Source organism: Lissotriton vulgaris, chromosome 6 (genome assembly GCF_964263255.1).
Source record: "Lissotriton vulgaris chromosome 6, aLisVul1.2, whole genome shotgun sequence".
NCBI lineage: Eukaryota > Metazoa > Chordata > Amphibia > Caudata > Salamandridae > Lissotriton > Lissotriton vulgaris.
The window spans coordinates 1,888,287,834-1,888,359,922 of NC_141694.1; the positions used below are offsets into that span (position 1 = coordinate 1,888,287,834).

Sequence of the window (72,089 nt, forward strand, 5' to 3'; positions counted from 1 at the left end):
GCGCAGCCATCCTGTGAGCCTCTGCTGGAATGTCGATTGCTTGTCTGGGTTTTGGACGACAGCTGGCTAGGAGGCAAGGGTGGCTCCTGATAGTCTAGGTAGGTCAGGAAAGGGCTGAATAGACCTGGTCTGCGATGGGGGAAAAGGGAGATTTTCTTTCACCTCAAAGGGCCTTGTCTGCCTCTGACAATGCCGTCTCCACTCCCTGCCAAGAAATCACACCAGAGAAGGCAGAACTGGTTCTGGCTGGGCACAGACACCCTCTGCTGAGAGGATCAAAGGATTTTTGGATACAAATACTGGGGCCCAGACCCATGAACTTTAGAACTCTTTTGGATCAAGAAGGCTGACAAGAAGAAGAATCTCTGAGGAGTAACTACCACTTTGCTGTGTGCTTTGCTGTGTTGTCCTGCAGTCGCTGCTTCTGTCTTGGGCAGTGAAAGGACAGGACTGAACTTTCTGCAATCTGCTTTGTGAGTTTCTCCAAGGGCTTGAGGTAGAGCTTACCCCCTGTTTTAAGAAGTCTCAGGAACAACAAAGACTTCAAGCTCTTCTGCCCGCAGCACTGGGGACTGTCTGTTTTGTGCTGTAACAGAAGAAAAGCAACTCAACGCTGTCTACGATGCCGCTGCTGACTCCATGTTCTGATGGCATCACAGAGGGCACCACCGCAATGCTGCACCGCAACCCTGGTCTCACTGCCGAAGCCTGCTGAGGCCGCCAATGAGCTGCTGCTCGCACCATGACCTGTGGGCACCGCACTCCACACCGCCTCGCTTCACGACGACACCTTGATAATGCAGAGGGCACCACCGCAACGCCGGACTGCGACCCTGGTCTCACCGACGATGCCATCTGATGCCGCCACCGAGCCATTACTCGCAACGCGACCTGTGGGCAATGCACTCCCCATCGCCTCGCTTCACAACGATGCCTTGGTATCCTCGGCGACAACGCTCCACGCCGGAATCAACGCCGCTGCTTGCACCATGGTTCGAGGGCACCACTTGTAAAGTTACACGACACACCACCCTCATCCCACACCGCAAGCGTTGGCCTACCGACACCGGTGTAATCGAATCCAGTTCGTCAGCCAATGACAGCGCTTCAGCAACGACGACACCGCTGCTTGCACCGTGACCTGCTAGCACCATGACAAGCACAGCCTTAATCTCGCACTGCGACCCTGGTCTCACCGATTATGCCATCTGATGCCGCTACTGAGCACCGCACACCATACCGCTGCACTTCGCACAGCAGCACCCGACAGCGGCCAATGCCAGCACTCCTGACTCCAATAGAGAGGAGTTCGACCTGCAACAACTGTGACTTCGAGGACACCGACGACTCCTTCACCACCCTCTGGAACCGACGCATGTGGACGTCGTGTTTTCGGTAGCTCAATGAGAGGTCGCCGACGCTCTACATTTCTAAAAGGTACTGTTTGTGGTTCTTCCCGACACTGTAGCTGGCCCGCGACGCCGCGTCAGCCACAACTGTTTGGATTTGTTTACTCATGATGCTTTAATAGCCCCTGATGGAGCTATCGACATCAAGGAACTGTTTTTAAAGCGTATTTTGATAACCGTGGCTTTTTAAGTACTGTATTGTGGATTTTTATCATTTTTGGTCTTGTCTTAAATATATAAAAATATTGGATATTTTTCTAAACTGGTGTGGTGTGTCCTTCCGTAGTACTTACGCTGTATTATTGTTGGTTATGTGCAAATGCTTTACTGCCTCTAAGATAAGCCTGACTGTTCGTGCCAAGCTACCAAGGGGGTGATCAGGGATTATATTAGGAGTGTAACTCCCTTATCCTGACTAGAGTGGTGGTTTCTGCCTGGCTTTGATACATGCCCTAGCCTGCCAAAAATCCAATTTGTAACATTATCGATGTTGAAGCAAAGGAAGAAATGAAAGAAATCACAATGGACTAAATATGTTTTGTTTGGTGCACCTCATTATGTTCAATTTGCTCTATAAATCTGTAACCAGTGGCACCAAAGGGTTGACAGGTGCTGGAGTACTGTGCACAACCATTTTAAATACGGTAGCAGTGATACAGCGAGGTGCTATCTAATAGGTCGGTCACCTTGCATCGTCTTTGCTTTATGTGTTTAGGTGTATAGCCAAGAATCCCCTTAGGATAGAGACAACCCCATTGCCTGATGTGGGGGAGCAAAAGACCCCATCTTGGTCTCGAGATGGAAACCTATCGAGGGATGTCAGACCACTGCATGCTGGAGTGTCTGCTTGCAGAAACGTCAGCATCTTGTGTCAGCATGGAAGTCTTTCTCCTCTGCCTGTCCCAGCAAAGATATGGTGCTTTTATTCCCTAAAAAAGGTACCCGCAGGGGTTCTACCTTTATGTGTCATGTCGGCCGAGGATGACGATGGTGATAAACCTTATACACATTTATTATGCGGAAGATGGTAATCTTGTTGTGATTCTGAGAATCCTCATGCATAATAAATTAGTCCAATTTTTAGGGGAAATACCCCACAACATTTATGCAGCACATAACTAGGTAAAAGGTCAATACCAAAACCTGTTAAGCAGTGCAATGGCAGGGAAAATGTAGGTAAAAGGTTAGGAGACCACCCAAGCCTATAATGGGGTACATTGTGATTCATAACAGTGGCTGCCCATTCAAGATACTGGTTTGAGCCTGGTTTGAGTCAGATTGTCCTGAGGGGCCATAAAGCAAAGTTTTTGAAGAGAAGAGTGATAAAATATTCCTACAAGTTTCTTAGATTTCCGGGGTTTGTTCATTACAACTTCACTGTTTACTTTAGTGTGATTTATAATATTAAAAACTCTATCTCCATCCCTCACTACTCCTTGCCCTTCGGCCTCATTGAAGACTTGGCCTAATCTTGTACCTGCTACCCTCCTGGAAATCTTAAGCAACATAAAGTCTGGCTCACCGATGGATCCCTTACCCATTTCGGTTTTACGTCAACTTGAGCCTTCTCAACTAGATGTAATTTGTACCTTGTTAAATGCTTCTCTTGATTTAGCCACGGTCCCTCAGAGCTGGAAGCATGCAATGGTAACCCCACTTCTTAAGAAACCCCCAATGCGGACCCAAATGTTGCTGCCAACTTCCGTCCAATCTCGTTGCTGCCGGCTTTTTCGAAAATTTTGGAACGGCATATTCATCTACATCTGTCTCGCTTTGTTGTCACTAATAATCTCCTTCATCCCTCCCAGTCAGGCTTTCATCAAGACTTCTCCACTGAATCCACTCTATTAGGAGTAACTGAGAATATTCGCCAACTACTCGATCGAGGTGAAACGGCTGCACTGATATTGCTCGATCTCAGTGCAGCCTTCGATACTGTCTCGCACAGTATCCTTCTCAGTAGCCTTGCCTCCTTTGGTATATGTGACAAAGCCCTGCATTGGCTTTCGTCCTTTCTTACTGACCGGACTTTCCAAATTTTCTCCAACACCTCCACTTCCAACACTTATCTTTCTCCTCATGGTGTTCCCCAGGGTTCTATCCTAAGTCCCCTTCTTTTCAATCTTTATGTTGTCCCTTTAGCACATGTTGCTTATCACTTGGGCTTAATCTTTTTACTTACGCTGATGATTCACAGATTGTGTTCTCCCTATCCCAAGTTGACCCTTCATCACCTTCTTCTCTACAATCTGGTCTTAGGGACATCTCCCGCTGGATGAGCTGTAATTTTCTTAAGCTCAACAGCGATAAGACGGAGGTGCTTGTCTTCGGTAACAAGCCTGACCTATGGAGTTCAAGACATTGGCCATCAACCATGGGAGACTTACCCATTCCATCGGAACGAGCGAGAAATCTCGGGGTCATTATCGATAGGGAGCTATCGATGAAGGATCAGGCTAACAAGGTTGCAGCCACCTGCTTTACTATTCTTAGGTGGCTGCGTAAAATCTTTTGGATCCTGCCTTCTGACACCCAGAGATCTGTTGTGACGGCGCTGGTGACCTCCAGATTGGACTACAGTAATGTGCTCTATCTGGGGGCAACCAGGGCGGTCATGCGCCGTCTCCAACTAGTCCAGAATGTCGCTGCTCGGCTTCTGTGTGGATGTCGGAAATATGATCCAATTTCCGAACGCATCAAACAACTCCATTAGCTCAACCTTGATAAACGAGTTAAATTTAAAACACTATGCTTTATGCATAAGATAAAGATTGAAGCTGCCCCCACCTATCTCCAATCTCTCGTTAAACCCTATGTTCCCACACGCTCCCTCCGTTCTTCCTCCCAACATTTTTTCTGTGTGCCTAAGTTTAGGCTCACCAGAGTGGGCGGTCGTTCCTTTTCTGTACTGGGACCCAGACTTTGGAATTCTCTTCCTTTAGACCTACGAGTGGAGCACTGCCATCTTCGCTTCCGCAAGGCCGTTAAGACCTGGCTTTTTGCTCAATAATTTCCCTTCGGAAAGCTGCAAAGCCTTTAAGTCCTGGCTTTTGCGCTTTAACTCCCTCTGGACTACTATGCTAAAATGTCAATCAGCGCCGGGAAACCCGCACGGGTAGCTGTTCGCGCTCTACAAGTCTAATAATAAATAAATAAATAATAAATAAATAAAATATGTAGTGCAAATAAGAACAACAATCTACTAACCTGGGGCATTCATATTTTAATGCTTATTTAAAGTTCCAACATATGTTTAATCAATTACATAACGACAAGCAAGGTGTTTTCTATTTCCTCTGAAACAGTAACACGGTGTACAAGACAAGGATACAGATGGAAGACAGACAGGTGGATCAGCTGGTATTTTCAAAAGTAAAACAGTCCTTGTGTCTGGCTCATCAAATACTCTTATCAGACACTAATGATGTGCTTCGGTCTCTGTATGATCCCTAAAGAGTGCCCCACCGCTAAGCAAGCTAGAAGGTATTGTCAGAGATGGGCTATGCAAATCTATCTTCAGAAGACCAAGGGTAGATCTTATCCAGGCACAGGTGTCTGTCTGCCACACGTGACCTGAAATGTACAGGGGGTTACCCAATAATGTGTGCTCACTCAAGGCTGTCTAATGTTCTGTGTCAAGGGGGTTTGATCAGCAAGATGCAGAGGAGTCAGCGAAGCACATCCTTCCCTCATCCGAAGAGTCCTTCTTGTAGTGGACTCTGGAAAAGCTTCTTGATGCGAGATCTGTCCGGTGCCTCCAGTGACAAGCACGAACGGAGCATGAGCTAGTCATGGATAAAGGGTGGTGCACGAGTGGATTCACCTAAGGAGCAAATGAAGAATAAAATCAATACAATTATGAATCTGTAAAGATATAAACAATCAAGCTAACCACCCTCCATTGTAACAACTATCCTCATCTACTTTCTACTTACTGTTCGCTCCTACAATGTATATGCACTGGAGTTTATAAAAAATATTTATTTGTATTTATTATTATTTTAAATAATTTAATTTAACATTATTTCCTATGGGGTTTTATTTTGAGTTCCTACTTGCATTGGTTTCTGTGAGGAGGAGGATGCAGTACCTGCAGTAGGCCATATCTGGTGTTTGACTTGTTACAGTTTCTTTTTGCAGTGGTATCATACACCCATATATTTGGCTCCACTTCCTCTTTCAGGAGGTTGAAATGTGTAAGTCTCAAAATCACTCATGTGTGCAAGGTTAACCTTGTGAATAGTGCCCATTGCGAGGTCATAAGCTTTGCATTTTGTGTATGGATTGTGTTCGGGCACAGCGGGGGTTTGTCGGCCTGCGCCCCACCACTGCGGGCTGCACCGCTCACTGAACACAGCGTTTGGCTACAGAGCTCGGCTCTGGCCAAGCCATTTTAGGTTTGTTTTTATTAGGGTTTGTGAATCTCAGTGTTGGGTTTGCAAACCCATGGCCAGCTTCAGAGCCAGGAACCGTGACTCCAGGGCAAGTTTCAGGAGCCTACGCTGAACCCTCCATTGTGGTCTTGGACATGATTCCGGGTCCACAAATCCTGCAAAGATGCTCTTTAGATGTTCTTGCTGCTGCCTGTTAATGTATTTATATTCATGAAAAAACACACAGTTAAAGGAAAAAGCCCCAAATGTGCCAGTTATTGTTTGCAACACACTATCCATGCCAAAATTCATTTAAAAACAATTTTTATTAGGTTGATAACACAAAAAGACATTGCATTAGTAAGTGACATATCAGTCATAATCGTCTGCATTCCACAAGGTAGGCACTAGTTAAGCCAAATTTCCATAGGAAAGACCATTGTCTCATTTGTATATAGTTCTTTGCAGCAGTGTCATTGTAATCCATGCTTGGATGCTGAAGAAAAGTCCCTCAACAACTACCCCCTCCCTAGCCCCAACCAGCCTCAGTCCCCCCAACCATTCCCCCCTCTCCTCCCTCCCGCAACTCACCCCACCCTCCCCCCCAGGCGTGTTGTAGTGTCTTCACCGGAATGTAAATTTGCCTATAACCCTGAGTGTGCCTAGCAATGGGACCAATGGATACAATGTGGTATTAAGCATCTCACTTACGGGAAGGGGTAGCAGTTTGCCATCCGGTCAAGATGAGGCTCCAGTAAGCACTTAGATATACTATAGTGGGCGCACCTTGAGTCTATTTGCTGGGGCCTCACCATCCCCATCCTCAGAGGGCGTAAGTTCCATGAACAGTCTTCCCCAGGCTCTCGCCCTCTCTAACGCCTGTTCACTACCCGTTCTGTGTGCAATTTGTAGCCGGACAGCACCCTTGCAGTCTGCCCACTTACGAAATTCAACTCTCCATTTATCTAAACTGGGGCCCTTTTTTGCTTTCCACTGGGAGGTTATGGTTCTCTTGGCTAGTAGGAAACCCAGTGTAGCCAGGAGACCCCGCTCATGGAAAGAAAAGCTCCTTCAACAGAATGGTGAGTCGCAGACACGTCAACTCCCCCCTCTTTCCAACCAACCCAGAATGACTGGAACTCAGACACAGAGCCGCGAGGTGGACGCCAAAGAGAAGACGACGAGGACGGCTCCTTTAAGTCGGAGTGGTCCGAGCCGGGAGCCTCGCCCTGGGATGACGTTGCGACCTGCCGGTTGGAGAAAAAGAAGGAAGCCCAAGACTTGGCGTGTGACGACACCGAGGAGGAAGTTCGTGAGTGCCGAGACCGTGAACCAAGAGAAGGAGGACGCGAAGCCGAGTGGAGAAGCAGAGAAGCCGAAGAAGAGGATACGCCTGGAGGCCAAGGTTTCCACGAGTCGCCCAGCCACACTCACGGAGGAGTGCGGCTCTCCCAGGTACAACAGAGGTTGTCGAGCTGGGTCGGGAGGCGGGGCGGGTCCGCGAAGAGTTAGTGCCGGTATTCTTTTCTTCCGAAGCACTCTCCCTGTGACTCCCAGCATCTTCTGTTTCCCCTCCTCCCTTCTTATTGCACCTCCCTCACGTTAGTGCACTCGAGATCAGTCGATTCGTAAATACCTTCACGAGAGCACCGGTGACTCCCTCACCCCCTGGGTTCCCTGGCAATCTAGTATACAGACGGCTACCTGATTGTACCCCTCTGTCTTTTGTCTCTCCCGCATATATTCTGGAGGGAAAATCCTGCCCATCAAGACCTGAAGCTCCAGCCATCCTACATTGGTCGAGTAGCCCACCAGGAGTTGCCCTCAGAAGCGGGTCCCGAACATCGAGGCCACAACGGATCCCACTGCTCATACTCGGGAAAGGCTATCTAAGAAAAAGAAGTCCTTTGTAAAAATAGAACCTTACCTACCTAGATCCAGTCTCAGGTCCCTTTCTCCGACCCCGCCACAACTGGTGTCAGAAGTGGGATCTCCCCCTTCCAGCTAATTCAACAACTTATCAAGGGACAGGAAAAGCTGGAGTGGGCCATCGAGGGCCAAATTACTTCGGCGCAGGCGGACCGAGAAGTGTTTAAAAGGGCTATGACTGTTCAGCTAGAAGGCCTACAGAAAGCAATTAAAGAACCAGGAGCCACTGGGGTTACAGAGAGACGACCCCCTATGCCTCACCCGTCTGGTGTAGCGCTACAAAAATACATAACGGGAGAAGACCCCGGTGATTTTCTTACCAACTTTGAAAGTCCTACAAGAGCGTGCGGGTGGCCCGAAGAGAAGTGGCTCTTTTTTTAGAACCCTTATTGACAGGGCCTGCCCAGGAGGCCTACCAAGTAGCTAACCCGACCGGGGACACTCCTTACAAGGATATCAAAATCCTGATCCTAGACCACCTTGGGCTAGATGAAGAAGCCTACAGGATGAGATTCCGGCGAGAAAAGGGAGTCCACGGTGAAAACCCCAAAGACATTGTTCTTTAGACTAAAAGCAGCTGCAGACAAATGGCTGCGTCCAGAAAGCCGAAGTAAGGAAGAAATAATGGACAGTATTTACCTCGAACAGTTTATGGAAGCCCTGCATTACGGTACGCAAAGATGGTTACGACAGCACTTAGGGCTCACCCCCGCCCAAGCTATAGAGATGGCTGTGAACTACTCAAGGGCTCAACCCCGAGCTTTGCCATGGGAGGTGGAAAAAACCAATCCTACACAAAAAACTGAAAAGATACCTAAACCGGAGTTGGAAGCAGCAAGACAACGTCCTTTCAAAATAGATGTCCCTCCTCTGAAAGTGCCCCAATGCTATGAGTGCGGTGAATGGGGCCATACCGCTCGCCTCTGCCCCAGAAGAAAACTCCCAGAGGAACCTATGGAGGTCGGTTACGTTCCTCGAGCCGTGATGTACACCATCGAGATGGGGACTTCCTTTTACGTATGTGTCACAGTGAATGAAAAAACCATAAAGGCCTTGCTAGATTCAGGTTGCAGGCAATCAGTTATACAGAATTCACTAGTCCTTTCAGGTCAGATCCTTCCCGGGCAAGTAGTGCATATAAGATGCGTCCATGGGGATGTAGAACCCTACCCAGTAGCGCTCGTAACTCTGTATCCCATGGGTAGGCCCCCCCTGCCAAGTAAAGGTAGGAGTTATCGAGTCACTCCCAGAAGACCTGATTATCGGGGTAGATAATCCCAACTTTATGACCATGTTTAAAAAAGAAATGAGGGAAGCCCCAAAAGGAAAGGAAAGCCTAGCCCCAGCCCTGCTGGCGTCTGAATCATGGGTTTTGGATAGAAACTTCAAATTTGCCCAAGCCAATGATGCATCCCTGTTTAATGCCTGGGAAATGGTTCATGTTGGTCAGTCCAGTCCTACTGTATCCTTCCCAAGATTCATCATCGAAAATGAGTTACTATATAGGGAGAGCAAAGCCCACGAACCAAAGCAGTTGTTGGTACCCAAACAGTTTAGAGAACAAGTTCTCTATTACGCCCACACGCATATAACGGTCGGACATTCAGGCTCAGAAAATACCCTACAGAACATTCTGAAAAATTTCTACTGGCCTGGTATTTATAAAGAGGCCTCTGAGTTTTGTAAAACATGTGAGGTGTGTCAAAAACAAAACTTAAGCAAACCCCAGCAGTACCCCTACAGCCCCTTCCTATCATAGGGACTCCGTTTGAAAGGGTGGGAATGGACCTGATTGGGCCACTTCCTAGAACAGCTAAAGGGAACATATATGCACTGGTGATAGTTGACTATACCACGCGGTTTCCTGAAGCTTTCGCCACCAAGAACATAGCGTAAAAATTCATAGAGTTGTTTTTCCGGGTGGGGTTCCCGAAAGAAATACTAACAGACCAGGGAACCCCATTTGTTTCTCGTCTCATGCAAGAAGTATGTAAAATCCTAAACATCCAACAAATTAGGACCTCGGCCTACCATCCCCAGACAGATGGTCTGGTCGAAAGTTATAACCACTCCTTAAAAACCACCCTGCACAAGATGCTGACTTTAGAAAATAAGGAATGGGATTTTCTATTGCCTTTGGCCTTGTATATACTCAGAGCGCAAACCCAAAGCAGTACGGGGTATTCTACTTTCGAGCTTTTATACGGGAGACAGCCAAGAACCTTGTTAGAGATAACAAGGGAGGCCTGTGAAAGTGAGGATAGTGCGGAACAGAGGTCAATACTGGAATACACACAAATGTTAAGAAGCAAGTTGGGAAAGTTGAGAGACTTGGCGTACTCCAACTTAGAGAAAAGTCAACAAAAACAAGCCGAATATTACAACAGTGGAAAGAAGTGGAGACGTATGAAAAAGGGAGACTGGGCATTGGTTCTGTTGCTCTCCTCTGGTAAGAAGTTTCACAAAGAGTGGATGGGACCCTAGCAGGTCATAGAAACCTTGGGCAACACCACCTATAGAATAAAAATATTGCCATCAAGAACCCAATGTTTTCACATCAACCTTCTTAAAAAGTGGTTGGGTTCCCTCCCAAAACCAGCCCAGTTTGGTTTGCCAATGACGGGAGTAACCTCTACCCTAAATCAATTACCCGTGAACTTGAGTTAACACCTGAAATGAAAGGAGAACTCCAGACGGCCCTTCAAGCTTTCGCCCCTATGTTCTCAGACCAACCAGGCCGTACCAACCTCATAGAGCATCGGATTGAAACAAAGGAAGGCGCACAAGTCAAATTAGGACCCTACCGAATACACGCGGCCAGGAGACAAGACGTTAGATAAGAGGTACAGGATTTGTTAAAATTGGGAGTGATACGCCCATCCCGAAGTAGTTGGTCATCCCCTATTGTCATGATTCCAAAGCCCAATGGTTATTCCAGGTTCTGCATGGACTTCCGGGCCTTGAATGCCATATCCTCCTGTGATGCATACCCTATACCCCGGGTGGATGAATTGATCGAGAAAATCGGAGAGGCCAGATATATAACAGCGCTAGACCTAACAAAAGGATACTGGCAGGTGCCTCGCCGTGAAGAAGACAAGTGTAAAAAAGCCTTTCCCACTGATGATGGACTCTATGAGTTTAATGTACTGCCGTTTGGGTTCCATGGAGCCCCAGCAACCTTCCAGAGGTTGATGAATGAGATCCTACGTCCGTATGCGAAGTATTGTTCCGTATACCTAGACGACATTATGATTTTCAGTGCCTCCTGGCCCGAACATATTGAACACCTCCAAAACATTCTGACAGCTCTGAAAACAGCAGGTCTGCATGTCAATGCAAAGAAATCAAGGGCCGCGTTCTCTAGAGTGAAATACCTCGGATACATGCTAGGGGACTGAGTCATTGCGCCTCAAGAAGAGAAGGTTAAGACAATAGTAAACACCCCTTTTCCCTCCTCAAAAAGGAGTTAAGAGCTTTTTTAGGGATGATCGGATATTACAGAAGGTTTTTACCTAACTTTGCAGAGACAGCTTACCCCTTAACTGATCTCCTTTAAAAAACCACCAGTAAGGCACAGAGACAACACCTCTCGGAGTCCAACAGACGGGCATTCACCCAACTAAAAAAGGCCATTACTACAAGTGCAGTACTGATATCCCCGAATTTTGATGAACCCTTTTTCTTAGCCACAGATGCCTCAGATACCGGCTTGGGAGCTGTGCTTTCTCAGATAGGTACATACAGATTAGAACACCCAATACTCTATATAAGTCGAAAGCTGCACCCTCGCGAAACCAAATACCCAACCATAGAAAGGGAATGTCTAGCGATACGTTGGGCTGTGGACACGTTAAAGTATTATTTGGAAAGGAAACCTTTTGTCCTGTATACAGATCATGCTCCACTACAGTGGATGTACAGGAACAAATCCCGGAACCCTAGAATTCTTAGGTGGTTTTTATTCTTACAACCCAATTCCCTGATCATTAAGCATAAGAAAGGAAAAGAAAATGGTAACGCAGACTTTCTGTCCCGCTCTTCTTTTCTCTTCGATCAGGAGAAACCAGGGGGGGAGGTATGTAGCTGGGAGACCCCGCTCATGGAAAGAAAAGCTCCTTCAACGGGATGGTGGGTCGCTGACACGTCAACTCTCCCCTCTTTCCAACTAACCCAGAATGACTGGAACTCAGACACGGAGCCGCGAGGTGGACGCCAAAGAGAAGATTACGAGGACGTCTCTTTTAAGTGGGAGTGGTCTGAGCTGGGAGCCTTGCCCTGGGATGACGTTGCGACCTGCCGGTTGGAGAAAAAGGAGGAAACCCAAGACTCGGAGTGTGACGACACCGAGGAGGAAGTTTGTGAGTGCCAAGACCGTGAACCAAGAGAAGGAGGACGTGAAGCCGAGCGGTAAAGCAGAGAAGCCGAAGAAGAGGATACGCCTGGAGGCCAAGGTTTCCACGAGTCGCCCAGCCACACTCACGGAGGAGTGCGGCTCTCCCAGGTACAACAGAGGTTGTCGAGCTGGGTCGGGAGGCGGGGCGGGTCCGCGAAGAGTTAGTGCCGGTATTCTTTTCTTCCGAAGCACTCTCCCTGTGACTCCCAGCATCTTCTGTTTCCCCTCCTCCCTTCTTATTGCACCTCCCTCACGTTAGTGCACTCGAGATCAGTCGATTCGTAAATACCTTCACGAGAGCACCGGTGACTCCCTCACCCCCTGGGTTCCCTGGCAATCTAGTATACAGACGGCTACCTGATTGTACCCCTCTGTCTTTTGTCTCTCCCGCATATATTCTGGAGGGAAAATCCTGCCCATCAAGACCTGAAGCTCCAGCCATCCTACATTGGTCGAGTAGCCCACCAGGAGTTGCCCTCAGAAGCGGGTCCCGAACATCGAGGCCACAACGGATCCCACTGCTCATACTCGGGAAAGGCTATCTAAGAAAAAGAAGTCCTTTGTAAAAATAGAACCTTACCTACCTAGATCCAGTCTCAGGTCCCTTTCTCCGACCCCGCCACAACTGGTGTCAGAAGTGGGATCTCCCCCTTCCAGCTAATTCAACAACTTATCAAGGGACAGGAAAAGCTGGAGTGGGCCATCGAGTGCCAAATTACTTCGGCGCAGGCGGACCGAGAAGTGTTTAAAAGGGCTATGACTGTTCAGCTAGAAGGCCTACAGAAAGCAATTAAAGAACCAGGAGCCACTGGGGTTACAGAGAGACGACCCCCTATGCCTCACCCGTCTGGTGTAGCGCTACAAAAATACATAACGGGAGAAGACCCCGGTGATTTTCTTACCAACTTTGAAAGGGCTGCAAGAGCGTGCGGGTGGCCCGAAGAGAAGTGGCTCTTTTTTTAGAACCCTTATTGACAGGGCCTGCCCAGGAGGCCTACCAAGTAGCTAACCCGACCGGGGACACTCCTTACAAGGATATCAAAATCCTGATCCTAGACCACCTTGGGCTAGATGAAGAAGCCTACAGGATGAGATTCCGGCGAGAAAAGGGAGTCCACGGTGAAAACCCCAAAGACATTGTTCTTTAGACTAAAAGCAGCTGCAGACAAATGGCTGCGTCCAGAAAGCCGAAGTAAGGAAGAAATAATGGACAGTATTTACCTCGAACAGTTTATGGAAGCCCTGCATTACGGTACGCAAAGATGGTTACGACAGCACTTAGGGCTCACCCCCGCCCAAGCTATAGAGATGGCTGTGAACTACTCAAGGGCTCAACCCCGAGCTTTGCCATGGGAGGTGGAAAAAACCAATCCTACACAAAAAACTGAAAAGATACCTAAACCGGAGTTGGAAGCAGCAAGACAACGTCCTTTCAAAATAGATGTCCCTCCTCTGAAAGTGCCCCAATGCTATGAGTGCGGTGAATGGGGCCATACCGCTCGCCTCTGCCCCAGAAGAAAACTCCCAGAGGAACCTATGGAGGTCGGTTACGTTCCTCGAGCCGTGATGTACACCATCGAGATGGGGACTTCCTTTTACGTATGTGTCACAGTGAATGAAAAAACCATAAAGGCCTTGCTAGATTCAGGTTGCAGGCAATCAGTTATACAGAATTCACTAGTCCTTTCAGGTCAGATCCTTCCCGGGCAAGTAGTACATATAAGATGCGTCCATGGGGATGTAGAACCCTACCCAGTAGCGCTCGTAACTCTGTATCCCATGGGTAGGCCCCCCCTGCCAAGTAAAGGTAGGAGTTATCGAGTCACTCCCAGAAGACCTGATTATCGGGGTAGATAATCCCAACTTTATGACCATGTTTAAAAAAGAAATGAGGGAAGCCCCAAAAGGAAAGGAAAGCCTAGCCCCAGCCCTGCTGGCGTCTGAATCATGGGTTTTGGATAGAAACTTCAAATTTGCCCAAGCCAATGATGCATCCCTGTTTAATGCCTGGGAAATGGTTCATGTTGGTCAGTCCAGTCCTACTGTATCCTTCCCAAGATTCATCATCGAAAATGAGTTACTATATAGGGAGAGCAAAGCCCACGAACCAAAGCAGTTGTTGGTACCCAAACAGTTTAGAGAACAAGTTCTCTATTACGCCCACACGCATATAACGGTCGGACATTCAGGCTCAGAAAATACCCTACAGAACATTCTGAAAAATTTCTACTGGCCTGGTATTTATAAAGAGGCCTCTGAGTTTTGTAAAACATGTGAGGTGTGTCAAAAACAAAACTTAAGCAAACCCCAGCAGTACCCCTACAGCCCCTTCCTATCATAGGGACTCCGTTTGAAAGGGTGGGAATGGACCTGATTGGGCCACTTCCTAGAACAGCTAAAGGGAACATATATGCACTGGTGATAGTTGACTATACCACACGGTTTCCTGAAGCTTTCGCCCCCAAGAACATAGCGTAAAAATTCATAGAGTTGTTTTTCCGGGTGGGGTTCCCGAAAGAAATACTAACAGACCAGGGAACCCCATTTGTTTCTCGTCTCATGCAAGAAGTATGTAAAATCCTAAACATCCAACAAATTAGGACCTCGGCCTACCATCCCCAGACAGATGGTCTGGTCGAAAGTTATAACCACTCCTTAAAAACCACCCTGCACAAGATGCTGACTTTAGAAAATAAGGAATGGGATTTTCTATTGCCTTTGGCCTTGTATATACTCAGAGCGCAAACCCAAAGCAGTACGGGGTATTCTACTTTCGAGCTTTTATACGGGAGACAGCCAAGAACCTTGTTAGAGATAACAAGGGAGGCCTGTGAAAGTGAGGATAGTGCGGAACAGAGGTCAATACTGGAATACACACAAATGTTAAGAAGCAAGTTGGGAAAGTTGAGAGACTTGGCGTACTCCAACTTAGAGAAAAGTCAACAAAAACAAGCCGAATATTACACCAGTGGAAAGAAGTGGAGACGTATGAAAAAGGGAGACTGGGCATTGGTTCTGTTGCTCTCCTCTGGTAAGAAGTTTCACAAAGAGTGGATGGGACCCTAGCAGGTCATAGAAACCTTGGGCAACACCACCTATAGAATAAAAATATTGCCATCAAGAACCCAATGTTTTCACATCAACCTTCTTAAAAAGTGGTTGGGTCCCCTCCCAAAACCAGCCCAGTTTGGTTTGCCAATGACGGGAGTAACCTCTACCCTAAATCAATTACCCGTGAACTTGAGTTAACACCTGAAATGAAAGGAGAACTCCAGACGGCCCTTCAAGCTTTCGCCCCTATGTTCTCAGACCAACCAGGCCGTACCAACCTCATAGAGCATCGGATTGAAACAAAGGAAGGCGCACAAGTCAAATTAGGACCCTACCGAATACACGCGGCCAGGAGACAAGACGTTAGATAAGAGGTACAGGATTTGTTAAAATTGGGAGTGATACGCCCATCCCGAAGTAGTTGGTCATCCCCTATTGTCATGATTCCAAAGCCCAATGGTTATTCCAGGTTCTGCATGGACTTCCGGGCCTTGAATGCCATATCCTCCTGTGATGCATACCCTATACCCCGGGTGGATGAATTGATCGAGAAAATCGGAGAGGCCAGATATATAACAGCGCTAGACCTAACAAAAGGATACTGGCAGGTGCCTCGCCGTGAAGAAGACAAGTGTAAAAAAGCCTTTCCCACTGATGATGGACTCTATGAGTTTAATGTACTGCCGTTTGGGTTCCATGGAGCCCCAGCAACCTTCCAGAGGTTGATGAATGAGATCCTACGTCCGTATGCGAAGTATTGTTCCGTATACCTAGACGACATTATGATTTTCAGTGCCTCCTGGCCCGAACATATTGAACACCTCCAAAACATTCTGACAGCTCTGAAAACAGCAGGTCTGCATGTCAATGCAAAAAAATCAAGGGCCGCGTTCTCTAGAGTGAAATACCTCGGATACATGCTAGGGGACTGAGTCATTGCGCCTCAAGAAGAGAAGGTTAAGACAATAGTAAACACCCCTTTTCCCTCCTCAAAAAGGAGTTAAGAGCTTTTTTAGGGATGATCGGATATTACAGAAGGTTTTTACCTAACTTTGCAGAGACAGCTTACCCCTTAACTGATCTCCTTTAAAAAACCACCAGTAAGGCACAGATACAACACCTCTCGGAGTCCAACAGACGGGCTTCACCCAACTAAAAAAGGCCATTACTACAAGTGCAGTACTGATATCCCCGAATTTTGATGAACCCTTTTTCTTAGCCACAGATGCCTCAGATACCGGCTTGGGAGCTGTGCTTTCTCAGATAGGTACATACAGATTAGAACACCCAATACTCTATATAAGTCGAAAGCTGCACCCTCGCGAAACCAAATACCCAACCATAGAAAGGGAATGTCTAGCGATACGTTGGGCTGTGGACACGTTAAAGTATTATTTGGAAAGGAAACCTTTTGTCCTGTATACAGATCATGCTCCACTACAGTGGATGTACAGGAACGAATCCCGGAACCCTAGAATTCTTAGGTGGTTTTTATTCTTACAACCCAATTCCCTGATCATTAAGCATAAGAAAGGAAAAGAAAATGGTAACGCAGACTTTCTGTCCCGCTCTTCTTTTCTCTTCGATCGGGAGAAACCAGGGGGGGAGGTATGTAGCTGGGAGACCCCGCTCATGGAAAGAAAAGCTCCTTCAACGGGATGGTGGGTCGCTGACACGTCAACTCTCCCCTCTTTCCAACTAACCCAGAATGACTGGAACTCAGACACGGAGCCGCGAGGTGGACGCCAAAGAGAAGATTACGAGGACGTCTCTTTTAAGTGGGAGTGGTCTGAGCTGGGAGCCTTGCCCTGGGATGACGTTGCGACCTGCCGGTTGGAGAAAAAGGAGGAAACCCAAGACTCGGAGTGTGACGACACCGAGGAGGAAGTTTGTGAGTGCCAAGACCGTGAACCAAGAGAAGGAGGACGTGAAGCCGAGCGGTAAAGCAGAGAAGCTGAAGAAGAGGATACGCCTGGAGGCAAACGTTTCCATGAGTTGCCCAGCCACACTCACAGAGGAGTGTGGCTCTCCCAGGTAAGATGCATGTTGTCGAGCTGGGTAGGGAGGCAGGGCGGGTCCACGAAGAGTTAGTGCCGGTATTTTTTTCTTCCGAAGCACTCTCCCCGTGACTCCCCGCATCTTTTGTTCCCCAATCCCTTCCTATTGCACCTCCATCACGTTAGTGCACTCGAGATCAGTCGATTTGTAAATACCTTCACGAGAGCACCGGTGACTCCCTCACCCCCTGCGTTTCCTGGCAATCTAGTATACAGACGGCTACCTGATTGTACCCCTCTGTGTTTTGTCTCTCCCGCATATATTCCGGAGGGAAAATCCTGCCCATCAAGACCTGAAGCTCCTGCCATCGTACATTGGTCGAGTAGCCCACCAGGAGTTGCCCTCAGAAGCAGGTATCAGTGTGGACATGTGAGGAAGCAGCCGAGTTGCCAGTATCTTCTCAGGATTTCATAATCCAAGTTGAGCATGGATAGCGGGTGGTAAGCCATTCTATCCCAAGGTTGTTTGCCCAGCTTTAATAAAGGAATAATGATCGCCTCCCTGGTGGAGTCAGGCAACCTACCTAACTTCTTGGCTTCATTATATAGGCACGCCAGGCGAGGGGCAAGGAGGTCGATGTAAGTGAGATAGAATTCTACTGGGAAGCCATTCGAACCTGGAGTTTTATTACGGGCCATACTTTTGATGGCTACCCGCACTTCTCGCACCTCAATGTTCCGCCCCAACAGTTTTGCATCTTCGTCCCCCAGTTGTGGCAAGTTCAGTCCCCCCGTAAAGCTCTGCAAATCTTCCTCAGACGGGAGCACACGGCTAAGATATAGCTCTGTGTAGTAGTCAAAAAACAGCTCATTTATCCCTTGTTGATCAAAACGGGCCACTCCCATCTGGTCCCTCAACTCCAGTATGACTAAGCCGTGACGAGCCGGATTAGCCAACCAGGCCAAAAGGGCCCCTGATTCATCTCGCTCTGAGTGCGCCCGTGTGATATAGGCTTTATAATCAAAACACCGCAGACGTTCTACATTCGCTGCCACTGCTTCTTTTGCTTCTAATAATTCATCCTGCTTAACCGTATTTTCAGGGCACTCCTTCTCAAGGGTGCGCAAGCTGTCATCATCCCTTTGAATGTCTTGTAGGAGGCCATTCCGAGTCCCAGCCACCGCCGAAATACATCTCCCACGCAGGACCGTTTTATAGGCGTCCCATTCAACAGTCACATCCCCCTCATTAAACTGAAAATATTCTTCAATGGCCGTGGCTATAGTGGTACGGAAGACTTGATCTTCAAGCGCGTCCGGAAGCAATCTCCAAGCAGGGATTCTGGGGCACAGCTGCGACCATGCCAACGGATGTATGTCGTTACAACGCATACTTTTACAACGCATACCTTTACAACGCATGTTTTACACAGCAACATCCATTACAACGCATTCCATTACAACGCATGCCATTGCAACAAATTCTTTGAAACTACCTTTATAACGCATTCCACTACAACGGATACTACATTTACAACGCATACCATTACAACGCATACCATTACATTGCATGTATGGTAAGTATTGGATAGTGTAGGGGTAAAAATTACTATTCTAACTCCAGGGGGTGCAACAGTAGGGTAAGTGTTGGATAGTGTAGGGGTAAAATGTACTATTCTAACTCCAGGGGGTGCAACAGTAGGGTAAGTATTGGATAGTGTAGGGGTAAAAATTACTAATCTAACTCCAGGGGGTGCAACAGTAGGGTAAGTGTTGGATAGTATAGGTATGCGTTGTAATGGTGTGCGTTGTAATGACTGTGTTGTAATGACATGTGTTGTAGTGGTATGCGTTGTAGTGACATGCGTTGTAATGGTTGCGTTGTAATGGCATGCGTTGTAATGGATTTTGCGTTGTAAAAGTTTCTTTGTAAAGGTAGTGCGTTGTAAAAGTTGTGTTGTAAGTGTTGTTTCCCCATCTCAACTGGGCTAGCAACGGATTGTGGTCAGAGATAGTTCTAGTGAGATACTCGCTACTGCAAATACCTCCGTGCACATCTGGGGAGCAAAGGAATGCGTCTAGATGGACGTGTAATTCGTGCAGGGCAGAAAAAAGGAGTAATCCTTAACCAATGGATCTTGGGCCCGCCAAGTGTTCACTAAACCCCAAGTCTGCTGCCAGGTAGAACGCGCCATAGCGAGTTTATGTGCGGGTGCATTCGGGAGGGGGGGTGTGAGCGATCTAGGTCAATATCTGTGATACAATTAAAATCGCCCCCAAGTAACAGCGACCCTGCAAGGACTGTCACTAGCTTGTGTGATAGAAGAGAGAAAAAGGTGGGTTGGTCCACATTAGGTGCATACAGACATCCCAGTGTTAAGTCTCTACCATCTAGTTAACCCTGGATCACCACATATCTGCCCTCTGGGTCAATCAATTGTGTTGTGCATTGGAAGGGAACCCCAGCTCTAACCCAAATTAATACCCCCCTCGCCTACGAATTAGGAATGAGTGTATCTTGTGTCACCGATTCATAGCATGCATACCCCGTACGTTCCATGTGAGACATGTGTAGCCTAATGCGGGTCCCATTGCTGACAAAGACATAGACAATGTTCCATTACTTCCACCTCCATGACATGCCCGGGTCCCCGAACCAAACCCCATAATCAAAACATTCCCAACTCCCTCTCCCCAGGACAGGCCCCCAACGAGGCAACCCCATACAAACAAAGAAAATGCGCTTACAAAATCTACACAGTTAAGGCTGCTTGGAACGTCAACCCAATGATTCCAGATATCCTCTCAACCCCCTCCAACCTCCCATAGTTCAATATCTCTATCCAGGCCCCCCCATGGCGTGCTCAGGCAGTCCGCCCCCATACAGGTAAAAGGTCCGAAGGCCCAGTAAGCAGCGCAGATACATCGTGAATTCAGTCACATTGTTAATGCTGCTCTTTCAGCCAAATACCCCATCCTCTGTTTACGGGGTAACCTCTGGCAGATCGGCTTCCGAGAGTCCATGGCCACTGCTTGAACTGGGGCTTTCTTCTCCACTCTTCGTGCGTTCCGAATTGTTACTGGCTGGACTAAGATCTCCGTGGCTGATGGCCGCCACCGCCAATACTGCCTTGTCCCGCTCCTGGTGCCAGTTCATGGGAGAGACTTGCCGTTGCGTCGGTAGTGTAGCAGGGGAGCGATTGCGAGGCAAGGCCGCAGGTGGTGAACGCGCGCCACGCTCCCCCGGGTTTCCAGCCAGTCCCAGGCGGCCGGCGGTGTGAGGAAAAAGTGCATACCTCTGTCAGCAGACACTCGTATCCGGGCCGGGAACAGCATTGCGTAAGGTAGATTTAGTTGTCGCAATTTCCGCTTCACTGTTAAGAAAGAGGCTCTTGGGCCCTGCACTTCTCTGCTGTAGTCCGGGAAGATCATTACTTTGCTGTTCCCAATTCGCAAATTCTGTAGTTCCCTGGCCCTCTGCAGAACATAGTCCCAGTCACGGTAATGTAGAAGTCTCACCACCATCGGGCGCGGTGGGGCCCCAGGCTTTGGTGGGCGAGCCGGAACTCTGTGCGCGCGCTCCAGCACGTAAAATGGAGAGAGGCCCTCCCACGCCACCTACGCTTTTATCCATGTCTCCAAAAATTGAACAGCATCGGATCCCTCCTCACGCTCCGGGTCTCCCATTATGCGGAGATTATTGCATCTGGAGCGCCCTTCGCTGTCTTCCGCTCTCACCTCCAATACGTGGACCTTCTGCACCACCTTGTTCAGCATCTACCGTAAGGCAGCGACCGTGTCCGGAATGTCCTTCATGGTTGTCTCGTTAGACGCCACTCGCTCCTTGAGTTTCCGGTGGTCATCCTTTAGCAGGGAAAGGACCGAGCCGATGGAATCCATTCTCTTCTCCAGAGCCTCCCTCGAGGCCATGATGGCCTGCATGATGTCACCCAAGGAGGGGTCCCGCGGCTGTGTGGATACCCTACCTCAAGATGCAGATTCCCTGTCTTCCATGTTGTGACCCGGGTCCTCGAACTGCAGTACCTCAAAACCCTTCTTCCTGGACACTCTTCCCATTCTTAGGATCACCAGCAGTAGTAGTTGCCCAGTCCCACAGAGTCTATGCACTCACTTCTCCTGAGGTGGTCCATGCCAAAATTCATATTAGTGAATGAAGCCTTTATTGCCCACCCATGTATCTTTACGTCTCTTTGACAGATCTGCTCAGAATTTGATTTAACAGGAAGCTCAACATTTTGTGTGAATTCCTCAAACTCTGACAAATGTATACTTTTAATACTTTTCAGATCCCTTAAACATGGTAAGTCGTTGCCACAGTTTGTGTCAATCTAAGAAGTAGTGCAAACATGATTAGTAAATATAAACATATTTAACCCTCCCCCCACCCTTCCTTTCACTCTCCATCCATTGGATATGCACATAGCTTGAGATAACCTGAACTACTGGCCCTGGTGCACCTTGCTAACTGCTTAATACTTATAATGCAGATTCATCAAACAGAACCAAAGTTATAAGCAAATCCGAATTCTATTGACGTCCTCTTTAACTCCGCCCCTGTCTTTGAGGAGGTGACTCAGTACATGATATACCGATAGAACCCACAGCCCTCCAAGCCTTTGCCAAGTGTTGTCAAGAGTTGTCACACAGCACTGGTTTAATTAGCACTTTTGTGCCCCCTTTTTACCTGCTCACAGTGAAGTTGCACAAAGTTGAATATACAGGGTACTCTCCACATACCATGTGTCTGTCAGATTTTATGCATCAACAAAAAAACCAAGAGGAGGACAGACAACTGCCCCCGCCTCCCCAGCTGGATCGACACACAACCTGAGATTCCTGCAGCTGCAAGGAAATGTAAGCTGTCTCCCTTCCCTCCAGCCTCCCCTCCCCTCTCCTGGATGGATTGACACAAAACCTGACAAAGCAGCAGAACACCGACTCCCTCGAGCATCTGCACACATCTGTGCTCCCATGTCACACAGGGTCAGTGTTATTATAACATCAGCACTTGCCTCTCCCCTTTTCTACCAGCCTTTCCCCTCTGGTGGATGTGCCTGAAGTTGAAAATACAAAGAGGGCTCTCCAAGGATGAAGTGTCTGCCATATGTTGTCGCAGGGTTTCCGTTCTCTCACAGAACTGTGCACAGAGATCTAGAACCTGGGTGAGTTAGGGTGACCCACAACTCACCTTTGTTTCAGAAATCCCCTTACCAAGCTAGCTACAGTGTCTCATCGGTAGTAATAACTTACCAATGACTTAGACAATCCAGAACATGAACTTAGAATACCTCAGGTATCGTGGAACACATGAACACTCTTTCGTTATATTATCATTCCAAACCGAAACTGGGAGGCAAAGAATACACATGCAAGTTTGAAATGTTTATTTTTCAATGCAGCATTCTCAAACGCAGTATCTTGTATAATATCAATATACATATTATAAAAATCAGAGTCAGCAGCATAGTCACTAATCCATAGTAAGCAAAAGGTGATAGCATTTTATGATGCAAAAATCTATAGAATTCTGTATCATCTATATTTTGCGCACCCTAATTAGCATATTATATTATATCTAAGAAGGTCTCATCTGGGTTCTTAGCAGGGCGGACCCATACCTCTAATTCTCAGTAGGAGGAGATCACATCAACAGCTACCAGCTCTCAGCATGCTCAGCATCAAGTGTGTTGATTCATTCCCTGTAACTGTATCTTAAACCCACGTAGAGCCAAATGTTGGCACAAACATTATTTGTGTTATGACTAACGTGGTGCGAGGATCAGGCCTGCAGCAACCTTGTGTTAGGTTATTCTGAGAGTGTGCAGTTCTCAGTGTGCAGACAGTTGTACCAAGTGTACCAAGCACGACTGATACCAGTGCAATAACATATTATTCTCAAATAAATCACATCTTTCGTCTAGGTTAAAAGCTACAATAACAATTAGGTGTCGTGTGCAAACTGAAGCAGAAAGAAAATATGGCGTTTAAACATTTAATAAGCACATGCTAACTTAACACAATATATAGAAACGTAGTAACCATATGACACCCCCCCAATGATCCGAGGACTGTTAAAAGAGAAAAATATAAGCCAATACTCTATGAGAGGCTAGACATGAAAGCAGAGTTCAATGATATTGAGCCAAGCTAAATGTATGTAAATGTATGTAAAACTTAAAAACACAAAAATGTATGTATGAATGCCTATAGTGGCCACACAAAATATAAAAAGTCGAACTTGAGGCCTACTTTCAATTAATAGGCCTAGAACATATGAAAAAATCGAATGTTCGTATTGAAAAAGGCACCATTCAGAATTACTAAAAAGTCACGTGCCATAATGATGGAAGTGTTCAGAGTCACTCATCGTTGAATGAATATGCAAAATAGGTAGCTACAGCTTCCAACATGAAATCACTGCCATCATCCGAAAACAGTTCAGCCATCCAATTAAGCAATGGGAAAGAACATACGTGCTCCTCCAACACCGATTCCTCTAGCAACATCAGAGGACAACTCAGTGGGTTCTCGAGAACGCTCGGTGCCAGAAAGTCATGCGCCGCTGCGAATATGTCCCACTGACCCATTAGTCCATGCATCGCTGCCACAGCCATAACCCTTTCGCCAGAACAGACCAACTCGTGAGCCACTACGGGGTACATCAGCTGATCAAAGTTGACGTCAGGAGAAGTCGGTAAACAGAGACACAAATCAATGGCCCAGTCGAAATCACAGCTCAGGCAATGAAACACAGGCTGGACACAGGTGAAATAGGAAAATCTGAAGGATAATCCAAAAGCTGTGCTTAATGTCGCAAGCGGCAAGGATCCATAATAATCAAGCATCCGGTTGCGAAACTGCATCAGTAGGGGCTGAGCGTTTCCTTGCGCAGGATGGGCATCCATGTTTTATAAAATAAAATATCACCAGAACGCCTGCAGCCAAAGCCAGCAAAACAGGAAATCCGCCAAACAGGCTAGCGAATATAGAATGAAAGAACGCAGGGATAATACCAAATACTTTTTCAAATGTAGTCACGAGACCACTGCTAACCATTTTAAAAAAATGAGCCAGGCTCATTGTGGAGGAGGCATTGAAGATTTGATGAACCAGCTCGCAGAAATGAAACGGCAAATCAGTACTTAAAAGTGCTTGTACTTCTGTGCGTGTGTTTGCTATGTGAAGGACATAGGTTTTGCGGGCAGAGCTCAGGGCCACCTGCTTTTGAGACAATAGGGCTCTTATACGGCCTAAACCATTGAACTCAGCTCTCAAGGTTGGTATTCTTGGCCAAATTAAAACTTCTGAATTCCCATGCGTGGGTGGGTACAACACATTCTTGCAGCAAACCACCCTTTCTGACACGGTAACCACATAAGCGATACCAGCCTCTAACCCACAACAAAACTCGTTATTCAAAAGTAAATATCTTCCGTTGGACAACAAAGTGAACGTGGGAACTATCGCAGGAACTGGTGTCCCTTTCAAAACACAGGCCAAATTAGGTTTGTCCTGATTACAAGAACCATGCAACTGGATGTGTCTGCATATTAGTGAGCGGTCAGGCGACTGTGTACATTCTTCACCATTCAGATTCACTTCATTTCCCTCCTTAAGGCATCTGTAAGTGTATGGTAAAGACCATGTCTCATGGAGGAAAGCGCTGCCTAATGGTTCATATCGCCCAATGGCTATATATTTCATACAATTTGTAAATTTATACAAAGCAAAAGGTAATGTTATAACACCATGGATAAGCCATGTCGCAGCAGTCACCTCAGCCACAGAAAATGGTAGGGATTCTAATCTTTCAATATGTAACATAGAAAACATTGCATCTCTCATTGATAGCATGCGCTGTTTTTCAGTCAGATTAAATGGGGCAAATAATGATGAGACGTTCATAAAATTCCATGGCACTCGACCAGACTTAAGAGTCTGTAGTGTCCACGCAAACTGCATCACAGAACGCAATTGATTTTGACCATGATATAACACGGACACTTCATCATGTACAATGTCAACAACAGAAGACACAATATTGTTTAACGTGTAAATTCGGGAAGAAAGCGTGTTAATGCTGTTATCAACAACTGCAAGCACCTTCTCTAAATTTGCTTGATCAATAGCTCTCAGGCGTTTAGCAGCCTCAACCTGGGTAACTTTCCAAATTTCATTGTAAATCGCATATAGCCATCGTTTAGATCTACCTTTAGCTGGGCCTTTTATAAAATCGTTCAAATCCACATTATCATTTAACAGAGATAGATGTAGTTTAACTGCAGCTAATGTGGAATGTTGTAACCAATTCTGACACAGCTTCCCCACAGAATAAGTCGTGACAGTATAGTCTTCTTCAAAACGGGGATCGAGTCTGACTTTTGTGAACCCTTTAGCCAAACCCAGAAAACGGCGTTGGCAAGAATCAGCACTCCTATGCCACACCAGCCAACCCTTGGAATCCAAACTGGAAATGTTAAAGGATGAATTGTGTAAAAGAGTTTGCAACTCATGAATGGACAAATCAGTAGAATTACCCCAACCTATATATTCCTCTAAATCTGGGATGGTCGGTGTATTTAATTTTTTAGAAGTAGCCAATCCAAAGCATGTTGTTTGGAAAATGGATGAATTTAAAAACAACATGTGATTCGGGATGAGACATGGACGGTGCAAAGCCTCAGTGCCTTGTACCTGCCAATCTTTGGTACCCCAAACCGATTTAAGGTCAATTGTTCCTTTCCAAAACTCGTAGCCATCTACAGCCAACCTGTCTAGAAAGGACTTCGAATACAGCAATTTTGTATCGGTAAGTCTAACTTTGGACATGGACTTTTGTGTCATTTTAAAATAAAATGACTCGGGATTAGATTGATTAAAGTCTGTAAAATAGGTGTATTTTTTCAGAAACGTATTGGAACTGCCCCCAAATGGAGTAGGGCAATGTTCCCATTGTGTATAATTTACAGCAACCCTCCTGGAATTTGTTTTATGTAAAAAATGATTACCATAGTGTTGAAAACAAAACAAATCACCATAATTAATAGAATCTGTGTACAGATCCTCAGCATCGAAGGCAGCATAATACTTTAAATCAGAGAATAATGCTTCTACGGCCTGAATATCCCAATCATCAGAACGTATATTTTGTTTAATTACATCTCCCATGTTTACTCTAAGCACATTTGGAACATTAATTACTTCAGTGGGCCCATGTATCTGAAACCTAACCGCATCCCACACAATCCCATCAAGGACAGGCCAAGCAGTAATGTTAACTGTATTTAAGTTTCGTTTCAGTCTGTGCGCAGAATGTGAAGAGGAAAGAGGGGCCAATGTTCCATTAAGGTACCGAATTCCTGTTCTTTCTTTAATGTAGTGACCATCAATCAGGCGGAAAAAATAAAACACAAAACAAATTGACATAAAAAGATAGAATGAAAAAAGGATCAACCAAATGTATGTCCAAGGCGGAATTAAAAAATGTTTTTTAAACAACGTGGCATATCTTGCAATGTTTGTGGGTTTCTTTGAAGGTTCCGAAACAGAGTCAAAAGAGAATCTGGACTGGCCTGCCAAACGGGTCTGTAAATCAGGCATCGATAAATCAGCAGGATAAGTGTAGTTTAGCTCATCAATGTTAGTATCAGGAATAGTATTTAATAAAGGACTGGATATGGCAGGCATCTCGAAGGACACCTCCTGTTCTGCACCAGATGTAATAGCCAGCACAGAGTGCCTCACCATGGAAGGACAGGATACAGCCGGTGTCATGCTATGAAGAATCGGCCACCCTGTGTGTCTTGACATTGTCAATAGAAATAAATCTGTTTTCCTTACGACCTGGAAGTGGTGGTAAAATGACTGTTCTTGTGCCCTTCACTCCAAGAACTCGAAACGGTGCTCGATATGAGGGACCAAACTCTTTCTTGTTATCGATCTTCTCTCGAACCAGTTCTCCAACTTGGGGTAGCCTGCCAACTACCGGGATCTGCAGCGCATCATCCGATGTGGAGGGCAAATGTTCCTTTGCAAGACTGTCTCTGGTCTTTTGTAGATTCTGTAAAACATTGCAATGTTCATCTACGTCAAAGGACGTGGCCTGGGCCTTGCTGTCTAGCCCATCGAGGTCAGGTACATACATCTTGATACCAAAGAGCATTTCGTATGGGGTCCGCCCACCCAGAGACCTTCTAGGGAGATTATTAAGCGCACGTTGCACGCCTATGAGGTGGGCTAACCAGTTTCTGCCAGTGCCTATAACTCGAGCTGTCAAAGATTGCTTTAAGTCGCGGTTCATTCGTTCAACTACCCTATTACCCTCAGGTCTGTAGGGACTCGAAAATTTGACTTGGACCCCCATCGAAACCATAGCATCCTTGTACACCTTAGAGGCAAAAGCCGGACCCTGATCCGAATGGAAGGTACCACAGGCAAAAATTCCCACAAAGACTCGCAAATCCTTAATGACAGTACGTGAATCAGCACTCCGATGTGGCCATACCCACACAAAGCGTGTGCATGAATCTACTGCTACTAAGATGTACTTGTATGCAGTATCAGAAGAAAATGGACCGCAGTGATCCAAATAAACGCATCCAAGCGGTTTATTCGAGATGTACAACTGCGTCTGAGGCGGACGCGCAGCAGTTGAAGGTTTAATCTGCTGGCAAATGTCACATTTAAGAACATAATCGCGCGTCTGTTTGTACAGTCCCCGCCACCAGAATCTTTGTTGTAGCTGAGTTACAGTGGCTGAGACGCCCGCATGCGCAGACGCCACACCTTCATGCGCCGCTGTAATCAAAGCAGCTCTGCGATCCGAGTTGGGAACTAGACGTTCGCCAACTTCAGGGATTTTCACATAAGGAACCTTATCGGGACTTAAGTGGTATGTGTATTTAGAAGGGAACCCCGCAGGATATTTATTTCCCGTCTCCGTAGCAGCAACTGCTGCCAAAATGTCATCATCTATTTTGCTTTTGGACCTCGTGACCGCTGCAACTAAGTATTTTGATACCGCTGACTTCGCTGCTTCATCAGCAAGCGAATTGCCAACAGCGTGGACCCCCACGCGCTGATGACCGAGAGTATGAATCACAAACACGAGTGGCAGCTTCTCTTTCAGTTCCGCCACTCGGACCCAGATCATTTTATGTTTTATTGTGCTACCTTTGGAGTCACAAAATTCATTTTGAATCCAAAAGAACAAGTTCTCATTGTAAGACTGGACACAGTAGTAAGAATCACTTACGATCAAAGTCGTCACACTAGGATCAGCGTACTCCAATGCAAGCATCAGAGCACGAAGCTCTGCCAATTGTGCGGTGCAGTCCCCAAGCGTCTGCGTGTGCACGACACTGGACTTGAACTCATCGTTCACCATGGCACCGACCACAATGGCGCAAGCGGAAACGTAGGCATGTTTAGAGCCATGCGCAACCTGCGCCGAACCATCAGTGTAAATGATGCAATGGAAATCCTCCAACGGCTGCATTGCTAAAGGAGCAGGATGAACAAATTCATACTGTAAATACTCCTGCGACCGTAAAGTGGCGTCAAAAATAAACGTGACATCCTGGGACGTCAAGGATGCAGCCCATTGAATCCACTGAGGGTGCAAAGCTTTGGAATTAGGTACACTGGCTTTCGTAACCGCCTCTAAGGCAGGACACGGGGTAACAACCAACATGCGCTTTCCTTGGGACAGGGCACGTTCCTTAAGAATTGCCATCTGCACAGCCGTTAAAACTTTCTCCACAGTGGAAAAACGCAATTCAGCCGAAGTGTACAAGTGTGACTTGTAAGCAATAGGTACTGTGTCTCCTTCATTAAAAGTCAGGTACGTGAAACCCACCGCCCCAGGGATAATTCTTATCACCAGGTTGGTTTGGTTATCACGAGTCTGTAAGTATTCAGAAGCGAGCAAATCAGCCTGCAAAGACTGCAGAATGGCCGAATGCTCAGGCAGCCAGCATGATTTGGAAAAAGAGGGTTGTATCAGAGCATACAAAGGCTTGATACGCTGGGCATATTCCGGAATGTATGTCCTCCCGAAATTCAGAAAGCCCAGTAGAGATTGTAATTTTTTCAGTGTTGTCGGAGAGCGCAACTGTGCGCATTTCTCCAGGAAGTGGGGTGCTAAACCCTTCCCTTCGTTGTTAAGCTCGTAACCTAGAAACAACACTGTGTACTCTGCAATGTGCGATTTTGCAAAGTTAAACTTGTAACCTATGTCAGCAAAGTTACAAATTATGCTATTTACCCGACACAGATGCTCCCAAAGATCGTCGTCTGTGAGATAAATGTCATCCACATACGAACAAGCAACTGGGTCGAAGCTCTCCAGCAGAGAGACAATGCGTGCGGAAAATACTCCAGGACTGTTCTTGTAGCCCATTGGGAGTCGCCTAAACATTTTTTGCACACCGCCGCATGTAAAACATTGGGAACTTAGACCGTCTAATCTATGGGCATAAAAACCATTGGAAATGTCGAGCGTGGTTTTGAACCGTTTACGCTCAAGACTATTCACTAACGCAGAGCCATGAGTATTCTGTACTGCGCAGTTACGGCAATGCGAATTCAAATGCCTATAATCCAAAACCAAACGATATGAGACGTCCGGCTTGTTTACAGTAAAAAGGGGATTATTCATCGGTGACACACACGTTTCAATTACACCTTGATATTCCAATTGTTCAAGGATAGCTGCGACTGAAGCTTTTGCTTCACGCCGTATGGGATATTGAGGTTGAGGCTGTGGCTGAGACCGTAAAGGAATCTCGTGACTTGGTGACAATTTATCCCAGCCACATTGATTGCGGTACACAGCCGGCGCAAGCGCCAGAGCCCACTCTTCTGCAAAATGCAGCGCTTCCACTCTCGGCACAGTGTGCGCGAAGCTGGGTAGGATTACCTCCTCCCCTCGCGGAGCTGCGAGAACAAAAGGTGGGGGCCAGTCAGCCTCCGAAAGCAAAATGTCATACGTAGACGAGAGATTTTCCCAAAATACCCCTTTTACAGTTCGCTGCATGTCACCTTCAATTAACAGGACAATTTCAAAAAGACGTTCAGGGGGAGCAACATGCGTATCAGCAGTTTCAATCACAACATAAGAATCAGTCGCTGTCACCTTCAACAGTGGACGGAGGGCCTCTCTCACTATGGTAATCTCTGCTGCGCTGTCCAGCAAGGTCTGAGCCCACGTCAGATTCCGAAGCCGCGTTCTCACTATCTGGGGCATAACGATGCGCGGTCAGGGCAGCGACTTTCTTTGTAGCAAACTGTGGTCTCTTGGGCGTAGAGCCTTCCTGCTGATCTCCACCGGCACGCGGGCGGGGCTGACCACGTCCTTGCTGGCCACCCCGGCCCCTGCCGCTCCCTCCACCACCGGTTGACGGAGCCGATGAGTCCTGAAAGGAACGAGGAGAGCGTTGGTCAGAAGCCTGAAACCTCTCAGGCGATTTAATCATCGCGCGGTCGCGCAAATCATAAACTCGGTCTGACTGCGCAGGCAATGGAGACGCAGGAGCAGAAACCTGTGTTTGTTGTTGTTGTTGCTTACCCTGATTCTGCTTTTTAGGCCAATTTTGTTTCTTGGACTTTTGTTGACCACTAGTGTCCAATGTCTGACCCTGGGGCTGTTTCTTCTCCTTGTCAGGAAAAGCTTTAACCCCCATTGCATTGCGGCCCACCATTTTGTAAGCAGCCACAATTATCCTTGCTAACCGTCGGGGTCGTTCGGCCTCGGGAACCAACGCCAATGCGTTAGCAACCTGAAAGTTCACTGCATCCCCCTTGACATTCGCACGGATCAGATCGCAAACTACATCAAAGGAGCCACACAGGCGCATACCCAATTCAACAGCCGACTCCGGTCCGTGGTCGTCTTGAACACGTTTAAGGACCCCATCTAGATTGGTCACAGACGGGGAGCCATAGCACCTCGAATAGACCGCTGCAAAAGTCTTGCCCCAGGTCTCACAGTCAACAAGGTCAGGTGCCAAATCCTTCGGTAAACTTAGTGTAAGAATCCGGTGCTTATCACCCGGATTCGTGTTGGGAAACACAGCTTCCAGCTGGCCGAATTTCTCAGCAAGCCAGAACGGATAATCATCCTTTTCCTGGGGCTTTTTACCCATCACGGAATTTACCATGACCGGATTGATTTTCAGACCAGCATGTTCTGCACGAAGCTGTGCGCCCCTAGGGGCCGCGTCCTGAACATTACGGCTTGTGTATTGAACAAGCGCTCTAATCACTTCCACCGCGACCTCATGAAGTCGCCGCAGATCAGCCACGTTACAAGTGGCGCGTCGAGGGTGAGGAGTAAATCCAGCCAAAGCGGGCCAAGTAGTGCCCGGAATGGACAAAGGACCTAACCTCGAAGCGGTTAAAGCGTGCGGTAGGGCCCCACCAAACCAAACTCCATGCTGCCAAGCATCAATAGGAACTTCCAGTGCCCTGTACGGAGCGTACGCAACTGGTACATCCGAAGCAGTGTATGTGTGGAACACACCAGAAGTAGCGTCCACTGCCGGAAATGTCACCCACGAATAAAACAGTTCGTACGGGTAAGCATGTTCCGCACTCACCACCAGTACCACAGCCAAGCCTTCCAAAGGAACATCATACATCCGCAAATGGTCACGCACCGCAATGCGACTATGCTGCGGGATGTCCACGGCTTGTGCCATGTCAGCACAGGAAAGCGAAAACACAAAGATCACTTTGTAGCACAACTGGGTAGTAATTCAAAGAAACCGTTTTAGTTAGATTCAAGCTTGAAAAAACCTATTTCAAAAATAGGTCGGTTTTTCCGACACTGCAGTTTTCCGGAAACGGAAATGTAGGCGTCAAGGTCTGAATGATATACTACTCGAGTGTCATGATATAAGGCCAATCAACGTATGGGCGCCATGTCGCAGGGTTTCCGTTCTCTCACAGAACTGTGCACAGAGATCTAGAACCTGGGTGAGTTAGGGTGACCCACAACTCACCTTTGTTTCAGAAATCCCCTTACCAAGCTAGCTACAGTGTCTCATCGGTAGTAATAACTTACCAATGACTTAGACAATCCAGAACATGAACTTAGAATACCTCAGGTATCGTGGAACACATGAACACTCTTTCGTTATATTATCATTCCAAACCGAAACTGGGAGGCAAAGAATACACGTGCAAGTTTGAAATGTTTATTTTTCAATGCAGCATTCTCAAACGCAGTATCTTGTATAATATCAATATACATATTATAAAAATCAGAGTCAGCAGCATAGTCACTAATCCATAGTAAGCAAAAGGTGATAGCATTTTATGATGCAAAAATCTATAGAATTCTGTATCATCTATATTTTGCGCACCCTAATTAGCATATTATATTATATCTAAGAAGGTCTCATCTGGGTTCTTAGCAGGGCGGACCCATACCTCTAATTCTCAGTAGGAGGAGATCACATCAACAGCTACCAGCTCTCAGCATGCTCAGCATCAAGTGTGTTGATTCATTCCCTGTAACTGTATCTTAAACCCACGTAGAGCCAAATGTTGGCACAAACATTATTTGTGTTATGACTAACGTGGTGCGAGGATCAGGCCTGCAGCAACCTTGTGTTAGGTTATTCTGAGAGTGTGCAGTTCTCAGTGTGCAGACAGTTGTACCAAGTGTACCAAGCACGACTGATACCAGTGCAATAACATATTATTTTCAAATAAATCACATCTTTCGTCTAGGTTAAAAGCTACAATAACAATTAGGTGTCGTGTGCAAACTGAAGCAGAAAGAAAATATGGCGTTTAAACATTTAATAAGCACATGCTAACTTAACACAATATATAGAAACGTAGTAACCATATGGCAATGTCATGCATGTCAACCAGAGCCAAAGATATAAGCAAATCAACAAATGGCTTCCAACTGACAAGATAGAAAGAAGACAGACAAAGTGTGAACCCTTTCAAGGCTTTTCTGTACCATGTACAAAGGAAACTTGTACTGCTGCTGCCAGAGCTGCACCTGCACCATGTGTGAAGGAAGCTTGCACTGCTGCTGCCAGAGCTGCACGTGTACCATGTATGAAGGAAGCTTGCACTGCTGCTGCCAGTGCTGCACGTGTACCATGTATAAAGGAAGCTTGCACTGCTGCTGCCAGAGCTGCACGTGTACCATGTGAGAAGGAAGCTTGCACGGCTGCTGCCAGAGCTGCACCTGTACCATGTACGAAGGAAGCTTGCACGGCTGCTGCCAGAGCTGCACGTGCACCATATATGAAGGAAGCTTGCACTGCTGCAGCCAGAGCTGCATGTGTACCATGTAAGAAGGAAACTTGTACTTCTGCTGCCAGAGCTGCACGTGTACCATGTACAAAGGAAACATGCACTGCTGCTGCCAGAGCTGCACGTGTACCATGTATGAAGGAAGCTTGCACTGCTGCTGCCAGAGCTGCACGTGTACCATGTGAGAAGGAAGCTTGCACGGCTGCTGCCAGAGCTGCACGTGTACCATGTACGAAGGAAGCTTGCACTGCTGCTGCCAGAGCTGCACGTGTACCATGTGTGAAGGAAGCTTGCACTGCTGCTGCCAGAGCTGCACGTGTACCATGTGTGAAGGAAGCTTGCACTGCTGCTGCCAGAGCTGCACGTGTACCATGTGAGAAGGAAGCTTGCACGGCTGCTGCCAGAGCTGCATGTGTACCATGTATGAAGGAAGCTTGCACTGCTGCTGCCAGAGCTGCATGTGTACCATGTGTGAAGGAAGCTTGCACTGCTGCTGCCAGAGCTGCACGTGTACCATGTGTGAAGGAAGCTTGCACTGCTGCTGCCAGAGCTGCACGTGTACCATGTGAGAAGGAAGCTTGCACGGCTGTTGCCAGAGCTGCACGTGTACCATGTATGAAGGAAGCTTGCACTGCTGCTGCCAGAGCTGCACGTGTACCATGTGAGAAGGAAGCTTGCACTGCTGCTGCCAGAGCTGCATGTGTACCATGTGAGAAGGAAGCTTGCACGGCAGCTGCCAGAGCTGCACGTGTACCATGTATGAAGGAAGCTTGCACTGCTGCTGCCAGAGCTGCACGTGTACCATGTATGAAGGAAACTTGTACTGCTGCTGCCAGAGCTGCACGTGTACCATGTATGAAGGAAGCTTGCACTGCTGCTGCCAGAGCTGCACGTGTACCATGTATGAAGGAAGCTTGCACTGCTGCTGCCAGAGCTGCACGTGTACCATGTATGAAGGAAGCTTGCACTGCTGCTGCCAGAGCTGCACGTGTACCATGTATGAAGGAAGCTTGCACGGCTGCTGCCAGAGCTGCATGTGTACCATGTATGAAGGAAGCTTGCACGGCTGCTGCCAGAGCTGCATGTGTACCATGTATGAAGGAAACTTGCACTGCTGCTGCCAGAGCTGCACTTGTACCATGTATGAAGGAAGCTTGTACTGCTGCTGCCAGAGCTGCACGTGTACCATGTATGAAGGAAACTTGCACTGCTGCTGCCAGAGCTGCATGTGTACCATGTACGAAGGAAACGTGTACTGCTGCTGCCAGAGCTGCATGTGCACCATGTGAGAAAGAAGCTTGCACTGCTGCTGCCAGAGCTGCACGTGTACCATGTGAGAAGGAAGCTTGCACTGCTGCTGCCAGAGCTGCACGTGTACCATGTACGAAGGAAGTTTGCATTGCTGCTGCCAGAGCTGCACGTGTACCATGTACGAAGGAAGCTTGCACTGCTGCTGCCAGAGCTGCACGTGTACCATGTGTGAAGGAAGCTTGCACTGCTGCTGCCACAGCTGCACGTGCACCATGTACAAAGGAAACTTGTACTGCTGCTGCCAGAGCTGCACGTTTACCATGTATGAAAGAAACTTGTACTGCTGCTGCCAGAGCTGCACGTGTACCATGTATGAAAGAAACTTGTACTGCTGCTGCCAGAGCTGCATGTGTACCATGTATGAAAGAAACTTGTACTGCTGCTGCCAGAGCTGCACGTGTACCATGTATGAAAGAAACTTGTACTGCTGCTGCCAGAGCTGCACGTGTACCATGTATGACGGAAGCTTGCACTGCTGCTGCCAGAACTGTACGTGTGCCATGTATGAAGGAAGCTTGCACTGCTGCTGCCAGAGCTGCACGTGCACCATGTATGAAGGAAGCTTGCACTGCTGCTGCCAGAGCTGCACGTGTACCATGTATGAAGGAAGCTTGCACTGCTGCTGCCAGAGCTGCACGTGTACCATGTATGAAGGAAGCTTGCACTGCTGCTGCCAGAGCTGCACGTGTACCATGTATGAAGGAAGCTTGCACTGCTGCTGCCAGAGCTGCACGTGTACCATGTATGAAGGAAGCTTGCACTGCTGCTGCCAGAGCTGCACATTTACCATGTATGCAGGAAGCTTGCACTGCTGCTGCCAGAGCTGCACATTTACCATGTATGAAGGAAGCTTGCACTGCTGCTGCCAGAGCTGCATGTGTACCATGTATGAAGGAAGCTTGCACTGCTGCTGCCAGAGCTCTGCCTGTTGTGGGTGTGAATGATACTTGCACAATTTCTGTCCCTGTTCTGTGTGTAAAGGAAGCTCACACTGCTACTGCTAGGGATGTGTTTGTTGAGTGTGAATGATGCTTGTACTGCTACTGCAAGATCTGTGCCTGTTCTGTGTGTAAAGGAAGCTTGTACTGCTACTGCAAGATCTGTGCCTGTTCTGTGCGTGGAGGAAGCTTGCACTGCTGCAGCCAGTACTGCCCCTGTTCTGTGTGTGGAGGAAGCTTGCACTGCTTCAGCCAGTGCTGCCCCTGTTCCGTGTTTGGAGGAAGCATGCTCTGCTCCAGCCAGTGCGTCGCCTGTTCTTTGCGTGAAGGAAGCTTGCACTGCTGCAGCCAGTGCATCGCCTGTTCTATGCGTGAAGGAAGCTTGCACTGCTGCTGCCAGTGCTGCCCCTGTTCTGTGTTTCGAGGAAGCATGCACTGCTGCAGCCAGTGCTGCCCCTGTTCTGTGCATGAGGGAAGCTTGCACTGCTGCAGCCAGTGCATCGCCTGTTCTATGCGTGAAGGAAGCTTGCACTGCTGCAGCCAGTGCGTCGCCTGTTCTATGCGTGAAGGAAGCATGCACTGCTGCAGCCAGTGCTGCCCCTGTTCTGTGTGTGAAGGAAGCTTGCACTGCTGCAGCCAGTGCATCGCCTGTTCTATGCGTGAAAGAAGCTTGCACTGCTGCAGCCAGTGCGTCACCTGTTCTATGCGTAAAGGAAGCTTGCACTGCTGCAGCCAGTGCGTCGCCTGTTCTGTGTGTGGAGGAAGCTTGCACTGCTGCAGCCAGTGCTGACCCTGTTCTGTGTGTGGAGGAAGCTTGCACTGCTGCAGCCAGTGTGTTGCCTGTTCTGTGCATGAAGGAAGCTTGCACTACTGCAGCCAGTGCGTTGCCTGTTCTATGCGTGAAGGAAGCTTGCACTGCTGCAGCCAGTGCTGCCCGTTCTGTGTGTGGAGGAAGCTTGCACTGCTGCAGCCAGTGCTGCTGGTTCTGTGTGTGGAGGAAGCTTGCACTGCTGCAGCCAGTGCGTCGCCTGTTCTATGCGTGAAGGAAGCTTGCACTGCTGCAGCCAGTGCGTCGCCTGTTCTATGCGTGAAGGAAGCTTGCACTGCTGCAGCCAGTGCTGCCCCTGTTCTGTGTGTGAAGGAAGCTTGCACTGCTGCAGCCAGTGCGTCGCCTGTTCTATGCGTGAAGGAAGCTTGCACTGCTGCTGCCAGTGCTGCCCCATTCCGTGTTTGGAGGAAACATGCACTGCTGCAGCCAGTGCTGCTACTGTTCTATGCGTGAAGGAAGCTTGCACTGCTGCAGCCAGTGCGTCGCCTGTTCTGTGCATGAAGGAAGCTTGCACTCCTGCAGCCAGTGCGTCGCCTGTTCTGTGCATGAAGGAAGCTTGCACTGCTGCAGCCAGTGCGTCACCTGTTCTGTGTGTGAAGGAAGCATGCACTGCTGCAGCCAGTGCTGCCCCTGTTCCGTGTGTGCAGGAAGATTGCACTGCTGCAGCCAGTGCTGCCCCTGTTCTATGCCTGATGGAGTCTTGCGCTGCTTTTCTGCATCTTAATAAAGTTCGAAGGAACCTTTTTTTGTACTGGGACCCCTAACCATGTCTACTGCATGCCATGTATTGAGGTTCATTATTCTACATATATAGATATTTCTCCCGAACCTTAGCATCAGGGATGACGTCTATCTATCAGGTTGGCCTGGGCCTGCTCTGGGCTCAGTTGTGCAGTGTGAAGTTGACATCTGTTTATTCTCTGAGAACTCTGACAATACCATGGAATGCGCCCTCTGCCCTCCAGCCCTACACGTCTGAATGTATGTTCAGTTTACACTTATGGTAAATATCAGGCCCCTGCTTTGTGCCAGTTCCAAGGGGCTGCCGGACCCAAAGCAGCCACAAGTGTGTGAGGCCCCTCCCTCCAGGTGTTGCCATGGAGACCCCTGCATTGCCCACGTACCTATTGGAAGGCAACTCAAGATGCAGCCTTCGACGAGGCAGCACATGTCCGCATCGCACTCTTCGTTCTGGTCGCAGTCATTGCGGACACCACCTTCTTCCTCGCACATCTCCCTCGTAACCTCTGTGGGAGGACAGCCGCCTCCCTCTGTAATGAACAAAATGTAAGAATCGGTGAGTCTGCGGCCTCATCACCCAGATCCAGCCCCTGAAGAGTTTTCATGATCTTTGGAGCCAGATTGTACAATGCAGACGACGGCTGAGCACAGAGAGGGGCTCTACAGCTCAGGCCCGGTTCTAGCGGGGGGGGGGCAGACCCACCCAAACAGGAGCCTTGGGCCTCACAGTGAGGGTTTGAAGGCCGGCGCGCACCGCACAGGTCGTGTGTGTCAGCCTGGGCCGAGACAGCTTCCCGGGCACACACACACACAGACAGTTTTAGAAATGATCGCAGCCGCACTGAGTACTTCACAGGTCTTTAAATGTTAACAAGGCCTTGTTTATTTTTTCACCCCTTCATCTCTGCATGGTGAAAGGCGACACATCCTTTATTTGACGCTGGTAACCTTTGGTAACCTTTGCCTACTGTCCTGCTGCATTATTTCTTTTTCTATGCAGCCCAGGAGAAAATAAGTTTGTTTATTCCTAGTCACCTTTCCTGACCCCTGCAGGCTCATCAGGTTGTGACACAAAGTTTGACTAATTTATTAGGAAAGAGAATGTGTTATTTTCTTTTTAAAATCTGCACAGGCCCAGCAGTATCTGCTTCATTTAAACAGTTTTTATCAATATAATGCAGGACAGCAATAATACAATACAAAATGCCCAGATAACGCTGGTAATTAACGATCCTTCTGGAGAGCAATCATTTGTCTATTAGTAGTTTTTAAATTCAGATGAACTGTATTTTATGTGGATAGCTCAGTGGTAAGCATGGGTGGAAAATCCGTTACGCTCGCGGATTTTGCGGATTTTCGGGAAATCCGCAATCCGCGAGATTTGCGAATTTCCCGCAAAATCCGCAAATCCGCGAGCAGCAGATTTTGCTCGCGCTGCTCGCACTGTTCGCGTGAGTTTGCGCCCCGCGAATAAGTGCAAAATTGCAGAAATACGATCTTAGCAAAACTGAAAGTAACTACTTACCAGGTTCAAAAGTTCAGGCACATCATTAGTAGCCATTTCCTGTAGTGCTTCCTGAGGGGCCCCTCCAGAGTTCAGTTGCCAGTTGAAACTATTATGTGACCCTGCTCTGAACCTCAGAATAGTTACACATATGCCACAAAGGTCCTGAATTACAGCTAAGGGAGACAAGCAGGAGCCAGGCTGGAAGTTAAAATCCATTAATCAGCCCCTAATTCATTATTGTCAGTTGGGGCAGGGCAGGTGTTGTAACTAATTTTGCAACAATGAAAGCACTTAGCAAGTGCAAAAGATCACTAATCAGGGCGCACTAAGGAAGCAGGTGCCAGCTAAAAAAATATTCTGTGACACATTAATCAGCCCCAAATTAATTCAGGTCACTTGAGGCAGGGAAGGTGTGCTTTGCTTTGCCGAAAATAATGTACACTGGACAACCAGAGGGTGTGGTGATGAAACAGAGGGTGGCATGGGTGGGCCAGAGGGTGGCATGAGTAGTCAGAGAGTGGCAGTGGTGACAGAGAGTGGCAGTGATGAAGAAGAGTGTCCCAAACAGGCTGGACACGTAGAAACAACAAGTTCGCAAAACTTGCGACCCGACAGGTAAGTTCGCAAATTGCGAAATTGTAAAAACCCTCGCGAACTGGCAGAAACACGGGCGAACACAAAAAAAAAAAAATCCGCAAATTCGCGGGAATTCGCGGATTTTGCGGATTGCGAATCCGCAAATCCGCAAAATTCGCGGATTGCCAATCCGCAAAATCCGCTCATGCTTACTCAGTGGGTTGCTGCCTTTGTCACAGTGATTCGTGTGTTACTTGCAGTTCAGAAGTTACAATCCTAACATAGGGCAGTGACAAATGAACTGTCACCAAAGAGCTGCATACAAACAAGAATGGTATAGTTAGAACTTCCCCAGTCTTTCATCATTCTAATGTTGCTAAAAAGAGTATGTTTGGGAAGATATACATTTTTATCAGTAAAGCTGACCCCCATGATTTACATACCTGTATGATTCATTGTCTCTGTATAATGTGTGTGTGGTGTAAAGTACTGACACACACTACAGTGATATGGGTAGCGCTGTACAACAAATGAAATGCATATGAGAGAGGGGCTACGGAGAGATGAGAGGCACTGGTGGAGGGTGGCAGTGAGGGAATCCGAGGAGGAGGTCAATAGGGGGAGGCTATGGAGAGATGAGGGGCACTGGTGGAAAGTAGTAGTGAGGGAGCCAGATGACGAGTTCAATAGGGGGGGCTTCGGAGAGATGAAGGGCACTGTTGGAGAGTAGTAGTGAGGGAGCCTGGTGACGAGTTCAATAGGGGGGCTGCGGAGAGATGAGGGGCACTGGTGGAGGGTGGTAGTGAGGGAGTCTGAGGAGGATGTCATGAGGGGGAGGGGCTACGGGGAGATAAGGGGCACTGGTGGAGGGTGGTAGTGAGGGAGTCTGAGGAGGAGGTCATGAGGGGGAGGGGCTATGGGGAGATATGGGGCACTTGTGGTGTGTGGCAGTGAGGGAATCCGAGGAAGAGGTCAATAGGGGGGCCATGGAGGGATGAGGGGCACTGTTGAAAGGTGGTAGTAAAGGTATTTGCTGAGAAAGAGGTTATTGGTGCGGTGCGGCACCAAAAAAGAATTTCGCATCAGTGCTAAAGCCGGCCCTGCCATGCCCTTCTGTTTTTATTTATTTAATTAGCAGTCGGGCCATAAGGGCCACTGTGGAACATACTTTAAAGTGCCTGCTAATTATATTTACTGCTATATTCAATGTTTTAAGTATGAAGGTGATTTTACTAATGTTTTTACCCGGAAAAATGAAAGTGGAGCCCGATGGTGCCTGATATGGGGCTGTGGCCCAAGGTCATGTGTGAGATAAGGTGCACTGGAGAAGAATAGTGGCTAATCAATCCTGTAAGGGAACGTGTTGCAGAGTCCGTGGTCAGGTGGAGGTAGTAATGAAAGGAAATTCTCCCTGAAGGCTCGCACAGAGGGAGCCCGAGTTGTGTCACTTGCCTGATACTCCCAACTCAGAAACCTCTAATTCCCATCAAAGTAACATTACATGGAAAAAAAACACTTTTTGAGAGTGATAACATTAACAAGAGATTTGCAAAAGAGTGAGTTTTACTGGGCCTTGTAAGACTAAACATAAAGGAGGGCCCTGAAACAGGACTGCCTAGATATAAATGCAACAAATCAAGTCCGCAGTGGCCCACCCAAATGCACCCTTGGCCCACCCAAATAAAAATTCCTGGAGCCGGGCCTGCTACAGAGTCCAGCCTTAGACAGTTCACCAAAAGCATTAGTGTGCAGGCACACCTATCCGTGAGCATGCGTCAGTGTGCAAGACAACCCTGAGGAAGCGTCAACGCGCACACAGCTCCCTCACAAGACAGCTCGCAACCTCTCCCTCATCTGCTGCGGCTGCACACAGTTCCCTGCCACTGAAGCTCGCACCCTCTCCTTCATGTGCTGCAGCTGCACACAGCTCCCTCCCAAGGAAGCTCGCACCCTCTCCCTCATGTGCTGTAGCTGCACACAGCTCCCTGCCAAGGAAGCTCACACCCTCTCCCTCATGTGCTGCAGCTGCACACAGCTTCCTGCCAAGGGAGCTTGCACCCTCTCCCTCATGTGCTGCGGCTGCACACAGCTCCCTGCCAAGGGAGCTTGCGTCCTCTCCCTCATGTGCTTCGGCTGCACACAGCTCCCTCCCAAGGAAGCTCGCACCCTCTTCCTCATGTGCTGCAGCTGCACACAGCTCCCTGCCACTGAAGCTCGCACCCTCTCACTCATGTGCTGCAGCTGCACACAGCTCCCTCCCAAGGGAGCTCGCACCCTCTCCCTCATCTGCTGCAGCTGCACAAAGCTTCTTCCCAAGGAAGCTCGCACCCTCTCCCTCATGTGCTGAAGCTGCACACAGCTCCTTCCCAAGGAAGCTCGCACCCTCTCCCTCATGTGCTGAAGCTGCACGTAGCTCCCTCCCAAGGAAGCTCGCACCCTCTTCCTCATGTGCTGCAGCTGCACACAGCTCCCTCCCAAGGGAGCTCGCACCCTCTCCCTCATCTGCTACAGCTGCACACAGCTCCTTCCCAAGGAAGCTCGCACCCTCTCCCTCATGTGCTGAAGCTGCACACAGCTCCTTCCCAAGGAAGCTCACACCCTCTCCCTCATGTGCTGAAGCTGCACACAGCTCCTTCCCAAGGAAGCTCGCACCCTCTCCCTCATGTGCTGAAGCTGCACACAGCTCCCTCCCAAGGAAGCTCGCACCCTCTTCCTCATGTGCTGAAGCTGCACACAGCTCCCTCCCAAGGAAGCTCGCACCCTCTTCCTCATGTGCTGCAGCTGCACACAGCTCCCTGCCACTGAAGCTCGCACCCTCTCACTCATGTGCTGCAGCTGCACACAGCTCCCTCCCAAGGGAGCTCGCACCCTCTCCCTCATCTGCTGCAGCTGCACACAGCTTCTTCCCAAGGAAGCTCGCACCCTCTCCCTCATGTGCTGAAGCTGCACACAGCTCCTTCCCAAGGAAGATCGCACCCTCTCCCTCATGTGCTGAAGCTGCACACAGCTCCTTCCCAAGGAAGCTCGCACCCTCTCCCTCCCCTCGTGTGCTGAAGCTGCACGTAGCTCCCTCCCAAGGAAGCTCGCGCCCTCTTCCTCATGTGCTGCAGCTGCACACAGCTCCCTCCCAAGGGAGCTCGCACCCTCTCCCTCATCTGCTACAGCTGCACACAACTCCTTCCCAAGGAAGCTCGCACCCTCTCCCTCATGTGCTGAAGCTGCACACAGCTCCTTCCCAAGGAAGCTCGCACCCTCTCCCTCATGTGCTGAAGCTGCACACAGCTCCTTCCCAAGGAAGCTCGCACCCTCTCCATCATGTGCTGAAGCTGCACACAGCTCCCTCCCAAGGAAGCTCGCACCCTCTTCCTCATGTGCTGCAGCTGCACACAGCTCCCTGCCACTAAAGCTCGCACCCTCTTCCTCATGTGCTGCAGCAGCACACAGCTCCCTGCCACTGAAGCTCGCACCCTCTCACTCATGTGCTGCAGCTGCACACAGCTCCCTCCCAAGGGAGCTCGCACCCTCTCCCTCATCTGCTGCAGCTGCACACAGCTCCTTCCCAAGGAAGCTCGCACCCTCTCCCTCATCAGCAGTGGGGGATCCTCCTCCACCATAGCAGAGGAGCCGCCCCTGGGCAGTGTGTGGAGAAGCCACACAGAGTCTGTACTCACGAGCTGCGCACATCTGGAGCACGGGGCCCAGCACGAGGGCCAGGGCGAGCAGGTAACAGCCAGCGCTCTTCATCTTGATATCCGAGGGATGCTCTGAACCCCAAGTGGTGGAGCCACCATATTTATAGGCCTCTGCCTGTCTGTTTCGCACCGCTGGCCAATGGGGGGTGGGGGATGGACCTGTTTCTTCCACTGACTCCGCCTCCCATTAAGAGTCACCGCCCCCTGTCCTTGCCTGCCCCGGTGTTTGACGTCCTGGAGCCGGTGCCAGCATTTCCAGCGCACAGCAGAGCACAGCAGGGTGTGTCCGCGCGGGCAGAGTTCCATTGTAATACACACCCCCACAGCATGAGCTGAGAGTCAGGGCTGGTAACACTCCTGCTGGCAGAGACCTTTGACATGGGCAAAGCTTGAGAGTCAGGGCTGGTAACACTGCTGCTGGCAGAGACCTTTGACAGGGGCAAAGCTTGAGAGTCAGGGCTGGTAACACTCCTGCTGGCAGAGACCTTTGACATGGGCAAAGCTCGAGAGTCAGGGCTGGTAACTTTCCTGCTGGCAGAGACCTTTGACATGGGCAAAGCTCAAGAGTCAGGGCTGGTAACACTCCTGCTGGCAGAGACCTTTGACATGAGCAAAGCTCGAGAGTCAGGGCTGGTAACACTCCAGCTGGCAGAGACCTTGACATGGGCAAAGCTTGAGAGTCAGGGCTGGTAACACTCCTTCTGGCAGAGACCTTTGACGTGAGCAAAGCTCGAGAGTCAGGGCTGGTAACACTCCTGGCAGAGACCTTTGACATGGGCAAAGCTCGAGAGTCAGGGCTGGTAACACTCCTGGCAGAGACCTTTGACATGGGCAAAGCTCGAGAGTCAGGGCTGGTAACACTCCTGCTGGCAGAGACCTTTGACATGGGCAAAGCTCGAGAGTCAGGGCTGGTAACACTCCTGCTTGCAGAGACCTTTGACATGGGCAAAGGGGGAGAGTCAGGGCTGGTGACACTCCTGCTGGCAGAGACCTTTGACGTGGGCAAAGCTCGAGAGTCAGGGCTGGTAACACTCCTGCTGGCAGAGACCTTTGACACGGGCAAAGCTTGAGAGTCAGGGCTGGTTACACTCCTGCTGGCAGAGACCTTTGACACGGGCAAAGCTTTAGAGTCAGGGCTGGTAACACTCCTGCTGGCAGAGACCTTTGACACGGGCAAAGCTTGAGAGTCAGGGCTGGTAACACTCCTGCTGGCAGAGACCTTTGACACGGGCAAAGCTTGAGAGTCAGGGCTGGTTACACTCCTGCTGGCAGAGACCTTTGACATGGGCAAAGCTTGAGAGTCAGGGCTGGTAACACTCCTGCTGGCAGAGACCTTTGACAGGGGCAAAGCTCGAGAGTCAGGGCTGGTAACACTCCTGCTGGGAGAGACCTTTGACATGGGCAAAGCTCGAGAGTCAGGGCTGGTAACACTCCTGGCAGAGACCTTTGACATGGGCAAAGCTCGAGAGTCAGGGCTGGTAACACTCCTGCTGGCAGAGACCTTTGACATGGGCAAAGCTCGAGAGTCAGGGCTGGTAACACTCCTGCTTGCAGAGACCTTTGACATGGGCAAAGGGGGAGAGTCAGGGCTGGTGACACTCCTGCTGGCAGAGACCTTTGACGTGGGCAAAGCTCGAGAGTCAGGGCTGGTAACACTCCTGCTGGCAGAGACCTTTGACACGGGCAAAGCTTGAGAGTCAGGGCTGGTTACACTCCTGCTGGCAGAGACCTTTGACACGGGCAAAGCTTTAGAGTCAGGGCTGGTAACACTCCTGCTGGCAGAGACCTTTGACATGGGCAAAGCATGAGAGTCAGGGCTGGTAACACTCCTGCTGGCAGAGACCTTTGACACGGGCAAAGCTTGAGAGTCAGGGCTGGTAACACTCCTGCTGGCAGAGACCTTTGACATGGGCAAAGCTTGAGAGTCAGGGCTGGTAACACTCCTGCTGGCAGAGACCTTTGACACGGGCAAAGCTTGAGAGTCAGGGCTGGTTACACTCCTGCTGGCAGAGACCTTTGACAGGGCAAAGCTCGAGAGTCAGGGCTGGTAACCCTCCTGCTGGCAGAGACCTTTGATAGGGGCAAAGCTCGAGAGTCAGGGCTGGTAACACTCCTGCTGGCAGAGACCTTTGACAGGGGCAAAGCTTGAGAGTCAGGGCTGGTTACACTCCTGCTGGCAGAGACCTTTGACAGGGCAAAGCTCAAGAGTCAGGGCTGGTAACCCTCCTGCTGGCAGAGACCTTTGATAGGGGCAAAGCTCGAGAGTCAGGGCTGGTAACACTCCTGCTGGCAGAGACCTTTGACAGGGGCAAAGCTCGAGAGTCAGGGCTGGTAACACTCCTGCTGGCAGAGACCTTTGACGTGGGCAAAGCTCGAGAGTCAATGCTGGTAACACTCCTGCTGGCAGAGACCTTTGATGTGGGCAAAGCTTTAGAGTCAGGGCTGGTAACACTCCTGCTGGCAGAGACCTTTGACATGGGCAAAGCTTGAGAGTCAGGGCTGGTAACACTCCTGCTGGCAGAGACCTTTGACATGGGCAAAGCTTGAGAGTCAGGGCTGGTTACACTCCTGCTGGTAGAGACCTTTGACATGGGCAAAGCTCGAGAGTCAGGGCTGGTAACACTCCTGCTGGCAGAGACCTTTGACATGGGCAAAGCTTGAGAGTCAGGGCTGGTTACACTCCTGCTGGTAGAGACCTTTGACATGGGCAAAGCTCGAGAGTCAGGGCTGGTAACACTCCTGCTGGCAGAGACCTTTGACATGGGCAAAGCTTGAGAGTCAGGGCTGGTAACACTCCTGCTGGCAGAGACCTTTGACGTGGGCAAAGCTCGAGAGTCAGGGCTGGTAACACTCCTGCTGGCAGAGACCTTTGGCGTGGGCTAGCGGGAGAGTCAGGGCTGGTAACACTCCTGCTGGCAGAGACCTTTGACATGGGCAACGAGTGCTCTGGCCCGGGGCTCCAGCCTTCCAGGGGCCCCTGATAGAGCCAGCTCTGTTCTAGAGTCTTGCCCTGATAAGCTTGTTTTAAGGACCATGCTCCTTTCCTTTCTCTTTATTTTGGCTGATGTGTGAGTGTTTATTACAGACATTTTTCAGAGAAATGTGTGTTTATATTTCATGCAACAGCCATAAAAAAGTTTCTTTCAGGTCAAAACAGGACCTCACACAAGAGAAATAGGAGAGTCACAGAGAGTATTGTCAGAGTATTACTGAGGGACTGCTATGTTACAATATTGAAAACACACGTCACAATTTCTGAATATCAGATGTATTTAGATTTTGAATTTGGACAGTGCACTGTCAGTGACCTGGACAAAGAGGGCATGAAAGAGCTCAACTGGATCATAAGCTCAAAGCTGTTCGAACAGGGCCCCCCTAAATCTTTAAGATGCCACTGCCTGCTGGGAGAACCCCTATGGATGGGTTCATGCAAGTTTAGGAAAGTATATGATACCAGATCAAGGCCTGGAGGTTCTCACACTGATGGAGTAGCCAGGACAATAAAATACTCGCCACTTTGTATGACACTTATTAACAGAGCAAAGTGAGCGGCCCTGGGCTTCCTTCTGGACGCCAGTGAGAATTGATCCTCTGGTGGAAATTTGCATTTAATTTTGAATGTTAAAGCATGACAGAAATTTGTCTAACGTTTCTTTTATTCGTTCTTTCTTTTTAATCTTCTTTTGTCCATATTTTCTTCTTTTATCTTGTCCTTCTTTCTGTCCATCTTTCTGCTATATGTTCTATTCTTTCTTCTGTCCAGTTTCATTTTGTTCTTTTTTTCCATATTTCTGTTTGTGTCCTTTAATTTTGTCTATCATTCTTTCTGTCGGTTCTTCTTTATATTCCTACTTTGTCCCCTTTCCATATTTCCCTATTCTTATTCTTACATACTTTTTCGCTCCTTTCTTCTTTTCATCTTGCTTTTGCCCTTCCTTCTCCCTTTCATAGAATCCGGTCTTTCTTTTCCTTCCATGTTTTTATTCTCCTCTTCTGTCTTTTCATCTTTCTTTCCTTATTTGCTTTCTATTATCTTTCCTTTCTTTGCTTTCTCATTCCATTTGCCTCACACTTTGTTGAAAAGAAGAATCTCCACACAAGTTGAAAGGTAAGCACAACCTTTATTCTGTCACCCGCTCTCCGGACTGCCTGTGGAATCTCAACATTCCAAAGCAAGCTCCACTGGAAGATACCATAAGGTAAGGGTACATAGGGGTGTGCAGAATATACCACTAATAAACAAATGTATGTAAGAAGATTACAACACACTTCTTTTTGTTTTTCCATTCTCTCTCACTATCACCCTCCTTGTCTATCTAGGCACCCCTTGGACCCACCGCACTGCTGTTCATGGTAACTCTTCTTGCTGTGTTGATGGTTTCTGATTTTGTCTTGTGATGACCTGCGAGTACCAGATCGGAGTCAGAGGAGGCGATGAAAGCCTTTAGTCTGTCCCTGTGGCGCCCCATAAAGGTGATGGAGCCGAAGCTTCACTGCGCCCTGATCCCCAACCACAGCCGACGCGGCACCTCAGAAGATGATAGAGAAAAGGGAGGCAGGGAATTGTGCAGGACACCGGGACAGCATCAAAGATGAACCGTCAGGATAAAGACAGCCATAGAAACATGCCACTGACGCAGTGTGCCCTGTGTAACCGTGCCCTGACGAGGACTGGTGCAAGACACGGGACAGCATCAAAGGTGAGCGGTCAGGTTAACGTGGCCCACTGTATGCGGCTCCAGATGTTGGGTGAAGACAAAGCAACTCAAAGACATGATGGACGGGATGCTGAACATTGAGAAACATTCACCCCCAGGACAGAGGTCTGGGTTAATCCATTGTTCTTTGCTCACCACGTCATTCCAGTTTGGACCCGATATGCAAACCAGTCTTGACCCTGTTGCTCATGGTAACTTGCTCGGCACACACAGATCTCTGCAGCAGGTGTCTGAACCCTGTAAGATATTTTACAATGTATCCTCTCTGAGACCAATGACTTACTCTCCCCAGATTTGCGGTCACATTTGTCCTAGTTGTCAATTTCTTTCCACCAGATTAAAAAAAAAATCCTTTGCTGACTGTGATGCTCTTGTTTTTAACCCCAACCCCTCATGACTTCACTTCCTTTCCCCTGCCACACCTTAACCCCAATTTATGGGTTCCTAGAGTAAATTTTTTCCAATTCCAATATTGAGTTGAGCTACTCACAAAACATGCTGCAGCCATGAACTGTACAGCAAGACACAGGGGAGGAGCTGCAAAGCGTGGACCAAGAGGGAACCCCCAGAGCCTGGGATTGGGGGGGTGAGGGGGGCTGGGGAATCCACGGTCAGAACTCTCTACCTGCCTGTCTCTCTCTCTCCCTCTCTGGTGTTCTGTTTGTCTCAATGTATCTCACTCTCTCTCTCTGTTGACTGTACCTCTTTCACTCCCCTTTTTTCTCTGTATCTCTCTCTGCCTGTCTCTCTTTCTTTCTCTCTTTCCATATTTCTCTCTCTCTCTCTGTCTGTATCTGTCTTTCTCTCTGTGAGGGTTAGTAGTTGTGTTGGTGCTGTCACTGGCAGCGCCGCCAGGGTCAATGGGTGGTGCACGCTGCATGGCCTCCTGACGAAGGCCCTGGCACTTGATTTTAATTTTACAAATCAAGCCCTGCCTGTAGGGGAAGAGTGTGCCATGCAGTATAGTCTGAAACTTGCATAGACTATCAACGGCAGCTTCAGAAAGGAAAAAACAAAAAGACCTCGGGCCAGAAGAAAAATGAGGCTTGGGTGACAAATGCAAAAACAACAGTTGATGGACAGAATGGAGAACAATGTCATACATTCACCCCAGTACAGAGATCTGGGCCTAAATCCATCCTTTGTATGCTCACCACACCACCCCAGTTCAGACATGGCCATATGCAAATCAGCCTTGAGCCTGTGCCTCATGGGAACAGTCCAGCCCGAACTGCCAAGCCATATCTTCCCTGGACCGGAATCAAGCATCGTAGGCCATCAGCAAGCCACAGCATGGCCAATTGACCTGCAGTCAGTGGGCCCTGAGAAATACTAACTAGGCTTAACCCCAGTGCTTAATTTGTAAAATTTGAAGTCCAGGTGCTCAAATGTTTGTAGGAGACCACACCCACTCTCCCCCGGCCCCACCCACTTCCTCTATTGGCTCCACCCACTTCCTCAACTGGCACTGCTAAAAGTCAGATGTAATACCCGATCTTAATTTCAGCAAGGGAGCCCTTCTCCAAGTAAGGTTTTGATTACAGGTTCCCCTGTTCTGTAAAAATGTTGAAAAACAGTAAATCAAAAGTGTATTTAAAACACAAAGCCCCTTACGACCTTTACAAATTACTCCAACAGTCCTACCTTGTGATACATCAAATAGTGATTCGCAAAGTCAGAGATTTTTGCCTAAGCAATTCTGTACCCTAAATGTGATTTTTTTCCAACACGTGTGGAGGGAACTCTGTGTACATAAATCTTTTACTCAAGTGCAAATGTGGGAGTGGGAGGAAAATTGAGAACATCTACTTAAAAGTGGGAGGAATAAAGAAAAAAGTAAAACAAGGAGGCGCACTAGGAGGGCAGGTATCAATATATGAAGAACATTAACCTGAAGTAAGTAAAAAAGATGTATTGTGTTAGGGAGTGTTGTTAAGGGTGCAATGTACATTTAGGTGGGTGTAAACATTGAAGAGATGTAATGCTTGATGATAGGAACTAATCTATTATGTGTTTAAGAGGCAGGGGCTGATGGGCCAGGATCAGGTTGTGAACAGGGGCAGGTGCGTTGGAAGGGTTATTAGGTTATGCATGTGGTTGTTCATCACAAGTTTTCGGAGGTGTATGACTTAGCACTGCAGCTTACAGTGTGCTCCTTTCAGTAAAGGCCTGTGTCAGCTATATGATCTTGGCATGTTCCCTTGCAACCTCTTTCCCAGACAAGTGGAATGTTTCAGATGTAGCTCAATGAGGTCTTGGAGACTTTTGTCTAAATTCTACAAGACAAGATCAGTGCTCCATCGACCTTATGAGGTTTGCCTGGTATGTGTCAATACTTACCAAGTAGGTAAGTATTTGTGCACATGTTGCCCCTCATTTCAGGGATGTCACACCACACAGAGTCCTGATGGTCAATAAAGCATATCCTCCGTGAAAGCACCTCTTGCCCAAGCCAACCCACACATGAGGCCATTTCATTTGCCTATCTTTTTATACTCCACATTCAGGGTTGACCAGAGTGAAAGGCAACCACCATACATTTATTGCAGTTTCCGGGTATAACCCATTAAAATGTTTTTACAGACCTCAAGGATCTTGATGGGCATAATGACAAAACTTGTCTGTCAGAAATGGTGGAACATGACTGTACTGGATATAGTGAAATAGGCCTTTTAACCCTACAAGGGCTTCTGCAATCAACATCTAAATTATGTAATGCCTTGTAAAGAGTATACCAACTGTCTGTTTTCCACAATTTGCACCAACTAGATCAGCTGATAGATATTTTGATATAATATGTGGCAAATATTTGCATAGTTGGGATTTTGTAGGGCTACCGATTTTGTTACTCACATCTTCAAGGGGAATGTTAAGAATAAATGAATGTGCCCTGTAGCTTCAAATTGAAATTGGTAGCTCTCCACTACTGTGGAAACTAAACAAATCCAGAAGAAGGAGCACAAACATATGTGGTGTGTCTTGGAAATATATGGGCACCAAACCAGGCAATTTTTGTGTTTCACATATCCTACAAAACCGGCCTCAACCTCTGCTCGGATTCCGGAGATCCTTCCTAATTTCTGAATTTCATGACAGCAGGGCATTGGGAGGTTTTATTTAAAACACACACACACTTTGTGGGAGGACAATACACCGCAGACCTTCTTTGCTGAGGCCTTCACTCCACCTCTGGGTGGGAAGCACCCCACCAGACTCCGCACCCCAAATCACAAGACATTTCAGGATTTATGCAAATAAAACGACCAAGAATTCATGGAGAAATTGCTTTTTATGTTCTCACTACAATCAAAAGGCACTACTTTTCTTGACAACATGAGCTGAGGACGTGCTGAAGCCCATTGATGAAAGTCAGATTAAATGTTACCACCTCCATAATCTTAATTTTGGCAGACAGATTTTAAGTTTGTTATAGAAATGTACTTGGCAGGTAGTGAAAGTCATTTATTGAAGTTCATATTTGCTAGTATGATTCTGGCTCATTTAGCTGAAGCGCATGATATCAACATAGTTATGGAATTATACATTCTTAAAATGTAATATTGCAGACCGCAACTGAACTCCATAGCTAGAGACAAGGGAACAACAGAAGCACAACAGCCAGAGGGTGATTCTTTGGCCCTGATCGAGTGGTGAGGGGAAATTAAATGCAATGTACAGCTCATGATAAATGACGGATTTCCAGGCGGTAGTACTAGTGAGGTGAGGTCAATGTTTTAAACTCTAAGTTTTCCTCTGAAAGTAGGAGTTACTCTCAGAGTCACATTCCGTCACTGAATTCTGCATATAACAACATTCACTGCAGATTTCGGGCTGTACATTTCGGCTGGTTTGACCCTCCAAAATTTGCCAAGAGAAAATGATTCAGGTTATGGTAATCCCTGACTTACTTTGAAAGTTTCTTGGAAGCCGTTTCCATAGAGATCATAATATAACGCCCACCTTGTAAATAGGCAGTTGTGTATTCCCAGTCATCAATAATCTACTTTACTCTGTTGCTGTCAACAAAATGCTAAGCTCACAGGATACCATGAGCCCAAAACATGAAGCATTGTTCAGTTGCATGGCTGTGATGGAAATACCCCTAGTTTATTTTGACACAAGTTAACAAAGTCGAGATGTACCTCTCAACGGAAACGTATACAATGTTTTCTACTTTGCCCATTGGTTGACATGAATTCCTTTTCGAGCTATGGTGCTTTGTTTTCTACCTCTAAGTGACTACCGTCCTTTCCACAGGTTGTTTCTAAAATCTCACCGGCTCCCCCCTTATATGTGTTTCTCGCCCTTGTTCTGCCGGGGTTTACTTGTTTGAGGCCGCAGCGAAGGCCTCTTGAGATCTGTGACCATCTTTGCACTAATTGACTGAGGAGAAAAGGAGTGACTGGGATACAGCCTTCGAGGAGCTATAAGAGCGAAGTTCATAAGGCTCCACTGGGACAAGGGCAGCAGAAAGGGCATGGAAACGCCGAGCAGAAAAGCGCTATGAATCCCGAGCGGCTCAGAGAGAGCTGGGGACTGGCACAAGTTCGCACAGCAGGAACCGCCACTGCGCGCGCAAACAAACTGAGCCACGAGGCTTGATGACGTAGGATAGAAATATCCAGATTCAGGAAGAAAGCATTTCATTTAATTTAAGCCAAGCACGCCTAACATTATCAGACGGGAAGGGGTTAAGGGCAGGCCCTGCCCTTCCAGCACCCTGACCTGACTAGTGCCCCCCCACCCGACGCCGGTGGCATTGCTCGGGTGTAGCTTTATACCAGGTCTGTTTTGAAATCGTCACTGCGCTCAAGAAAAAGCAGAGTTCATGTATTCTTTACTTCCTGGTTGACTTTACTGGTGGCGCTGCCTACATTAAGAGATCTGCTGCTTCAAATAGCAGCGCCTGCGTTGAAGTCGCGCTCAACTGGTTCTCTCACGCGGTGGCGGTGCGCATGCGCCGGGGCTTGGAATTCAATTGAAAAAAAATAAGTTACGCAGGCCGCCGCCGCCCCAACCCCCACGAGATCAGATACTGCCCCATCAGTGGCCTGCCCACCGTAGCACTGAACCGAAAGCAAATTTGCATGGATAAGGAGGATTTATTATCGACGCTCTCAGCACAGCAACATTCTCGGGAGACTGTAACCGTGTTTGAAAAACACAGCAGTGACTCAGGTAATTATATTTACTTCGAATTTTGACTGCACATGCAGTCAGTGCAGCCGAGTCATTGATGCGAGGAGTTGGCAGTGGCAGTGTAGACCCGGCCCTGATTAATAAGTGCAGGTGCTAAGCACCGAAAAGCACTGGCACAAATTAAGCACTGCTTAACCCACCACTCTTACAAACCGAAAATAATCTGTGCTCACCCTCCGGTGGGCTGGTGCAGAGCAGGCTGGATTATCATCAGAGGCAATTCTAAAGTGCATCACACTCACACAGAAACACAATGAATACACCACAAATGTAATCCTATACAACGCAAGAATCAAAAACAACATGTATCTTACAGACCATGACCTAAGGTCATGTGGGAGATGTGTTGTGCTCGGTCCCTATGAGGTGACTGTCATCGGGACCCAGTGCACAGGTCCATTTCTTTTGGGTGAAATACAAACTGAGCGATACACCCACCTGGCAATCGGGCAGCATTAACTTTACCCCCACCCGTAAGGCTAGTCGTCACAGAGTGGGCCGCGCTGGTGGGTATTTTATGGTGCTATTGAGTCAGTTTCACCTCCCAGGACTCTCGGTCCTCATGTAAGCTCGTGCTCCTCAAAACACATTGTCAATCAGGCCAGAGCGCATGAATTCCAGGTAGCACAAAGCACGGTGCTCGGGCAGGGTAGAGCTCTGGTGGGTTTTGATGATTCGTTTAATTGACAGACTCCAAGTCCAAAAGCAATAGCAATGGTGCACGTTTTTTCCGGCCTGAAACTCTGAGAACAGCGGGAAAGACAATATTTCGTGGGAGAACACTTAGGGCACAAAGAGGAGCAGGTAGGCCAGCGCACACAGTGACTTGTAGTAGAGTGGCAGTCCCTCTTGCAGCTCAGCAGCAAGCAGGGCAGCACAACAAAGCAAGTAGTGCAAGTGGTGGTTCCTCCTGGCAGTACAGCTGTCCTCTGGCAATGTGCAGTTTGTAAAGCCAGCAGTCCACACAGTGTCTACAAAACATGGGGTCAGAGCCCCAGTACTTATACTCAAAAACATCTTTGATGAAGTGGTGACTTCAAAGGACCCCTTGGGTGTGCACAACAATCACTTTCAGCTCAGCCCTGGCCCCAGAAGATCAATAGGGGTAAATCAGCCCTTTGTGTGAGGGCAGGACACAACCTCTTGAAATGTAAAGTGTGAACAACCTCTCTCTCTCCCAGCCCAGGGAGACCATCAGTATGATGGTGAATGCAGATGTAACCCTGTCACACCTTGCCCTTCCTGTGTTGTGGCTGTCTGGAAAGTATACACCACATGTAGCTGTCACCCAGCCGTAGCTGCGTATTGGAGTCGGGCTTCAAAGCACAAAGAGCGATATGCACAGAGAATTGGCTACTTTCTAAAAGTGGCATTTCTAAAATAGTAATGTAAAATCTAACAGCACCAGTAACCAGATTTTATCACCACCATTCTAAACGTACCAAGCATGGCAATACTACTCCCTTCCGATCAGGAGCTACGATAAAAAAATCAATAAGGGAATTCCCATTGTTAACAAATGAGAGGAGTAGGTCTCACATCAGTGAGAGAATTGATTGTTTATCTTTACCAGGACATGCCACACATAAAGGCACATGTTCTTTTATGTTGACCACCCCCTTCTCGGGGGTGACCTAGGGCTTACCTTAGAGGTGACCTATGTGTAAAAAAGGTTTGAAAAGAAGTTTTAAATGCCAGGCCACAGTGTTCGTAAACTGCACACACAGGCCCTGCAGTGGCAGGCCTGAGTCAGGTTTGAAAGGCTACATTTGTGGGTGGCATAAGCAGTGTTGCAGGCCCACTAGTAGCATTTAATTTGCAGGCCCTCAGTATATGGTATACCATTTTACAAGGGACTCACAAGTAAATCAAATAGGACCAATCATACCTTGTTTATAGGAGAGAGCACATGTACTTTAGCACTGATTAGCAGTGGTAAAGTGCCCAGAGTCCTAATGACAACAAAAGAAGTCATGAAAATAGGTGCCGGAAGGCAAAAAGTTTGGGGATAACCTTGGAAAAGGAGCCAGGTCCAACACAACACAATTTAATTGGGCTCAGCTATCGGGATTGCACCTACTATTTGTAGGTAATCATTACAGTAATTACACATATTTTAAATTATATCAGCAATTAGGAAACCACAAATTAAACATGTTTTTTGTAATTCTGCAATGTGATTGAAACACAGATTTTCTTAGAATCAACAACTTTACTTGGTGATGCGCAAATTATTAATTTTCATGAAACACAATTTCCACACATTATTTCAACAGAAAATGTGCTTTCTGTAAATGAAAGTGCGCTACTACACTAGTGCTCATAAATACATCACCAGCTTCATGCCACACCTGTGCCACTCTTCCGCTGAATGTGCATGGCACATGTGCTGCACTGTTTTTTGTATGACGCTTGGATCTTTCACAACCCCTATGATCTTAGGGATATAATATTTAAAACCCTGTCAAGCGCCACACATCTCACGTTAGAATAACACACTTTCGGTAATTTTCCCAGATTACCCGAGATTGTCACGCAAAAGAGTTACACTTGGGAGAGCCTCCACAGCTGATGAGATGAAACTGTGTGTTGAACCATGTCCTGAAGTGGGATAAAATTGTGTAGTTCCAATTTCTCACTTAGCTGGGACATGTAAAAGCTAAACTCTGAGAACTGTTTATCAAAGGCCACAAGATGGCGCTAGTGTACAATGGGAGGTATAGGATTCTCGCTATATTACAACGTGGAAATATCCCACTAGAACAGAAACTCATTTTTGTTTTGTGTTAATTCGGGTTGATTTAGAACAATGAAAAGACCCCAGCTCGCCTATCAGCCCTAGGCCTCATGGGGAAAAGACCTGTGCTGGAACTGCGACAAGGAAAAGGGGGACCTAGCACACCTCATCTTCTACTGTCCAAAAATTAAAGGGTTCTGGGAATGTGGGCATCACTGGACGAGTCCCTGGACCCCTACGAACTCCCGTGAACTCAGCTGAAGAAGGGCGCCTGCCCACAAAGCATATCCGCACAGGCCCAGAAAAGACCCACGACTAAAGTAATCTTCTTGTATACTATCTCCTCCCTTCTCTCTTCTATTCTCTTTCTTTTCCCTTTCATCCACTCTTATTCTCCTAGCAAGACAGTGGAAAGGGGAACAGCCAAACATCTATACCACTTACCTGTATCCTTGGCAAAGAGCCAGTTTGGGCTGATACCCTGTAATGGTAAAGCGATGATAATTGTATTTAAAAATGTAATAAAATACTTTGAAATCAAAAAAAAAAAACATAATAATTGACAAATTCAAAGATAATCAAATAGGACAGGAGTAATAAATATAAAATCCAATACATAGCAAGTATAATCCTATTGAAATATATGAGTATGGTGAAAAATACATGTTACGCTGCAAAACATGTAAATGTATAAGGTGCATATGGGCAGAGAAAGGTGGGAAGAATAAGAATATATATAACTATGCAATAAAGGTTAAAAAGCTAATAACAATAGAAACTCTAGACATTATGAAAAAGAGAAAAGCAAATATTACTTATACATATTTGTATACTGTAAAATAATAATATATAAAACGGCAGATGAGTGAGTTAAAGGGGGCTTTCTTACTTCAGCAGACACAGTAATGGTTTTATTTACAAGTGAACTAGAGAGGAATGAATAAGGAGGAAGTGGAAGCCATAACAGATCTCTCTGCTTAGCCAACATAACACGTTCACCCATAGGTATCTTGGTGCTGAATAACAGATGCTGATTGCTACCCAACTAAATGGTACTCATTTTATCGACCTCACATGAATGGAAGGCTGAGTGGACCCTCCTGGATTTGAACCTGAGACCATGAGGTCAGAAGCAGGCTGCTGCAGTGGATGCACTAGTCCACTGAGCCACTAGACCCAGCACAGTACAGGTGAGACATAGTTACGGTCTAATCTATGATGAAAACCTATAGCGTTCCACCAAGATCGAAAGCTAACATCATGAGCCTGTTTCCAAATGGATGTTATTAAATGTAAGCAACAGCTAATAATAAATCTATCAGCTTCTTGGAGGTAAGTGAGGCCACTGAGGAGTCAACCTGGAAGCTAATTTGAGGTAACGAGGAAGTTAATTCCCCATACACTGCACACAGTTATTGTTCTCCCTAGCTAAATGTTCTAGTCTGAAACCATTGGCATCAAGGGATATAAGGATAGTAGGTTTTACTAAAAGTAAAGCAGGGAAGGAGGACACAAAAGTTTTAGTTTATTCGGAAATGATGAAAGACGCATTTGAGAGAGCGGACGAGGCGGTGTCAAGTGAAGGAATTAAATTGGTTCCCAACAATGAAACAGTAGATGATGGTGACTCGAACAACCCCTTTTTGAAGCACCGGCAGGTTTATGGAACAGCGAAGTAAGATTGACACAACAAGTGAATCGGCATAGAAGACAGGTAGAGTACAATAAAGAAGGAACATTAAAAGTCACTGTTTCACAGTACTGGTTCAAAGAAAACTAGAAAGCAGAGGGAGTTGGGATTTGTAATGCTATTTTAGCCTCCCCTGCCTATAATGTGGAGAGGTGGCTGAGCGAGCTGTTATATGGTCGTTAGGGTCATTCTCGACATTGCTAAGTTAGCATGAGCTCTGCTGCCATGATGCTGCTTTTCCGTTCGTTACTACATGACTTTATTTTGCAAGACTCTGTTTGTGCCTTTCACATGTGAACGGTTTGCTATCTGTGTTCTCTGCTTATCCTGGAGTTTATTCTGAACACGATGTGCAATGTCGATAAACATGCCCCTTGGTATTCTGTTCTGGTCAGTCCCTATTACCTAGACAAAACATGCTACACACAGCTGCACTGCTGGAGAGCTCGTGCTTTGATATTACGAGTTGCATGTTGTTCACACACACTTGGAGGGAAATCTTTCCTTGGAGAAGAGCCATGCTGTTCCTTTGATGTAAAGATGCCATCTAGGCTCTAAGGTATGGGGTTTGCTGACAAAGCCCAGAGATCTTCCTTTATATAATAAACCTCAACTTACCAAGGGGAGGGTGGTTAGGCCTTATAGTTGTTTTTCCACTGTCTGTATATAATGACACCCCCTTCATATTCTATGGTATTGTAACAATTCTAACTGTGTTAGGCTTATGCATTATGCTGCTGGTGGTGGCTCGTATGCTGCATTATAGAGCACAATAGTTAAAATAAACATTTTGAACCATACAGTGACTCTGACAATCCTTATTGTGGAGAAGTACGAGTGAGCAAAAGGATATGTCTTGCTACCGCAATTCCTGAGAGAGTGAGGAGGTTTGTGTTCTGGGATGTCTAATCATTTGTAGCTTTGTGATTATATAGGAGAATGAGTGAGACACTACAGCTAGCCGGTTTTGGGATTTTGGGCACTAAGGTGGTAGGAAGGTACAAACCCCGATACACCGAGGTCCTATTTTCCTGCGCATAGTTCTGTGTATGTGCAGAATCCCCGCAGCAGAGCTAGAGAAGGAATGAAGGTTGTCAAACAGCCTATGCATCTTATCTTGGAATGTGTCAGGTTTAACAAAAATGCCACGTCGAGCAGTATTTAAAGAAATTACAGAATTATATGGGATAATATGCTTACAACAATCATAGCTGTGTGATTTATCTCCTGTCGACATGTTTTTACAGGTTAAATAAAAATGGGGCCTTGGGACGGCCTTCGGGGGAGGGCTGATAACTCCGATCTCAAGAAATATTGAAAAAATAATAATACAAATAAAGGCAAACAGGAATTGGTCTGTGATCTGTCAAGTGGGGGTTCATAATAAGCATAAGGGTTATGATGATCTGATCATAATTCATGTATAATTCATGCAGGGAGCTTGGAGGATTTCGGGTCAGAGTTAAGAATTTTCAAGGATGATCTTGAATTGCTTTGCACAAACTATCTGTAAGGATATGATCATATTGCTAGGAGATTTCAATCATACATTGGATCCAAGTAAAAGAGACCCCTTGGTCAAAGTTACCCCGAGAGCATATAATATTAGGGCTGCAGGATTCCCAGCGTGTAAAACTACAACATGTGAGGCTGCACTGGTAAAACATCTGGGCCGAATGGGAAAGTTCAGTATGAATGGCCGCAATACCCTAGATAGTCCCGCTCGATAGACCTTTAGCGATGGAAAAAGCAATTGTGTCTGATTGATTATATCTTTGTATACTCAGGGTAAAAAATCCTAAGCTTTAAGGTAATGCAGCTGCATGGATCATATCCCATGAATCTGTTAATAATTCCAGTGGGGACCAGCTCTAAAAAAGGTAGACCCCTTAGAAGATTAGCTGCAAGGTCTGGCCAACCTACAACAGAACTGTGAGGTGATGCAGTGGGAAGACATACCTGAGAACGTCATAGCAAGAAATAGTGATATGATTACCCAAGCAATAGAATATTAGAATAAAGGACCAGTGTAGGGATGTGAAAGAGAACCTATGGATTGATAGGGAATGTAGAAACCTAAAAAGCCAGATATGAAAATGGGAGAAGAGCTTGAAGATAAAACATGATCTCGAGAAATACTCCCAGCTACTCAGCGCTAAGCGGAGATATTGAAAATTCATAGTCGATAGGAAAAGGTCTTATAAGGAGAGTTGCTGGACAAACATGCAGAAAGCAATAGAATCTAAAAATACAAGAAAGGTCTGGCAGCGGGAGCAGAAAGGTACAGGGAGGACATTGAGGTGTGTTGTAGAAGAAGAAGAATGAGCAAAGCACCTACAAGAACTGTCTGGAGCTGGGTGTGAGGAGAAGGCAAAAGAAAGGGAGGAAAGGTCTACTGTAGTGGGGGAAGTTAGGACATACTTCTCCTTCCAGGTTATTAAAGCCACCATGGGGACACTAAAACTAACCAGGACAGTGAAGCCCGCATCTTTGCAGCTGTTATAATTAAAACCAAGATAGGTTGGAGGGCCACATTCTTCTACATAGCTTTGCAGAAAATATTAGCAACTGTTAAGATCCAAGACAGCTGGAATGGTGCAAAAATAAAAAAGGATATATAAGAAAAGAGGAGTTTAGGGACCCCAAAAACTGTAACTTAGTGAACCTCTTCATAGTGTACAAAAATGTTTTTCTAAAGTAATGTTGGGAAGGCTCAAAGAATGTGCAGAACAGCATAATACAGTCCCATTAGGACGGGAGAGAGGTTCAGGAGGCCATTCGACTACAGATCACTGTTTTAGCCTATGGGCTCTCACTGTAGGTTCTAGAACAAAGGGATCCATTGGCTGCTACTTTGTTGATTTCAGTGCAGCGTTTGATCCAGTGGATCGTCACTGCCTTTGGGAAAAATGACCAAATCTAGGTATCCCTGGGAGCGTTTTGGCTATTTTCAAAGCACTTCATTGTCAGAATTGGCCGCAGGTAACAACGGACACTGAAGGAAGACTGTCCAGGAAAATACCAATCACAAACGGCCGCGACAGAGCTGTGTCTTGGTCCCGCTGCTTTCCTCCCTGTTTAAAGCAGATTCGCCATCACTGCTCGCTGCAGCAAGAGGGTTAAGCCCCCATATGAGCAGCACACATTTGGCATGCTTATTATATGCGGACGATCTTGTCATTATTGGAACTTGGATGTCTTTATGGAATATTATCACAGGAAGAAACGTGGTAAATGAAAGTGATGGTGTTTGGGAAAAAAGTAGCCAAATACGAAGGTACAAATAAACTAGAGATTGTAGGCAAATATGAATATCTAGGAGTCTGGTTTGCGAAGAAGCTTTTGTGGAAAGAGCACATCGAAGCATTAAAAACAAGAGCAATGGTCTCAGTAAGTGGTCTAAAAAAAATGAAAGAAAGATTACAATGGTATGTATTTAGGACCTGTGCTAAATGCATATGTGGCTAGGGTTCGCCTGCAATTCCACTATGTTGTGATGTTAAATTTAAGTGGAAAGTGGGATTGGAAGTAGGAAGAGGGAAAATGTTTAAAGAGCCTGCTGTCAATCAGTCAGCCAATAAATCACTCAGGGTCTTGTTTAGCGTGGCTACTCACCTGTGAGGGTCTCAAGGCGCGGGGGCTGCTGGTCGGACTGGGTAGAGGATTATTCATGTGGGGAAGCTGGCGTTAGATGTCTCCCTCTAACGTGCCCGCCAGGGAAAGTAGACAGAAGCGCAGCAATGAAAAACAGCCCAGAGCTGCTCCTGGTCAAAACAATACATCCTAGATTTTGAGTCCACAAAGAAAGAGCGTTAATTATCATCGATAAGCTGCTATAAGACGAATACCAAGCACGGTAGTTGAGATATGTACGTCACTTTTTGCGGCATTATAATGCGCCAGATATTGGCTCCTAGCGTTACTGTCAAAAAACAAAAGGGGTTGTGAGTACGTTAATGTCTGCAAATTATTATCACTAAAATTGTAGTTTATATTTTGGTATATCAGTGCTTGCTCCTCGTACTCCACTTGTCCGTACAGTGTCTCTCAGGCCTGGCGATGCGTTTCTCTCTGTGTGATCCTGCACATAGACCCCATGGGCACGCCCTCTGGGACAGCAGAGGTAAAGACTGCATGTTTGGCTCACCGGTTAATGTTTACAACAAGCCCGTTTATTTTATGACACAATTGTTACGAGTCAGCGGCAGGCAGGGGCGAATCAATAAATTGAGGCTTTGTAGTGGGATGCTAATTTCTGCCAATACTGCCTATAGTTTGCCCCTGGGTACTAAATTGAACGCAGTCTTCAAATCAATGAAAGCAATATAAAGACTGCCCCCACCGATTTGGACCACCTTCCAATGGAGCATCAATAGTCGGAGGACCTGATCCATGGTCCTGGTCTTTTTCCTGAACTCTGCCTGATACTGTGACAAAACATTACCGTTGTCTATCCAATCAAGAATCCTGTGTAGGAGGACTCCGCCAACCAACTTCTGAATAACGTCAATCAGGCTTATAGGCCTGTAGTTGGCAGGGTCCTCTCTGTCGCCCTTTTTGTAAATGGGAACTACATCTGCTCTTTTCCACGATTCTGGGACTTCTGCACCCTTAACAATTGCATTAATTAAAAGCAGAATAAAATGTGCCCAATTGCTTGGTTCGCAGAGCAATAGCTCTCCCGGAATGCCATCCTGTCCTGCGGCTTTGCCGGGAACAATAAGACTAATAGCATCTACTATTTCTCTATGAGTAAACAAATCATTAGAACACTCTGAGTATGTATAGACAGCCTGTACATGAGGCTGATCTTTTGGCCCTAAGTCATGCCCCGTGTATAAATTGGAGAAATGGGCATGCCAGTCCAAACCAGTGATGTGATTGGAAATCAGAGCTTCGTCCTTGGATTTGCCTGCATTTATCAAGGACCAGAAGATTATGGAGTCACTTGGCCTCTTTAAGAGCTTGCCAGTAGGTTTCTTCCCAATCTCGTCTGGCAACTTTTATAGCGACATAATACTCCTTCCTTGCTACCCTTATCTCAGGAAGAATTTTCCCTTTCAATGCAGATGACAGGGCTTTCCTTTTTGTTTTACAAGCCTTCGTGTACCAAGAGCTTATCCCCTTGCTCTTCCGGTTATTGTGATTATGGTGTTGCCTGATATGGAAATGGGAATCAATCTGCCTGATGGTTTCTTCATAGATCATAGTTGGTCTCCCAACAACTATCACATCAGTAGCAGCACCCTCCAATGCCCTTGTCTGATTAGTTAGTATCTCTGCAATAGAGCATATTTTTAAGTCCTGCCCAACTATCTTTCGCCATTTCAAAAATCTACCACAATTCGAGGGGATCACATCCTTGGTGTAGGATTTTGGGCCGGCAGGAATGTTGTGTGCTGTGTGGGACCAACGATTTTCCAAATGGAAAGATAAGGAATTATGGTCACTGTCCATGGTTAAACCAACCATCATATCAACGGGTGTGGACCATAGACGGACATCGAGCATAATGTAGTCAACTCGGGATGTGGCGTCTGTTGTATTAAATGTATGAGCTCCTAATAAATCAGATGGGACTCTACCGTTTAAGGCCCTCAGCGCAAACTCCAGGCAGATTGCATTGATCTGTATCTGCAGCTGGGTCCATTTCTTGATGGGTGTTAAGCCAAGGGATGGGATTCCCCAGTTCAAATCCTCATCTGATGTCCCCAATACATCACCCGAGCCCAATGGCTCGAATGTACAGTTGAAATCTCCTCCTACCACCACTATTTTAGAGTGAGCATGGCAGGTACTTAGGTATTCCGCAAGAAGTAAAAGTGTTGGGGAGGTCTTACCCCCAGCAGTGCCTCTTATGTAGACATTAAACAGTTCAATAGTGCTACCTCTTTGTGGCCCCTTTATAGTGAGCCACAAAATATCTTGTGATGTGACTGGATTCTGCTTGACTGACCACCCTAGATTAATATTGACCCACACAAATAGGCCACCAGATGGACGCCCTTTTCCAGAGTGGACAGCTGGGATAAGGAAGGTAGTATAACCAGATTTATAAAGGGGAGATAAACTCCAAGTTTCCTGGAAGATACATACTTTGTGATCTTCAATGGTTTTATTCCACGAGGGAAAGACCATTTTATTTTTTAGACCTGCAACGTTCCACAAGTTGATCCTTAAGGGGGAAGGTTGGTGTATACTGCGAGGCTTTCTTAACATTATTTGTGCTAGTCATATTAGTCAAGGGACCTGTGAGCGGGGGTGGGAGAATCAAGCCTTCATATCCATCCTGACCTACATTAGTTATTAAAGCCATATTTGGGCTACATACCAGCCCCTCTTGATGTATATATTCTGTTAGTGCATTCTTCTCTGATTTGTAGGGGAAATGAGGGTCTTATATAGTAGAGTGGTCACTCCAGGGTTTCTTCTAGAATTGAATGAATGAATGAATGAATTACACATTTGTTACGCGCACAGCTACCCATAGGCATCCCGGCGCCCTTTGCTCATTCATTCACAGAGTTAGGCAAACAGGTGAGTTTTAACTAGCCTCCTGAATTTTTGATGATTGGGTTCCAATCCAATGGAGTCAGTAAGACTATTCCATAGTTTGGTTGCCTGTAGCGAAAAGCGTCTCCCGCCTGTACGTGTTCTTTTTGTTTTAGGGACCACTAACAGATTCTTATTATTAGATCTGAGGGTCCGTTGAGGGCAATAGGGGGAGAACATGGCTTGAATTAGTACGGGGCCAGTCTTATAGAAGGCTTTATGTACCGTGGTCAAGGACTTAAACTCCACTCTCCTTTGCACTGGGAGCCAGTGTAACTGGCGCAAACCAGATCTGGCAGAGGTCCGTCGTGGGATGTCCAGTAACAGACGTGCGGCACAGTTTTGGACCGTCTGGAGGATTTTAATAGCGCCTTGTGGAGCTCCCAGATAGAGTGCATTGGAGTAGTCAAGGTGCGATAATATCAGGGATTGTACCAGTATTCTCCTGGAACTGAACGGGAGGAGTTTAATGGTTTTCCTCAGTTGTCTCAGTAAGGCATAACAGATCGCTGCTACCTTGCGCACCTGTACTCCAAGATTAAGGGCAGGGTCGAGCCAGACCCCCAGGCTCTTAATTTGGCTTTTTGGTGGGGGAGGGGGCTGTCCAAGGAAAAGTGACCACCAGTTGTCAATGGTGGACGGAGACTTCTGTCCCAGTAACATTACCTCTGTTTTCACACCGTTCAATTTAAGAAAGGATGTATCCATCCACGCGTGGATATTCGTTAGACAAGAGGAGAGATTTTTATAGGGGGCATTCTGAGACGCTAGTGAGATGATCAATTGCGTATCATCTGCATACGTCACCAGCTGTACTCCCCAGGGCAGAATCACCTCAGTCAAAGGCCTCATATAGATATTAAATAGTGTAGGGCTGAGGGAAGAGCCCTGGGGAACACCACACTGGAGACGCATTTGGGGTGAAGAAGCGTTGTCCTCTAAGACCGTGAAGGTCCTTTCCGTTAGAAAGGAAAACAGCCAATTGAGCGCTTGCCCCCCAACCCCTACTTCTCTCAGCCTCTGCAGCAAGATGTTATGATTCACGGTATTGAATGCCGCACTGAGGTCTAAGAGAAGTATGGCGGCATTGCAGCCGGTGTCAAGGATCTTCCTAGTCTCCTCTACCACCGTAATAAGGGAGTAAGAATTAATATGTTTTGAAAACAATCATAAATGTTCTGAAAATACTAATAAATGTTTTTCCAAAGAAATGCAATCATGTACAGCTGGCTGTTGGCTAAGGATGAAAAAAGTGGAAACCTTTGTACAGAATAATTTTGCTGTGCCTGGGGACTTGTTTATGTAGGTCAGGTGCATTGGATTATGATAGAATACTAAGAGTCTGGTGTCGAAGAGACAGGAGCAAGCTTCTAGGTAAAAGGTCACCTGTTTGGAATCGTTATTGTCGTGTGGATAGGGCAATGTATGAAAATAGGGGTATACATGACAGCACTAGCCTACAAGACATGTGTAGTAACGACGGTCCACACGTGGAAGAATTCAAGAACCTTTATTAAGTTCTATATAACACAGGTGCCCCCAGCTTGACAGGATCGTAACAACCTAACATTCTACTGCTGCCTTCAAGAGACAGCACGGGCCATACCAAGTGGGAAAGAGGCAAGGGGGGAAGCGGAAGGAAAGGGTGGAACCAGGGGTCAATTACAACACATCATCCTCCCTATGGAGACAACACAAGGATGGGGAATAGGGCGGGAGACACGGAGGTGGGTGCAGGATTGAGAATAGGGAAGAGCGGGGGAAGGAGCGAGCGAGTATGGGAGAGGGAGAGAAAAAAGAGTGAGAGAGAGGAAAGCAGGTGTACACAGGAGGAACAGATAACATCATGGCGCAAAAACCAAAGGCGGGTCCTACAATGTAATGTAATGTGGGATATTTGTAAAGCGCACTGTTACTCTAACCGAGTGTCCTGGCGCTGTAGACCGCTGGGGAACCCGTCCTGGTTTTCCCTGTGAGATGGTCCCTTACTGGGTATCTCCAGGGTGAAACCAGGCATCCCTGGCGTCTGTGGAGGGCCGTTGTAGAGATGAGGCAAGCTTAATGCCCAGAGTTACCGAGTGTGTTCCCAGGTTAGAGTAGGCACTGAGGCGAGAATTATCGAGTCCGTTGACCCCTGGTCCACGACCCTGCCGCGTCGGGAATTGAACCCTGGTCCCGGGCCGTTCTCTGCTTACAGGTCTGCCGCCTCTAACCAGTGAGCCACACCTCTCCACAAGGAGGACCCTGGCCCCGGTGGAACACCGGGGTCTACCCTATGTGATAAACCATGGCCTCTACCAGGCTTGGCAGAGAGCCCCTTGATAACTATAACAATGTCTATGACAGGGCGGGGAGGAAATTCCAGTGGCGGGTGATTAGTATCCTGAGAAACTATATTCTCTGCCCCCCACTTTCCTACCAATAGTAAACTGACTGTAAGTCCCCTTCACCCTCCTAGTCATATCTAAAGGAGACGGGAAAAACTTGCCAAAGACCCCAACTTCCCGTATTCCCCGGCCACCCCTCAATTCTAATCAACAGACAGGTAAACAACATGCTCCTTGTAGTACAAGTGTCTGTAATTATGGAATAATGTAGACTCGGGTTACCAGGGTTCTCATCCGTTTTAAGTTAGCAAGGAGAGTTGCTTTAACCAATGTTCGTTAGATCAGTGTAGGCCCCTCCCATAGTCTGTCCCTTCCATTTACAAGGAAGGGAACGATAATTAGGAAACAAAAGGGCCTGACGATGAACTGAACTTGTGCTCACTCGAAATTCCTAAATGCATAAGTGCACCCCTGAAGTATGGTTCATGGTGTGGGTGAGTTCCTCAGGCTGCCACTGGCCACGGCGGTCACTTTAACTATTTTGCTCTAGTCCGCCATGACTTGTACCCTTCTCCACTCAGGCGCGTGACCACCCTTATAGACTTTTTTTTTTTTTCTTGGGAAATTTCCTGGACCATGTAACGCTACGTTTACACCAACTCAAATGTCCAGTTTCCTTCTCATCATAATGATCAGCATCGGGTCTAACGACAGTTCTCTTACTGCTCTCAGTACCACTGGTAAATCCTTCAGTACGCGCCTCCTCAAAATCCGATCTTTCCCCCGATTCCTTCAAACCCGTTCTACTGGTGAATGATGCTGAAACTTCTGTGTCTATGAACACGTATCCTCTCCCACCTTCTGTAAGCATCCTGTTCCCTCCTAAAGGTACTTTGGGGTGGGGGTAAAGTACGTTATTGTGTGCCTCCTCCCTTTCCATCTCAGTCACTTCGCTATATAACCAGTCCAAGTACTCTCCTTGCTTGTTACACTTTAAATCAATCCAACTCTGATCATAAGCTCCACCTCGGTCAATGTCAGCAGAACATATCACCCTTGTCATAGGTTTAGACTCGGCCTGTGCATTAGAGCACCACGCTTTCTCAGCCTTGTGGCAGGTGGACTTACAAAGGTCCTCCTCTGTCCTCGTGGGTCGTGTTATCACCCATGTTCCTTTATTAGCAAGTTCTTTTATTTTGAAGCTTTTCCTTATATATCCTTCTTCCTCTTTTCTCCATGAAGTATTTAGATCTCTTTTGAATTTGACCACTGCTGCTTCTCCTATCTGCTCCTTCCTCACAACAGCCCTGGTCCCTCCAACTCCGTCCCTGGATAATAGTGTTCTCAACTTCAACATCTCCCACCGGGTAATTTGTCTACTTTTGAATATAGTCCGTCTACCCATTGGTTCTGAACTTTTGGGACTTTGCGTTACTCTTAATTTCATTTCCTCATCTCCTCCAAGTACGGAGAACACCTCTTCTGAAATATACCCTTTATTCCATGGGCTTCTCACCTTGTAACTCAAATTCATCTCATTTCTTCCATTTAAAATAATGCCTTTGCCAGTGTGTTTTTCCCAGGACGTGTCAGCTTCTTCCAGAGTATTCCCTAGTGTGATGGCCAATTCGCTCTTCCATTTTCTTTTGCTAACCTCCGTACCTTGTGACCCTGAGTCTCCGTTACAGTCAATATCTACTCCCTCTATTTTGATGGTATACTCATGTTCAATTTCTCTCTTGTACAAAACCATTTTGAAATCTCCTTCTTCTCTGTGTATTTTGATCCTTATTTCTTCCTGTTTAGTCTAGGTTAAACTTAAATGATACAGTCTTTGGACTCTTTCTGAAGTAACTGTTCCTAAAGGAAAGAATTTGCTTCAACAAGTAGTTGCTGTTGTGCTTAGTTACATTATTCCTTCACTCTATATGAAATCCAGTTCATGTTCTTCTCACATAGCTCATTTTATTTGTTTTTTCCTCAAAACTTCCCTCAAAAATGTGTGTAAAAAACTTTTCACACAACCTGGGTTTATTTATTTTCGACTTAAACGTTCCTTCCATACATCTTTTATTTTTTTGTATATCGAATAGACATTTCCTACACTCCTTCAGTAATTCCACTAAGGGGTACTTATTCACTTTTCTTATTCTTTATTATTTTTCAAACACACTTTAGAATGCAAATTAATTGCTGTACCATCGGATTAATTTTTTTTTGCCCTGAATCCTTTTATGTAAATGCGGTTGCAGTGTTCAACAGTAAGGTGGCGCCATGTGCGGTTGCAGCTTTCACCAGTAAGGTGGCGCCATTTCGAGATGTGCGGCGCTCTCCCTTTCACGTCACAACTCTGAGGGAAATGCTACGCAAGATAAGCGCAGCCGGAAACCCAACATTCACCTCACATTCCTGAATTTGACAACTCCAGGTAAGCTAATTATTCCTTAAAAAGTTCGACCGAATAGTTCCAAGGGCCGTCGACACTCGCTGGCGCTGATACTACAATGCTGTAGTCAATATTTCCGGTCCGTGTTGAAGAGAGTCACCTCATCTCTTTCAGGAAGTTGACATATAAGCGTTACGACGTCGCTCTAAATTCTCCTCTTATACTTTTTTTTTCCCGCGGCTAGGATGCCACACGCTGCTCCTTTATTTTAGAACACATAAACACAAGCATCGATGCTGTAAGCTCAACTGTGGCAACGTTTGTTTCACATATACGTCCAAACTGTCATCTCCCTCACCCTGAATCCATTTCACTTTTAAATACTTTCAGTTGCACCTTTATTTTCTCTTTCTTTTAATTTACCTCTCAGCCTCGATTTATTCCTGCTTATCGATCAGTTTAAATACGTATATTCCACTCTCAATAGAGTATTTTCTTTAGTTTCAAAGGCTACACAGCCACAAGGTGGCAGTACACTATAACATTAGCTCTTGGATTTACGCTGTAGAAATACGGAGATTAACACTTCATAAACTCAGGTTAGCTTTTGTCAATATCAAATGCGGTTTACAAGACTTTCATTCGTTCTCTGATCCGCTCAAATCTCCTCCACCCAGCCACCAAGTCTCATCTCCTCAATTCACGCAGGCAGTACATTATCACCTTTCCTCTTGGAATTACGCTGTAGAAAATAGGAGGATGCCCTTCGCCCACTAGCGCGCAGCTTAAATCAATATCAATGCGGTTTGAGAAATTTTTAAACTTTGTACTCTGCTCCGCTTACTTCTCCTCCACCCAGCCACCAAGGCTCACCTCATGGATTACGCAGATTTCAATGTCCACTTACTTCGGGTCTTACATTCCTTATTTTTCCAGAATTACACGAGAACGCCCAAAGTTCCCTCAGTATTCACTGGTAAACATTAATCAGCTGAAAGTCCACGTTCCAATTCATCAGTTTCACTCACGAGATGAACTTGCCGGTATACACGGATGCTGCCCAGTATCCTTATCTCAATAATACTTTGTGTATGAAGATATTTGCTTAACGATGACGTTGCCACCTTATCTCATCATTTTCAAACTTAATCTTCACTTCACTCCGTCCAAGCACAACTGCAGTCTTGCACCGGTTCCAGAATTATGTAACACCACTTCCTTAAATCAACTATCGTTTTCTCACGATAAATCCACGTCCACTTTTATTCACTGGTCACGCTCCTCATGCGGCCAAACAAGGCTCAATTCATCAACTCCAAAACACGGTGACAGAGATCACAATTTGTTCTCCAATCTCTTCACTCTGCTTAATCTGCTCACCTCACGGACTAGCACTTCTTCCAGTGTTCATCAACTTGGGTCTTATTTCTCTTTAATGACTCAGTTTCCTTAGGACGCCCAAGGTACGTTATAAATTCATTTCCTCATATTTTCCTTGTCCAAGCTCACATCACTCCAGGGGAGGGGCACCACGCTGACCCTGGCTCAGCTCCGTTTCCCTCGTCGCCAAAATTGTAGTAACGACGGTCCACACGTGGTAGAATTCAAGAACCTTTATTAAGTTCTATATAACACAGGTGCCCCCAGCTTGACAGGATCGTAACAACCCAACATTCTACTGCTGCCTTCAAGTGACAGCACGGGCCATACCAAGTGGGAAAGCGGCAAGGGGGGAAGCAGAAGGAAAGGGTGGAACCAGGGGTCAATTACAACAACATGTCACTACCAAATGCAGTATGAAGACCCCAGGGAGCTTGACCCACATAGGTAACATCGTCTCCAAAGCAGTCATCAATTGGGTCAGCTGCAATCCCTCTTGCCTTAAATTGCAGGCGATAACCTGCTGGACGTGCTCTGGTCAGAAGTCACCTACAAGAAATGTCTCCCTAGCACGCCGGACATAGGAATGGCCTAGGACCCAAACCTCTGTAATCCTTGTCACATCTGTGTCGACTGGGCTAGCCAAGACTTCCAGCCACTTGTTCAACTCGCCACTTCAATAACCTGAACATGTAGGAAAGAAGGAGAGAGGGATCAGGAAACTGGCACTGCCGTTATCACATATGCAGTGTCACATAGAGTTTATAGCAATCTGAAAATATCTGCCCCAATCCTAAAAGAGTGAGACCTGAATTTTAATGGATCATAGCCTGTCACCCGCAGGGACTTGTTAAGGATTCTGCAAAACTGGTAGCTGGTTAGAGGGGTCCCATCAGCATGGACCAGTAAAGCCCCCCCCCACACCCTGAATGCAGCCAGCCAAGAACACCTTCAGATTTTCAAGTATGCAGCATGTGTAACCGGGGCTTCTGCAGCAAGAAGTGGTCACCCTTCCCTGCTTGATCTGTCTTTAACCTGGGTATATTAGTCGCCAAGGACCCGTACCCATCCAATCAGTGGACATCAGCAAGTTGCAATCCCCGCCAATGTCCTTCTTGTTCCTGGCTACCAACTCGCTCCCACAGAAAGCACCCACCGGAAAGCACCATAGAAGGTCAGGGTAAACACTGCCCTAAATAGACTGACTTCCCCCAGGAACCTACAGACTTCCCCAGTAACCCCAGTGTTGCCGCTAGTTTGCCTCCATCAATGGGGTGTCTTGTATCCTGCTTAGAACCTTCCAGGCGCCCCAGTTGCCTCAAAGCCCACTGGATCAGGAATGACCTGGTCTCATCAGGGTACTCCAACATCATTGCAAAAAATGAAATTGCTGCTACGTGGTGCCTGGCAGTGGCCACTGAGCACCCAAAGCTCTGTAGAGCCCCCAAGAATCCCATAACTGGTGTGGAGGTAAACCAGGACCCAGCCCCCTTGCACCCCAAGAAGTTGCAGTAAGCGCGGAATGCGACTCCATAAGCCTGCCTGGTCCTGGGGGTTAAGCTGGTTGGCATGAGGTCTAGTAATCTGGGGCTCCATTCAGCCATAGATGGTCCGGGAATGGCATAGGTGAATCTGCTGCTCCTGTGTGACAGAACCTAAATTCATGCATCTTGAAACTAGACAATGCATCAGCTGCATTGTTCTAGACATCTGGCATATGCTTGGGTCTAGACAGCACATTCTGTTTCAGAAATGTCAACACAATCTCCTTTAAAAGCTTTAGAATAATCTTGCACTGTGCAGATTGCTGATTACTTCAGTCAACCACAGTCATATTGTCAGAACACAACTGACTGGTTATTGAATTGATCCTTCCAAGTAGAAAGTGTTTGAAAAATAAGGAACAACTCCAGGAAGCCTGTACTGCTAACCAGCTCCCATTGCACCCACTCGTGGGGCCATTTCTGTGTACACCAAGGTGATCCTAAAGTGGCTCCAAAACCCTCCCCCCTGCAACATCGGTGAACAGACCTAGCTCTTCACTGCTTATAG

General features: G+C 47.1%; 1 long non-coding RNA gene across 1 annotated transcript; it reads right to left on the reverse strand.

The window, feature by feature from the left end:
• Window positions 1-4,612: 4,612 nt before the first annotated feature.
• LOC147709783 (uncharacterized) lies at window positions 4,613-43,113 on the reverse strand. Its single transcript, XR_015296731.1, has 3 exons — window positions 43,028-43,113; window positions 37,657-37,803; window positions 4,613-5,232 (listed from the first exon to the last, which is right to left on the reverse strand). It is a non-coding gene; the product is annotated as an uncharacterized LOC147709783 (long non-coding RNA).
• Between the last annotated feature and the right edge of the window lie 28,976 nt (window positions 43,114-72,089).